The 71,656-nt window shown below is 44.6% G+C and overlaps 1 protein-coding gene across 2 annotated transcripts; it reads left to right on the forward strand.

Annotated features, from left to right (window-relative positions):
• The first annotated feature begins 3,152 nt into the window (after positions 1-3,152).
• GPAT4 (glycerol-3-phosphate acyltransferase 4) lies at positions 3,153-47,619 on the forward strand. 2 transcript variants are annotated; one of them, XM_014056262.2, is made up of 13 exons: positions 3,153-3,308; positions 21,663-22,451; positions 34,252-34,321; positions 34,418-34,715; positions 38,104-38,178; positions 40,061-40,150; positions 41,407-41,500; positions 43,781-43,896; positions 44,061-44,116; positions 44,860-44,945; positions 46,047-46,175; positions 46,266-46,345; positions 46,974-47,619. In XM_014056262.2, exons 2-13 carry the CDS (start codon positions 22,287-22,289, stop codon positions 47,080-47,082), a joined length of 1,368 nt encoding a protein of 455 aa, XP_013911737.1. In that variant the 5' UTR covers positions 3,153-3,308; positions 21,663-22,286; the 3' UTR covers positions 47,083-47,619. The 2 variants fall into 2 exon arrangements, with proteins under 2 accessions (XP_013911737.1, XP_087562212.1); XM_087706086.1 differs by lacking the exon at positions 3,153-3,308 and adding an exon at positions 19,567-19,651.
• The last annotated feature ends 24,037 nt before the right edge of the window (positions 47,620-71,656 follow it).

Here is a 71,656-nt window from a genome sequence, read left to right on the forward strand (position 1 = left end):
GAAAAGGATCAGTGAATTAAACAGCAGCCATTAGCGAGAAAATATAACTCGGGGATTCAGCCAGCAGTAAAAAGATCTAATCGGTTACCAATTAATGGTCAACAAAGAAAGGTAGCGGCAAAAGTTGTAGGTCCTAACCAAGGACACAGAAACACAATCAGAAATAAATAACTACGTGGTTGTGTGCAGATTTAAAAGGCCCAGAAATGCACCAATGTTTTCTTCATCTAACATAGCGGTCACAGCCTTTCTGGCTTTGGGGAACGGTGATGGTGGTGGCTGGGGGTGGGGGAGTGGGTTTCCTTGTGGGAAGATGGTAGTGAACATCAAAAATCTTCCTTCCTTCCTCTTTCCTTCTTTCTTCTCCTTCTTCTCCTTCCTTTCCTCCTTCCTTCTTCCCTCCCTCCCTTTCTTCTCCTTCCTCTCTTCTCTTCCTTCCTCTTTCTTCTCTTTCCTTCCTTCCCTGTCTCCTGCATCCCTGGCTCCCTCCTTTCTCCTTCCTTACTTCCTCCCTCCCTCTTTCTTCCTTCCTCTTTCTTTCTTTCTTTCTTTCCTTCCACTCTTCTTTCCTCTTTCCTCCTTCCCTCCTTCATCTCTGGCTCCCTCCTTTCTCACTTCCTCCCTTTTTCTTCCCTCCTCCCTCCCTTTCTTCGCCTTCCTTCCTTTCATTCCTTTTTCCTCCCTCTTTCGTTTCCTTCCTTCCCTCCCTCCTTCATCTGTGGCTCTCTCCTTTCTCATTTCTCCCTCCTCCCTCCCTCTCTCCCTTTCTTTTCCTTCCTTCCTCTTTCCTCCCTCCCTCTTTCCTCCCTCCTTCTTCTCCTTCCTTCCCTCCCTCCTCCATCTGTGGCTCCCTCCTTTTTCACTTCCTCCCTCCCTCCCTTCTTCCTCCCTCCTTTCTTTCTTTCCGATCTTTTTTAAAATGTATGGACTTCAGTTCCAATTTCAAGGCTGGCTGGGGGGATTCTGGGAACTGAGATCCACAAATCTGAAATTTGCCAAAGTCAAGAAACACCGTTGCCATCACCGGGACCTAAATTCGGACCCTCACCACCCTTCAGGCTTTCCACAAAGCCCTTAAAACCTGGCTGTTCAGACAGGCCTGGGGTTGACGAGTTCCCGTCCCCGCTCGAATTGTGTGGCTGTTGATTGTTTTTAAATTCTTTCTGTAGTTGCTTGTTTGTTGTTTTTCCTCTTGTCTGTATTCCCTCCTTTTGGTTTGTTAGCCGCCCTGAGTCCCTCCGGGAATAGGGCGGCATATAAGTGCAATCAAATCAAATCAAATCAATTCATTTGTGGGTGGAGGGAAACATTATTATAACTGGCAGCTTACAGAATCTCAATGGGCCATGCCGACAAAATAAGAGAATCGTGGCTTTTGTTTTCTACAAAAAAACCCCAGTATTTTAAACATAGTAAACATAGCTGCCTGTTCTTTGAAAAACCTTTGATGTTTTGCTAGGAAAAAAACATGATGCTCATGTCCATGTCATTTTCATCTCCTCTACCTTTATTTAGCTGGCTGGGTAACCTGGACTTTCTGTCCTTGGATCATGGGGCTCAAATTCTCATATTGTCTGCAGCTGTGATTAGCTGGAATTGTGACAGGAAAGGCAGCAAACTGAAATGACAACTCTCTTTTCTGAGCCAAGAGAAAAGAGTTGATAGAAAAGGCTTTTTCGTGCCAAAGAACATGCTGTCCCATGCTGGACTCCTTCATTCTAGGTGAGGGTCATTTTTTTTTAATGCTGATCTTCAGGATACAATGACATTTCATCCCTTCTAAGCTGACCCCTGTACTTCCTTTTCAAAATAGGTTAATATTTCAAATCTGGCGATTATGAAGAATTAGTAGGAGGCAAAAGATCTTTTTCTTTCTCTACTTTTAACATTCTAAGGCACCTAATAAAATAGCAACAATCTAAATGTGTTTTATAAGCACAGTATCATTGTATTGAAATAACGTTGTATCAAAATGAGGTTTTGATTGAGATGGTCTAGATCAGGACTGAACAACCTTGGTGACTTTAGAACCAGGTTCTACCAGTTGAACCAGTAGACTTCAACTCCCAGAATTTCCCAGTCAACAAGGATTGGCAAGGTTGGACACCCATGGTCGGGATCAACATTTAATAACATGTGAAAGATTAAGCTGATTCTTGACATTTTATGGATATATATTTTAGTTCCTACAAATGTCACTTATTCATTATTCTATATATTCTGTTCTACTCTGCTCTACTGTACTCTATTCTGTTCTGTTCTATTCTTTTCTATTCTATTCTAATTATTTCATATTCTATTCCGTTTTATTCTATTCTATTCCATTCCATTTTCCATTCTGCTCTTCTAAATTCCATTCCATTCCATTTTTTCCATTCTATTCTATTCTATTCTATTCTATTCTTCTAATTATTTCATATTCTATTCTATTCCATATTCTATTCTATTTTTTTCAAATTCTTTTCTATTCTTTTAATTATTTCATATTCTAATCTATTTTTTCATATTCTAATCTAATTATTTCATATTCTATTCTATTCCAATTCTATTCTTCATTCCAATATCTATTCTATTCTAATTATTTTATATTCTATTCTATTTTATTCTAATCTAATTGTTTCCTATTCTATTCCATTCCATTCCTATTCTGTTCTTCATTCCAATATCTATTCTATTCTGTTCTAATTATTTCATATTCTATTCTTCTCTCTTCCGTCCGAACCTCATCCTTATCTTTCCATCTCCATCTCTCCATGCCCACAAAAGGTCACATCACACTGACAGCTCCCCCGCTTCAATCAGAACCATTGGGCAAATAATTACGGGCTTCCCATTGGGCCACGGGCCCGAGGGCGGGCTCGAAACCCATGTCCTTCCAACAGGATGCATGCCTGTCACCGCCACCGCCCACCCCGCGCCCCCATTCTTGCACGCACAAAGATGACCCAAAAGCCTTTGACGTGTCAGGGAAGAAAGAGACGCGCGGGAACTGGGGGGGGGGGGCGAGAAATATTCTGCGCAGGCGCCGTCCGCTTCTGACAACCCGAACTGCGATTGGTCGGTCGGGGAAAGAGACTGCGCTGGGAAGAGGGAGAAGGCGAGGCTCAAAAGGTGGAAAGGGGTGGAGTCACCCGGCGCGAGCGGCGCTCCGTGGCGGCTCGAAGGCCCGCCCCGGCGCGGTGACGTCGAGGGCTGAGCGCTCGCGGCTCCCTCGCGGCTTCAGCTGAGGCGGCGACGCGTCGTTTTTCCTCAGCCGTGGCCGGGTGTGGGAGGGGCAGCGGGCCGAAGGGACAGCGGCGTGGCGGCAGGTGAGTGACCCGCCCCTGGCCATGCCCTTTTGCGCTGGGGGATGAGGGAGGAAGGAGGAGGTTCGGGGGTCGCTTTGGAGGCGTCGGTTAGGCCTCCGTCTCTTTCCCCCCCCCTCAGGCCTACCTCGCAGGATTGTTGTGGGGAATGACGTCATAAGCCCCGGTGGGGGCGGGGGGCTGGAGGCGCCTGTTCTCTGATAAAGGGGTCGTGTGGAAGAAAGAGGGGCAGGGAGTGCCCCTAAATTCCCTCCCCCCCACGCCTGGGCCTCCTGGACAAAAGTAGGGCCGTTATTAACCTTAAATAAAAATAAGGATGCGGGGTTCGATCTCATGTAATAGTCGAAATAATGAGCCGTTGCAGGGGTCTCCATCCTTGGTAGCTTGAGGACTTCAACTCCCAGAATTCCCCAGCCAGCTTTTGCGGTTCCTTATCTAAGTCGGGGTGTCCAATATGGCAGCTTTAAGACGAACAGAGTTGGAAGGGACCTTGGGGGTCATCTAGTCCAACAAGCAGCAGTCCTTACATCATCTCAGGCAAATTGCAGTCCAGTCTCTTCTTGAAGGCTTCTGGGGATGAATCTCCCACAACCTCTGAAGGAAAGTCATTCCATTGAATATCGAATAACAGAGTTGGAAAGGACCTTGGAGGTCTTCTAGTCCAATCCCCCTCCACTCAAGCAGGAGGCCCTACACCATTTCTGACAGATGGCAGTCCAGTCTCTTCTTGAAAGCCTCCAGGGATGAAGCTTCCACAACTTCTGAAGGCAACTTATGTTCCATGGGTTGGTTGATCTCACTGTCAGAAACTTCCCCCTTATTTCCAGGTTGAATCAATCCTTGTTCAGTTTCCATCCATTGTTCCTTGTCTGGCCTTCGGGTGCCTTGGAAAATATCTTGACCCCCTCCTCTCCTCCAAGACTTCAATTCCCAGAATTCCCCAGTCTGCTTTTGAGGTTCATAATCTAATTCAGGGGTGTCCAATTTAGCAGCTTTCAAGACTTCAACTCCCAGAATTCTCCAGCAGTTTAAGACTTGTGGACTTCAAATCCCAGAATTCCCCAGCCTGCTATGCTATGCTGGCTGGGGAATTCTGGGAGCTAAGTCCACAAGTTGTCACGGTTGGAACACACACACACACCCCTTGCTCTAGAGCCATGTTTTTCAACCTGGGCCACTTTAAGAGGGGTGGACCTTAATTGCCAGAATTTCCCCAACCACACAATTTGAAACATGCTGGCTGTCAATGTTCTAACTGACGAATCCAACCAAAGCAAGCACGAGCGAAATGAATGCAGTACTTTATTGAGTACATCATTTCAGCACTGATGAGGGCAAAACCAGATCTAACTAATTTCCGTGCAAACCCACATAATTAAAATATAGAATTCTCCCTCCCCCTATTAGAACAGGTGACTTTGTCCAATTGAATCTCTTTGTATTGTTATGAGAAAAAAGTCTTTAGCTCTGGCAAACACCTTCAGAAGTGTCCTTGGCTCTCACAGCTATCTTCTTGATGTCTGGAGTCTACATGCAATCTCCCCCCCTCCCCTTCCCGGTTCATTGGCAAGCTGAGAAGTGATAATGGTTGCAAGAGCAAAAGCATGCTTCGAATCTTGATACTGGCTGGGGAATTCTAGGAGTTGAAATCCCTACAATTAAAAGTTGCCGGTTTGAAAACTACTTCTGTGGAGTATCAGTTTTCAGACATGTTGGTCTCAGAATCCCTTTGCGTTCTTAAAAATGACTAAAGGCCCCCAAAGAATATTGGTTTATGTGGGTTGCAGCTATTGATATTTCCTGCATTAGAAATTAAAATGGAGACATTTTTAAACATTTATTTGACTTTGCAGATCCACAGAGAGATCCCAGGGACTCCCACTGGTCCCCAAAGCACACTTTAATAACCGCAGCTCTGGAATAATGATTCTGAACCTTGGCAACTTTAAAATGCATGAGTTCAGCTGTCAAAATTTCCCCAGCACATTTTCCCCAGGAAAGTCCATGGCAAATGCTGATTTAGGAAATCTGGAGCTTTAAATCCGCCTTTAAACATGCTGATTTAGAGAATCTTGGGAGTTGAAGTCCTCACATCTTCAAATTGCTGAAATGGAAACGTACATCTCTAGAGCAGTTTTAATGTTCAAAGTGAGGGGATATTTATTTATTCAGTTTGTATAGCCATCCATCTCAGTCAATGACTCTTCAGTTCAAAAAATATATAGTTAAAGCAATAAAAACATTTTAAAGCAATAAAAAGCATTAAAAAACTAAATAAAAATATATTCTAAATGAGACCCAAACCAGGCAATTTAAGCAATCTGGGTTAAAATCTAGGCTAATTTTTATACCTTTTTTTTTTCTTTCTGCCCTATTCTGTGATTTTGGGAATATGTGGCCGATAATGACTCACAATCTTGCATGTCCTTTTGGAGTATTTTAATTGGCTCCAATAACTAAATTAGCAATTTATGGGACTTTTCCCCTAATGCTCAAGACATGACTACAGAGGCTTTTTGTTAGCAATGCTTTTACTATGGTAAAAATCTAATTGGAATAATTTTAATAAGCGTAATGGTATCTTATCAGTAGCTGTAATAATCACCTTGCTAATCAGGCGGATGGAGTGTGACATACATGCTGTAGTTCAACATTCTCTATCTGGCATTCTTCAAATATTTGTAGACTACAACATCTGTGTCATCTCCAGCAAGCATGGCCATTGGCCATGGCTTATAGCTAGGAATGAAAGGAATTGTAGCTCAGATACAGGTGCATGAAGATTGATATAAATCGATATGGATCTATGGGCATGATGCTGCAAAGAAGTACCATATTGTCTGGATGTGAATGATAGACATTTCATAATTATGATGAGAGCCTTGAGTGATAGAGACACTGTTGACCTGGTGCTGTATAATGTTGAGGCTCAATAAATAAAGGAGCATATATTTGTTTATGGATTTACAATTAAGTATACAAAGGGAAGTTTATATCACTTTAAGATCCTTCACTACTTTTCTAAAGATTGGATAAGAGCTAGCTTGGTCTGTTACCTTCCCACCAAAGGTGGTTCCTATTTTTTCTACTTGCATTTTTTACGTGCTTTTGAACTGCTAGGTTGGCAGAAGCTGGGACAAGTAACGGGAGTCACTCCATTACACGGCGCTAGGGATTCAAACCGCCAAGCTGCCAACCTTTCTTATCAACAAGCTCAACGTCTTAGCCACCGAGCCACTGCGTCCCTTTTGTCACTCCTTCGGCGTTTAGTCATGCCAACCACATGACCACGGAGACGTCTTCGGACAGCCCTGGCTCTTCGACTTTGAAACAGAGATGAGCACGCCTCCTAGAGTCAGGAATGACTAGCACAAATGTGCGAGGTGAACCTTTACCTTTAGTTTGGTCTAGTGGTAAAGGCATCAGGCTAGAAAGCGAGAGAACACAAGAGCTGCCTTATAGCCATGAAAGCCCGCTGGGTGGCTTTGGACCAGTCCCTTCTCTCTCAACCCGGCCCACCTTACAGGGTTGTTGTTGTGGGGAAGATAGGAAGAGGAAGTCGTGTTGGATACATTTAGCATAATGATAGTAAATCCATATTCAAAACGAATCCATGTTTCAATACTCATGTCTTCAAATTCTTGTGGGTGAAAAAGGACATAGATAAATGGATGGGATCTTCGCTGATCATATGCTTAAAGTAGAAATGCAAAGTATTTCAGCAGGGTCCTCGAACTGCTGCCTTGGACTCGGAATGACACAAATGATTCCAGGCTAAAGAACTTAAATAGGGTCAGATCAAAACTAAATAAGGTTAATGGGATTACTTCCCATGTACTTAATTCACTCATATATAAAAATTACAACTCAGGGGCAAGTTTTGTAGAGACTTGAGGATTATATCTAAGTCCTTTGGAAATTACATTTTATTTATTTGTTTTGTCAAGCATGTATAAGATAATAGATACAAGTACATACAAGATTATGAATATATGAAATGGATACAAATCAATGGGGTTGTTAGGACAGGGACATTGATGCACTTATGCACGTCCCTTACAGATGTGTTAGGAATGGGGTGAGGTCAACACTTGGTTGTGTGTTAAAGTTGGGTTAAGGTTAAAGTTGTAGGAGTTTGGGGAAGAAATCTCATACCATCTTTGATGATAGGGGGAGAAATTTTAGCCCCCTCAGAGAGGGCCCGCAATCTGGGAGTCCTCCTGGAGACGCGGCTTAGTTTGGAAGAACAGCGGGGTCTTCTACCAGGTCTGCCTGGTACACCAGTTGCACCCCTTCCTGGATCGGGATGCCCTGTGCACAGTCACTAACGCCCTCGTCTTTCTTGCCTGGACTACTGTAATGCTCTCTACATGGGGCTGCCATTGAAGAGCACCTGGAGGCTCCAGCTGGTTCAGAATGCGGTCGCATGGGTTGTCATGAGGGTACCTAGGTGCTCCCATGTTATGCCCCTTTTAGGCGGCTTGTACTGGTTGCCGGTTGTTTTCCGGATACTATTCAAGGTGTTAATTATCTTTAAAGCGCTCCATGGCTTAGGCCCAGGGTACTTACGCGACCACCTACTACCACCGGTAGCCTCCCACCATCCAGTACGATCCCACAGAGTTGGCCTCCTCAGGGTGCCGTCGGCCAGGCAGTGTTGGCTGGCGACCCCCAGGGGAGAGCCTTCTCTGTGGGAGTGCCTTCCCTTTGGAATGAGCTGCCCCCGGAGCTTCGCATAATCCCCGACCTCCGCTCCTTCCTAAAAAGTTGGCTTTTTCAGCAAGCCGGCCTGGCCTAAATTAAATTATGAATTTTAAATTGTTAATTTTAATTTAATCCTACATTTGATTTAAATTGTCAATTGAAGGTTATTGGATTTCCTATTTAATCTTTTTTAACTTTTGTCATATGTGTTTTTATGTTGTACGCCGCCCTGAGTCCTTTGGGAGAAGGGGAGCATATAAATTCAATAAAACTAAACCAAACCACAGGTAGTGCATTCCAGGCATTGACTACTCTGTTACTGAAGTCATATTGTCTGCAATCAAGTTTGGTATGTTTTACCTTAAGTTTGTATCTATTGTGTGCTCCTGTATTGTTGTGGTTGAAGCTGAAGTAATCATTGACAGGTAGGACATTGTAGCAGATAGTTTTATGTACTACGCTTAGGTTAGACCATAGGCGGCATAGTTCTAAGTTGTCTTAAGCCCAAAATTTCAAGCCTGGTGGCATAAAGTATTCTGTTGCGAGCAGAGGAGTGGAGGACTCTTCTCGTGAAATACCTCTGGACTCTCACAATTGTATTAATGTCCGATATGTAGTACAGGTTCCAGACGGATGAGCTGTACTCGACAATTGGTCTGGCAAAGGTTTTGTATGCTCTGGGTTAGCAGTACAATATTACCAGAGAAGAAGATATGCAGGATTAGGTTAACAATTCTTAGTGCCTTTTTGGCAATGTTGTTACAGTGGGCTCTGGCCCTTAGATCATTATAGATGATCACTCCAAGGTCCTTGACAGAGTGGGGCCTATGTAGCGCATGTAGCCTATGTTGTCTCCATAGATACAGCAATAGCACTTAGACTTATGTACCATTTCACAATGCTTTCCAGCCCTCTCTAAGTGGTTTACAGAGTTACCCTCTTGCCCCCAACAATCTGGCTCCTCATTTTACCCACCTTGGAAGGATGGAATATATCTTTTCTCTTCAATGATCTGTCCCCAAGTTGGTCCTTTTTTAGATCTTCCAAGGGTGCCTTTGCTGCTAGTCATCCTCTTTTTCTCTTTTCCCTTCCACCTTTCCCAGCATTGGAGCGGATCTTTGCGTGATGTGGCCACAGTAGGATGAAATTGAACTTTGTCGCTTGTATTTTGAATGAAAATTTGGGGTCGATTTGTGCAATCATCGTCGCTTTGTTTTTTTGGTTGTTTCCTAGGGTAGCATAAGAGGAGCTCAAAAAGCCACAGTCTCCTTACTGTATGGAGATACTGTTAATAATGACAATTTCAGGGGACAGATGAAAATGTTCCAATGGTTGAAAGCAAGCTGTTCAGCCTGCCACAGAGGGTTTCTGATTATTTAAATCGGCTGTTATTATAAATTGCATTCAAGGTGGTTAAAAACAACAATTTTAACATCATGTTAATACAGTAAATCACCATAGAAGCCGGGTTTTAAGCGCATACTGAAATATATGACGTATTCCAGAAGAATATTTCAAATTCTTTTAACCATATTCCTTGTGCCCATCTCTCAAATCAGCTGGTGAGAGAGCCAGAAACAGTACACCTCGGCCTTTGAAGAGAATATTCACAATGCTCACAATGTATTTATGCAAGCTGTAGCTTGAGTAGGATTACACTTTGAGGAAAGAATATTGAATTGAAGCCTTCAGTGGGGCCTTTTCAGTCATTCAGCAGTGTGCTTCAGCATTACAGAAAACAATACTTAGACGTAACCGCACTACTTATACAACTGGGTGGTATTTTTCTTAAAATCCTTTGAGCTCCTAAAATATCAGTAAGTTACTGAATAAGCATTTTAAAATGTAAGCTACTTTTAGCAGAAGTGCTTGCAAGCTCTACCGACCATGCAGATACTAGAACATAGAATAACAGGAATGGAACGCACCTTGGAGGTTTTCTAGTCCAGCCCCTTGCTCAAGCAGGAGACTCACCCTATATACCAATTTTGGACAAATGGCTGTCCAATCTCTTCTTGAAAACCTCCAGCGATGGAGCACCCACAACTTCTAGAGGCAAGCAGTTCCACTGGTTAATGGTTATCACTGGCACAAAATTTCTCCTTGAAACTGCCTTTAATGATCTTCTTGTCTTGTCCTCTTGTCTGCTTTGGAGATACTTTTATTTATTTATTTTATTTTTATTTTGTTAAATTTATTTGCCACCTATCTCGCTATGTGGGAACTTTAGGCAGCTTACTACAATAAAAAGGAATGAAGAGTGTGAACGAAACAGAAGTAAAACAATAGAACAATAAAATAAAGAGTGAAAAAGAACACAAGAAGAATATATACTTGTAGTTGCTTTCAGTTATATATTTAGTTATAGTAGATAGGACAGCATCTACATGTAGTCCTCGACTTACAAGAGTCCATTTAGTGACCATTCAAAGTTATAATGGCACTAAAAAAAGTGACACCGTTTTTCTCACTTAATATTGTAACATCTCTATGATCACATGATAAAGATGCAGATCCTTGGCAACTGGTTCATACTTAACGGCAGTTGCTGTGTCCCTTTTGCAACTTTCTGACAGGCAGAGTCAATGGGGAAGCCCGATTAGCTTTACAAACATGTTACTAGCTTAACAACTGTGGTGATTCGGTTGACAGCCGTAGCAAGAAAGGTCATAAAATGTGGCAAAACTCACTTAACAAATGTCTCACTTAACAACAGTGGGATCCATTGTGGTTGTAAGTCGAGGACCCTCTGTACCATAACATGAGTATCATCCCAAAAAACATGAAAAGTACATTAGCTTCATTCAGAAACAACTGTTTAAATGAGGTAACTGCCTATTGTTTATAAAATGCATAAGGATTCTCAGAAATATGTTGAATGAAAGAACGTACAATATATTTTGTAAAATATGTTGTACATAAAACAAGCAGTGGGCTTCTGGTTTCGATGACTTACATATTTGTGGCTTATTAAATTACTGCTGAGTTCATGCAATATCTTCAGTTATAAATTACAGCTTGCGAATGACAATAGATCATTAATATTATATGCTAAACCAAAATTAAATGAAGCAAAATTATGTCTTAGCCTGATATAGAAACCAAGTCAGTGAATATTCCAGTCATTGTTTATTTTGAGTCAGAGAGGTGGGGAGGTTGCGTTAGCTTCCTTGCTTTTGAACTGGTCCTTTACTTGTAAATAATGTTTTAAGCCGTCACAATGTTCTCTCCCTCTCTCTCTCCCTCTCTCTCTCTCTCTCTTTGCTGAACTCTCCTCTTATTATATAAGTCATCTGGAATTGGATGGCCTCTAAATTTGGATGTATTATGTAAGTAAATACTCTTAAATTATCCAGGGCCGTGGTTGTCAAATTTAACAGATTGCGTCTACTCCCTCGTTTTAAAAAAAGAGCTATTTTTATTTTAGTTTTAGTGGCTTACAGTAGTCCATGCTTGAGGAAAGGCCTATATCTCTTGTGAGAACTGCAGACTCGGAGTATTTATGTGGTGGAAACATTTTAAAGGCTGAGCTTGTAGCAACTTGTTCCTAAGATTTGCAGAATTGATTTTGGACTACAACCTTAACTACACAAGAACTAGAGTGTATGCTGTTTCTGCTATTGCAAAACAAAGCTTCAGTTTTCTCACTCTTTATTTGACTTCGTAAGTAGCAAATAGCGGAAGCTACATCTTGCCCAGTTTCTACAGATTGAGGAAGCTGGGTTTGTTTTGAAAACAAAACTTTTCATGTTTTTCAAGGAATATTTTGAAAGTTTTTGTATTTATGAGAACATTTTCTCTCGTAATAGAGTATCTTCTGCTATGATATACAATTTTAGCAGAGAAGCAAGCTAACTCATACTTCATATACCTTGAAAATGCATCTTAAATAATGCCCTGCATGAATTTTCCTCAGAAATGCATAAGGGCTCTATAGTATGCAAAGAGTTCATTTGTGGCAGAAGGATTGCGGGATGCTGAACTAAATGGATTTGGGACCAAAACATAATTATTGAATCAAAGAGTTCTATGGAGCAGGTAAAAAGAACTGAAAATTTTGTTTCCTATAATGGCTAGCTATTTAAAAGCTGCCTTTCTGAAGGATCTGAGAATAATATACTGTTCTCCTTCCCTCTCCCTCCTTCCCTCTCTCTCACTCTGTGTATGTGTGCATATTTGGATGTTGCTCCAATACTCCTGAAGACACATAATTGAGAAATAACAAATAATGTTTGCTTTTTTGTGGAGTAATGAATTTTGGACTTTCAAAATGTGGCCCTTGACAAATCCTAGGAGTGACAATTTTGCCAAATTCCTCTAATCAATGAAGCAGCTTGAATTTAAAGTGCAATTGGTAACTATGCCAGGGAAATACATTTCCCAAACTAGATCTGGAAACTTGTGAAAAGAACTTATTTGATTTTTTCAGGCTGCAGTTATTATAACCTATGGATATCAGAAATCGCCCACTGAACTAAGTTGAACATTTTCCTTAGACACTGGCTTTTTTAAAAACATCATTAACTTCTTTATCCAGATGCCAAGCAGCAAATATTAAAGAATAATACTTATATTGCCTTTTCCAGGGTGCTGCTCAGGGGAGTCCAAGCAAGGGTTAAATACAGCCAAACTGCCCAGAACTGAATTGAAACTTTAAACCACGCCTCTGGTGCTGATTATCTTCAGTTTTTTTCAATTCAGCTAGACCAGTGGATGCGCTTTGAGTTTCTCTTCAATTCTGGATATATTTTGCTTCGACTCTCATTGACCTAGTGTGTAAAAATATCCTTGGGACTTTAAATTGGAGCAGGCTTGATGAGAAAAATTCCCCCTTTTCAATTAGGCCGTTCTCTCGTCCCCCTTGACCCTCCCGGTGTCCTGGATCCCTCAGGCGCTGTTGGGGGACACGGGCAGCTGTTGGGGAGACACGTGGATCAGAGCGTCGACGCCAGCGCCACCGCAGCACCCCCGCTGTGTTGGGAATCCCCGCGGAGAGCTCCGTTTGCCGTCATCCGTGCTCTTTGGGAGCCAGCGCTCAGCACGGCTTCTCTGTGCTCTCCTTAGTACTGGCGGCTAGTTTAAACTCCAGGCGTGGCAATAGAATGCTCTGCCCACCATTTTGGCCCTTCGCCGGTTTCGTTTTTGATTCTGATCGCATGCCGCAGCTGCCTGAAGTCTGACACATTGCAGGAGCCGCGTGGAGACATTATTGCCCGACCTGACCGGCGATCTGACTCCTAAGCTTCCCAATCGCAGCGGCAAAGGTTTGAGGCCTCCTGGGTCGCAGTCCTAACACTCCTGCGGGCGTTGGGAGCTGCGAATGTTCGTGCCAAGCCCCTTTTGGGTTGGATTTGATCCTGCGACTTTCTGTGTCTCTTCTGCGAGCGCTTTGGTCTGCAGTGGGCTGCTGTGAGGTGGTGAGTGGAGGTGGTCCCTACCTGTGTCAGTTAGGCCCAGTTTTACCCATGGCAGATCAGATCCCTGAGGATCCCGGACAATTGGGGGGGGCCTCTAGAGCCTTCTCTAGGCAGACCGGCATGGCTGCCAGGGAGGCCATTAGGGGTAACAAGCATTTCTCCAAGGCCCTGCAGCAGACCCAAGCCTCCCAGCTGGTGACTCCTAAGGAGCCCTCCATGGAGGTTCCTCCTGCTCAGACACATCCCATTTCTGACAGTGAAGAGGAGGGCCAGGAATTTTCCCCCACGGCCTCCCTGGCCATTGCAGTTTCTCCAGGTGTTTCTATGACGGACCAGGTCGACCTTTTTGCCTGTCCTTCAGATCTGGAGGAAGGGCCAGTCGTGGGGCCCTTGGCCCCGCAGCAAGCGCCCCCCAAACCTGACCCTAGGGTTCGCCCCATTGAGGATCAGGGGCCCAACCTCTTAGCAGAAATGCAGGAGGTCATTAACAGAGCTATCTCCCAGGGCATTGAGGCAGGCATGCAGCAGAAGGGCAAGCGCACTTGCAAGACTCGGCATCTGCAGCCCCCAGAAGCTCCCAGAGCTGCTTCTTTCACCCAAGCTCCTCAGTCTCCCCATTCTTCTCTGGCCACCGAGGATATCCTTCCCAGGCAGGAAGCTGAGTTCTCTGGGGACAAGGGTGGCACTTCTGAAAAACCTACCTTTTCCTGTCTATTTAAGCTTGCCAACTTCAAAACCATTTTGGATAAGGCTAAGATAGCGACCCGCATGGGATCTATGCCCCCAGTTCAGGTGGTCAATGACCCAGATGACCTCTCTGGGGACCTCTTTGAGGAACTGGTGATGGCCCAAGAATAGTGGTCGGTTGGGGGGGCCCATTTCCACAATCAACTTGTTGGTGGTCTCTAACTGAAGCCGCTCACAGCATCAACTGGCTGGGACTTAGGGCTGTCCGGTTAGCTCTTCTCCACTTCCGGTCTGGCATCCAGGGGCGTCATGTGAGGGTGTTGACGGACAACGTCACGATGAAGGCGCACATCAACTGCCAGGGGGGCATGTGCTCCAGATCCCTGATGTTGGAGGCCGACAACCTGGGTCAGTGGGCGGAGAAACACCTCCTGTCCGTTCTGCTCGTGGCACTTCTGCTTCCTCCTATTCTTGTCATCCTGGACTTCCTGAGGACGGCCTTGACAAAGGTCTGGCGCCCAACACTCTTCGCCGTCAGGTGGCCGCAATTTCCACCATCCTGGCTCCAGACAAACAGTCCTCGCTCGGCCGTCATCCCACCATTCGCAGTTTTCTTAGGGGCGCGACTAACCTGAGGCCCCTTGTGGTTCAGATATCCAACTTGGGATCTCAGCGTGGTTCTGCGTGCCCTTATCGAGCCTCCATTTGAACCTCTCCGGATGGCCAGCATTAAACATTTGACATTTTAAACTGTTTTTTTCGTTGCCATCACCTCTGCGAGGCGTATCTCAGAGTTGGCTGCCCTGTCAGTTCGTGAGGACTTGTGCTTGATTCAACAGGACAGGAGGGGCCCTCAGACTGGACCCTTCATTCATCCCTAAGATTAACTCATGGTTCCACCGGGCTCAGGAGGTAATTCTCCCAGATTTCTGCCCATATCCCAGACATCCCAGGGAGAAATGATGGCACAAGCTGGATGTCCGCAGGACGCTCCGCAAGTATGTCAAGCACACAGCTAGTTTTCGTCGTTCTGAATCACTCTTCATTTCCCTCTAACCGGCTTCCCAGGGCAGGAAGGTATCCTCATCTACAATTGGTGGTGGCTTAGAGCCTGCATCGCCCTCACCCATGTACTGCAGTCCAAACCGGTACCTAGCCACATCACAGCACATTCTATTAGGAGCGCTGCCACCATGGCAGTCTGAGTGACCTGGGCACCGATTGAGGATATTTGCAGGGTGGCCACCTGGACCTCGTTATCTCCGTTTGTCCGGAATTATAAGTTGGACAAATTTGCTTCAGCGGAAGGGGCCTTTGGGAGGCGAGTTCTTCAGGGCATTCATACAAGCAGAGAGACCCTGACTGCAGCTGCTTCCCGCCCCAGTGACATTTAGCTTGGGTATGTCCCTTGCTTGGACTCTCCTGAACAGCGCCCTGGAAAATGACCATTGACTTACCTGAAGGGTTGTTTTTAGGGCACTGTGAAGGAGAGTCCACCCCACCCGGGGTCTAATTCCGCTGGTCTCAGTTTGGAAGTTTACAGTTCCCGTTAACTTGTTGTTTGTTGCATGTATATCGGATCCATTGTTGGACTTCTCAGCGCTCAACAGTTCCACGTCTTTATTGAAAAAATCTGAAGATAATCAGCACCAGAGGAGCACTGTTCCCTCTAAGGTGCGCGCCTGCGCGGCCGCGCACCTCGCAAGAAAAGCCCGCGCAGCAGATTCTATCTGCCGTGCAGAGTTTTCTGTAAAGCAAACGTGGGGAAGTTCTTTGCAGGCGCCTAGAACTGGCCGCCTGCAAAGGACCTCCCCAGACTTGTTTTGATGAGCCGCCAGTCCTCTTGCTTCTTCTCCTTCACCAGCAAAGCTCCCGCAGTGGTGCCTCTCCCTCCACGCGGAGCACCTGAGCTCGCCCCCGCGTTATCCCTCCCCCTTCCTCCTCTGCCGTGCTTTTGAGGCCGCGGGAGCTAGTAGGAAAGCGGCGGAGGTGGAGGCGGCGGCAGGGGTAACCCAGAGCCCAGCTGAGCTGAGGTGCTCCGAGCGGAGTCAGCTGGGCTCTGGGTTATCCCTGCCTCCACCTCCGCCGCTTTCCTACTAGCTCCCGCGGCCTCAAAAGCATGGCAGAGGAGGAAGGGGGAGGGATAATGCGGGGGCCAGCTCAGGTGCTCCGCGTGGAGGGAGAGGCGCAGCTGCCATGGGCGGGGACGCCAGCGGGAGCTTTGCTGGTGAAGGAGAAGAAGCAAGAGGACTGGCGGCTTTGAAATGCAACCCCCTGGTCCCGCCGGCCGCGGATTTGATTCGGCGTAAGTGGGGGCCGAACACATGCTGAGCCGACTTTGCGCAGTGAGGTGGAGTAATTCAAACCCCCCCAAAGAACGTTTTTGTGTGTGTGTGTGTGTGTGTGTGTGTGTGTGTGTGTGTGAGAGAGAGAGAGAGAGAGAGAGAATTGGATCAAAATTGGTGGCCAAAGGAGTGGAGGGAGGGAGGGAAGGGAGGAAGGAAGCCCTGCCCCCTGTGAAAAAAACTGAAGATGGAGCAGTGAAGGAATAAACCATAAAAGCAACAAACAGTTAATGCGTAAGTAAGCTGAGGAGCAAGTTCTCAACTAAGGAAGAAATATAAGAAAGAAATATAAAAAGCTCAATATGCCAAAACACTTATTTTAGTCTTCATTTAATTACTTGTATTGTAGTCTGATGTAACATCTTTTTAAAGTTAACGTTAGTTAGAAAAGATAGGGTACAAAACTTAAATAATAAAAAAATTGTACATTCATTTTGAAAAATAAATGCAAGACTTGATTAATTTCATATCTTTATTTAAAATAGTTTTGGCATGGCATATGATTTTATTGACTCAGTTGGAAATGATGTGGATGTTGTATCTGATTCTGAGGTATATATATTCTTAAGTAACATAACATATAGCATATTGTCCAAACTTGCTAGACTATTTAATTGATCTTACTACTTTAAAGGGGGAGAGTTTTTTATGTTGCATTTATATATTATATTTATTACATTTATATTCCACATTATATATTTGTATTGTTATTTTAGTGTATATTGTCAATTTCGATAGATATTATATTGATATATCAATACTGATTTTAATCATACTAAATAACAATTACTGCTGTTATTTATCAGCATTACATATTTACAGTTTTTAATATTGAGTTAGTCATATTTTAGAATAATAGCGTTATTTTTTAATAGGATAATTGGCAAAATCTAATTCACATGTGATGGGTTGCATTCCAAAGGAATGTGAGAGGACAGGTTGCCTGCAAAATGCCAGGACCCAGGACCCTGTTGGTGCCATGTCTCTCTCTAGCCAGTCTAACAATCTAAAAGCTGAGCAGAGAGCCTTTTTTTTTCAGGGTGAGGGGAAAAGTATAGTGTTTGAGTGGCACTTTTCATGTCTGGAATTCATCGGGCTGAAACCTCGCTCGCAATTGGCGCTTGACGCTTGGAAGGTTGCGCAAATGTCCAGCAGATGCGACAGCAGTTCAAACTGTGGCTCTCTTAGGTGCTCAGGCATGAAACTGTGCAGCTCACACACTATACTTTTCCGCTCACACTGGAAAAAAATTAGAGGGAACATTGCAGAGGAGTGGCTTAAAGTTTCAATTCAATTCTGGGCAGTTTGGCTGTATTTAACCCTTGCTTGGACTCTCCTTCGCAGCACCCTGAAAACGACCCTTCAGGTAAGTCAATGGTCATTCTCCGTGGTGGCCCCCTCTCTCTGGAACATCATCCTTGCAGAGATTAGAACAGCCCTCACTCTTAATACCCTTTTGGAAGGCGCTGAAGACCTGGTTCTGCCAGCAGGCCTGGGGAACCTAGAGCGGGATGGAGCCCATTAACTTTTTGAAATTGGTCTGGAAAGAGACAATGTTCAAAATTCCTCATGCTGGCTACAGAATTTGGGGAGTTGAAATCCATACATCCTAAATTTGCTGAGGTTGAGAAACATTGCCTTAAAGCAGTGATGGCTAACCTTTTTGGCATCGCGTGCCAAAAGCGGGGGGAGCACAGGGGGATCATGCGCAGATGTGCCCACACCCATAATTCCATGCGCGCAACCCCTGCCCTCCTCCCCTCCGCTTTTGGCATGGTGGACCCATTTTTTGCCCTCCCCAGGCTCCAGAGGTTTTCTAAGAGCCTGGGGAGGGCGAAAATACCCTTCCCCACCTCCATAGGCCCCCCAGAGGCTTCAGGAGGCTTCCCTGAAGCCTCTAGAGAGTGAAAAATGGCTGGAAATGAAGGCCGAAGTCAGCTGGCCAGCACACGCATTCGCACTGGAGCTGATAGGGCAATACCTCGTGTGCCCTAACAAATGACTCCACGTACTACCTGTGGCACGCGTGCCATAGGTTTGCCATCACCGCCTTAGAGAAATTGAATCCACACCTTAATTGTTGAATTTCCTTTTTTTAATCTTACCTTTTCCAGTGAATATATTGATACAATATTAAGATAGAAAGAATATAATCTCCCTGGCTGGAATCGAATCAATGTCATAACAGCAGTCGGTGATTTCACTGCCGAGTCATAAACTTGTCATTTCAGAGTTAGCTTTCTCTGATGCTTATGATGTGAGCATCTCTTTACATGAACCTTTTACCAGTCAGGTATCCTCCAAACCAAGGGTGTCAAACTCAAGGCCCTCAGGCCAGATCTGGCCCATGGGGCCAGTCTGGAAATAGGAAAGGACTGGCCTGCGGTGCCTCTGGCAGCCAAAATGGGATCTGGGGGGCTACATGCCCCCCTCCCACATTTTGGTCAGCAGGATGCTGCAAGAAGCCATCCAGGCCAAAAACTCCACACACACAGTCTCGCACTTCATTTTGGCCTGCAGGGTGCGTCCATCCCATCTTCCCCAGGCCAGCCCGCAGAGGAGAACTACAATGCTAATCCAGCCCTCAAAGAAATCCAGTTTGACACCCCTGCTCCAGACCATCCAAACTACAATTCCCACAAATTGGCTGCAGAAGTTGGGCATTGTATCCAAACACGTATTGAGAGCCTCAGATTAAATATCTTTTTCTTCTGCCCTAGGGACTGTAATAATCCACTGTCTCACAATTCCCATTAATCTAGAACTCTGCTCTAGCTTGCACCAGGTGCACATTTCTGCTCTGTTTGCCCCGTGAGGGAGCCAGGTATGCTGTCCCTATTGCCAGCGCTTGGGTTAGTCAAGGACTGGGTCGGTTGTCATGATTCCGGTGTGTGTGTATATGGAAAAAAACACGCTCCTCGTCCCCGAGCCTCTCCTCTGGAATCTTTTGGAACACCGTGTAGGGATTACACGTGGTTGCAAGCATCTGATTGCTGTGCCGTTCCAGCTGTGATGCAAGGCTATAAGCTATTGCAGTCAAAAGCTTGTTGGAGACTGCCTGGAGGTGAGTCTCTCTCCAGGGCCTTTTTTTTTTTTTTGCTTCTGCCTCTTAATTGTCAGCGGGAACTTCTTGGACGGGAGTTCCAGCTCTGGATTCCATTCCCATGTGATTTCTGTTTATCTAATGTTCGCTGTGAGTAAAATGCAGAGTTTTCTATAAAGGGAGCTAAAAAATTTTTTATCAGGAGTGAAGCGTTTCATGGATTATTAGTCTGTACTTTTACATTACGTTCAGCCATGTCTAGAAATGTTTTAAAGGAGGATTTCCCGATCAATTCATTTGGGTTCAGATTCAGCATGTGTGGATTATGTGCACTTTTGGGGTTTTTTTTAAAATGTATTTAACTATTCCATGTACATCTTTCCTATTGGTTAGCGTACTTTCTCTGGGCAGTCTTTGTAGAAGGAAAAAAGGGAATAGCAACTTTGAAAATGCCTGGTTTGTGACAACGTCTGTGATTCAGTGGTGTGGCGTGCTAGTGTTTTCAATGTATTCTGGTGGCTTAGAACACAGATCCCTTCACCTCTTTTCTCAGGATTGTTCCCTCCACATAATTTCCTCAATACCGTCAAACAATTTACTACGTCTGTATTGCTATTACTATTAGTCTTCTCATCATTCCTATCACCCATCTCCTCCCACTTATGACTGTATGACTGTAACTTCATTGCTTGTATCCTTACGATGTATATCGATTGTTTCCTAGGATGATTTGATTGCTTATTTGTACCCTAAGACTTTCATTAAGTGTTGTACCTTATGATTCGTGACGAATGCATCTTTTCTTTTATGTACACTGAGAGCCTATGCACCAAAGACAAATTCCTTTTGTGTCCAATCATACTTGGCCAATAAAGAATTCTATTCTATTCTTATTCTGTTCTCTATTCGAATTTGAATTCTATTTTTATTCTATTCTAATCTAATCTGATCCACAGTCCTCTTCTGAGACCACCAGGAAAAGATCTTAATGCAAGGCATCATTGCATCAGATCTATCTAGAAAATGGGTCTCCCCAGGAATTCTGGGAGTTGAAAGTCCGCCAGGCTTAGCGTTCCCAAGGCTGGACACCCCTGATCTAGAAAATAGAATAGAAATAGAATAGAATAGAATAAGTATAGGGAACAGAATAAGAATAGAATGGGGCTTTTTAATGCTTTGAGGGAGTGTGTTTCACTCATGTCCATACAGTTTGCCTTAGTGACTTTTTCTTTTTAAAGATTTTACAGTATTTTAAAAAAGTAGATAATACCTTCTGTTGTTGATCAGCAATCTAAAGTTGTGGTCATGCCTTGAAAAATAGTCCTGGGAAATAATCTCTATCGATCTTCTGAAGCTGCTGCCCTCTAGAATTTTTTGTACTGATTAGGATTCCGTTGGTACTGTGACAGCCTGCCAGTATAACAATTAGTCACTTTCGCCATTTTGGCATGCCAGTTTCCTTCTGTCAAATAGCTTCCCCAAATTAAGGGGAGATTCTTCCTTTTAAGACCACAGATGAGTAACATAAATACCGCTGAGTACTTAAGCTAGGAAGACTCCTTGTGAATCCTTGGATATTAAAAGGGTTCTTCAGTTCTAAGCAGACCTTACTAAGCTTGTGACCTGCTTTGCTTATCCCTGATTTTTACCTTTGCTGCCTTTTGAGTGAGAAACTGCTGCCAGCGTCTGTTCTTGTAGAAGTGTGTCAGGGTTCCAAAAAACACCCCCAACTAAATAAAACTCCCAAGTTCCACTTTATTAGAGATGTCACATTGGCACATTTGGGAAAACCCGAATCTGAAAGCTTCCCGGTTTTCCCACCCAGTTGAAAGTTCAAGATGCTGCCCCAACACCCACACATCCATCACATGGTCCAATCTTATACTGCCACAAAGACAGATTCCTCCCATCTACATATGGCCAGGTGCAAAGACAAAAGCGACCTTGACTTTCTAAGAATGTTGTTAGGGCTACACATCACCCAACTCTGTATAATCCCCCCTCCCATTTTCCCACAGTAGAAAGTGTGGCAGGCCTGAAACCCAAAAAGAAAAGATGGTTTGCAGGTCTGACAAAGTGGTGATGTGGCCCCACAGTACTTCCTTTGTAGTTGCACTGAGATTTTCATTGGTGGTTGTTTTTTTCCTTTCTCTTTCCACAGGTAGCAACTGGGATACGGGAACGCTGGACTTTTAAGAGCATCTTCCATGGACAAGAGGACATCTCGCAGCTTTCGGTGGTGGATGGCATCTAGAAGGATTTTTGCCACAAGTTTCCCGGGAGAACCAGAGCTGGCTCTTGTGTCCTGAGGGCAAGAGCTCTAGTTTTGCAAAGCGCCAGCTTTTCTGCCAATGCAGAACAAGAGAAGGAGCACATCTCGTTCTTGCAAAGTGACGTTGTGTTCTTCCGAAAACTCAAACAAGACTTCTGCAGGCATTTGGAGAGCTGTTTTTGGCCACGCTTCTCCCTGCCCTTCCAGTGGCTTGTGCAACGACACGTTGTGTAACCATCTTACCCCTAGCCAGTCTTCCCAGTCTCTGTTTGTACTTTGGCCTCTTTCCAGAGTAGATCATGGAGGTTCTTGGCCACCCCAGGCCCACCAGAAGCAGGGTGTAAACTCTGAAATGGCCCCTGTGATAGGCCAGAGACCTGCTATACACTCAAGGTTGTTATTGGTGGACAGGGGAACGGACTGACTGCCTGCTCAGGGCAGCTTCTTCCTGCCTCAGGAATTTGCAGGGCACTGGCCTAGCGTGGCCCAGCCTGCCCTCTTTCCCCCTTCATCATGTTTCTACTGCTGCCCTTTGACAGTTTGGTAGTTAACCTCTTAGGCATTTCCCTGACCGTCCTCTTCACTCTGCTTTTGGTCTTCATCATTGTACCAGCCATCTTTGGAGTTTCCTTCGGCATCCGCCGTCTCTACATGAAAACCCTTCTACAGATCTTCCAGGTGAGTTCACCCTGCTTTGACATTCCTGGGGGGGCTTGGGGGGAGCCAACCTGAGGCTGGGTTGTGCCAGCAACCAGCACAAAATGAATGAATCAGCTCTTGCAACACAGGTCTTGTATGCTGGATTAGGAAACAGGGAGTTTTAGGAAAGTCCAGCTGTACCATGGGTTGACAGCGTCCCTGGAAGTTGTGACGTAAGGACAAATGAAAATGTCCCTGGCAGGCAGGTGCAGGGTGTTGCTTAACCATTAACATTTCCCCTGCATGGGGATTACTTTCAGGTCAGAATGAAGTAGCAGCCGTACAGATAGTAGCCAACAGCAGCTCTTCTACAGCTCAAATTCGGACTTCAGTTGTTCTGATCTAGGCTTCCCAAGAGCATGAAGCAAATTTCTTGTCCTGACAAAAAACCCTTTTATTAATTTCCTGTGAATTCTGCTCATTCACATCCAGCAAAGTCTTTCAAGGGAGGATTTACAGTCACAGACCTTATCTGGCTTGGAGAGCTGCCGGGCCGATACCTGCAAAACTGGCAAGGGGTCTCAAGAGAGTTACGAACCAATTAAGCGAACTAATTGTCTCCTGCAAACTCCCCTTTCGCTCATTTATTATTTCCTCTGGGAGAGGCCATTCACCATCCATCTGTGGCCTTACTCCCGAGTCGACCCCTGTTCTTTAGCTGTTCCCTTCGTCTGGCAACTCTGCGCATGTGCACACTGGGAACAGGCTCCAGCTGTTCAGCTGCCTCCTCCCTAATGTCTGACTCTGAAGGCAGCTGATAACTGGCAGACGGCTCTGGCCTCCTCACTGCCTCCCAACACCGAGCCCTCCTCAGAACCTTCCCCAGACTCCAGGACTGGCCCATGTTCCTCTCCCAACCTCCACACTTGGCGCTGGCGGGCCACAACGCTGATGTAGACCAAAAAGGAAGACAGTGGGCAGTCATAAGCTGGCCTCATAACCATATTCTCCCCCCTCCAATCACTTTTCAATGATGGAAATAACTTCCCTTTTTTTTCCATTTTTCACTTTCTGGAGGGCTGCCTCGCCCGAAAACTGAATGCACAACCTGGGACACCCATTACCACTGTTCATTAATTCTACCAGAGCCTTGCTTGGTGCAGTTGCACAAACAGCTGCACCTAGGAAACCAGTTGCTGGGAAATTACCTATCCCTTTTCCTTTCTTATTCCTCCAAAGCCCTCATTTCATCCAACATCAGAATACGTATGACAGTTGCAAATCTTAACTTAAAATATGGTTTATTACTTCAGTTTCCTTACTGTTCATTATTTTTGAAATTGTCTAAAATCAAATCATTGTACTGTATAATAGATCATGTCAAAAGCAGGTCCTGTTAATAGGTTAACAGTAATAAAGTATGGAAAAATAAAAAAATAAGATGACGTTATTAAAAGTTAGATAGCAGGGTGCTTTTAGAGATTTTCTTTGGTTTCCTTTGAAAGGAAGTTGTGAAAGCAGTATCTTATACATCTTTAAAAGAAAAATCATTAGGGCACTTGTGGGTCAGTGTTTCCATGCACAACAACTTCAAAATCCCTTTCATGGCCTGGCCCACCTTAGTTCAGATTCTTACCAGCTTGTTGTGATTGTTTAAACAAGTACAAATTATAAGTACAATTACTTTTTTATTATCCACGTAGAACCCAGTTCTCCATTTTAGTGTCCACCTTTTTACATTGTAAAGAGATAATTTAGGAACCTGTCATTTTTGTTTGTACCACTCCAGATAATAGAATAGAATAGCATAGCATAGATGAATATGAATAGGATAGAAAACAATGGAATAGAATAGAATAGAATTCTTTATTGGCCAAGTGTGATTGGGCACACAAAGAATTTGTCTGGTGCAGATGCTCTCAGGGTACATAAAAGACAAGATACATTTGTCAAGAATCATAAGCTAGAACACTTAATGATAGTCGTAGGGTACAAATAAGCAATCGGGAAACAATATTAATATAAATCGTAAGGATACAACCAACCAACCAAGTTACAGTCCTAAGTGGGAGGAGATAGGTGATAGGAACAATGAGAAGACCAATAGTAATAATGCAGCCTTAATGAATGGTTTGACAGTGGTGAGGGAATTATTTATTTCAGCAGAGTGGTGGCTTGGGGAAAAAACTGTTCTTGTGTCTAGTTGTCTTGGTGTGCAGTGCTCTATAGCGTCATTTCGAGGGTAGGAGTTGAAACAATTTATGTCCAGGATGTGAGGGGTCTGTTAATATTTTCACAGTTCTCTTTTTGACTCGTGCAGTGTACAGTATTCCATGTTAAGAAGAGCAAATAAATAAATACCCCTTTAAAAATTCCAACTTTGGTGATTGTTCCTAAAATTGCCCAGCTGAACTAGGTCTTACTTCTTATCTTCTTGTGCTATGCGTCCTTTTGCGTCACTTGTGCAATGCAACAATGACTGGAAAATCTTCCATAGTTATCTCTCTAGCTACCACAAGCATTGCTTGTGTTCTTTTTCTCCTAGCCCAACTTGTTTTTCCTTCTTTTCAACGTGAAAGTAGAGTGTGTGAAGGAATAGGATTCTGCACTTTTCTCCATAGTGAGGGGGGAGGAGTATCCAGGATGGGTTTGACCTTATCCTCTCGTGATTGGTTTGAGTCAGATAAGCTCTTTGGGCTCCGCCCCCTGGAGGTGAGCCTGCCCAGTTTTCTGACTCAAAACGATCGTGAGATGTTGCTCATTCGAGAGCTCCAGGAATTTACTAGGATCTAAAGGAAAATTCATTTGGACCCGTCGAGTTTTGCCTCCCTGCTTCACTCCTCCTGCAGGATTGGGTCTGCCACTAGCCCCCCTGGGGCGGCAGGCTGCCCTGGACACTGAGGACATCCGAAGACTCTCAGTGAGGAGCTTGGCCAGGCAGCAGAAGGAAGGGCAAAAGCCTCTAGCAGGCAGCCCCTAACCAGGAGGACGGGCAAAAGCCTCTAGCAGGCAGCCCTAGCAGCTGAGGCTTGTAAGAGCTGGAGATTTGACTCACCCCAATCAAGGGAAAGGTTGCACCTCTCCAGACCTCCAGTAATTTTCAAAGGATTAAAGAAAATAAACTTGGACCCGGCGAACCCTGCCTCCCTTCATCGCAGCCTCCTCCTGCAACGACCGGATTGCCACAAGCCCTCTGGGGCGGCACGCTGCCCTGGCCATTGAGTGAGGTGGAGTCACTCTGTGAGGACCGTTGCCGGGCAAGCAGGAGAACCGGGCACACATGCCTCCTAGAGGCAGCCCTTGATGAGAGGCTTCTCAGGAGCAGAAGCGCTCCTCCGCTCCCCTCAGCCACGAGGGTTTTTTAAAAAAAAAAAAAAAAAAAAAAGGAAAACCTGTGCTGGCAGCTATCACCAGTGGACAAGGTGAGAGCCGGAAAGGCTCTAAAACAGCTGCGGGAGATGAGCGGCAACCGCATGGCAAGCTTGAAAAGGCAAAAGCCATTCCCATGTGCTCCAGCAAAGAGGAGCCTTTTGAATTTGGAGCCGGGGGCCATCTTGAAGCCACGTGGCCAAGATGGCGGCCCCCAGCAGCTCAGGAGGCCGGCAGGACAACAACCACCACTTGAGGAGACCTACAAAGGTGAGAGCCGATCGCAGAGGCATTAGCCAAGAGCGAGGGAGGCAGCAAAGGGGGGGGGAGACAAAAAGGAGTTAAAGAGGCAGGTGGTGGATCACCCCCCCCCCCAAGCCGGAAGAACCACCCCCCCCACCTTTCTGGCTGCCAAGTAACAGGAGAAGGCTTCCTCCATAAGAACATTCTCCTTTAATTAGGAGGCTGATCGACATCCCTAGCAAGCTGGGTTTGTCATGGCTATTTCTTGATTCCCCCTTAAGAAAACTCTCCTTTAATTAGGAGACAGAGGGGGGGGGGGCGAGAGGCTGACCGGCATCCAGCAAGCTCTGTTTGCCATGGCTATTTCTTGATTCCCCCTTAAGGAAACACTCCTTTAATTAGGAGACAGAGGGGGGGGCGAGAGGCTGACCGGCATCCAGCAAGCTCTGTTTGTCATGGCTATTTCTTGATTCCCCCTTAAGAAAACTCTCCCTTAATTAGGAGACAGAACGGGAGAGGCGAGAGGCTTACTGGCCCCAGTAGCAAAAACTGTGTTTTGTTTTGTTAATCCCAAGCCGGCAGCCCGCTGCAGCCTGGAAAAACGCAGGGGGGGGGGGAGAATATTCAGCCCAGCTGCTAAAGTGCAGCTCCCAATGGAGCCCCCAATCAGGTTACTGAAGACCTTCCAAGGGTGGGGGTGACTAGGCAAACGGCTAATGCAATACAATACAATACTATGCAATACAATAGCAGAATGGGAAGGAACCTGCAGGCTTTCTAGCTCAATCCCCTGCCCAGGCAGGATATCCTATACCATCTCAGACAAATGGCTTCCTATGGTTGATTAGGCTGACTCTGTAAACCACCTAGAGAGGGCTGAAAGCCCTATGAAGCGGTATATAAATCTAACTGCTATTGCTATTGTCATTGCCACCCAACAGCCTCTTAAAAACTGTTGGGGCTCTCACAATGTCTGGAGGCAGGCTGTTCCACTGATTAATTGTTCTAACTGTCATGAAATTTCTCCTCAGCTCTAGGTTGCTTCTCTCCTTGTTTAGTTTCCACCCATTGCTTCTTGTTCTGCACTCAAGTGCCTTAGAGGATAGTCAGGCAGCCTCCTCTCTGTGGCAACCCCAGAGATATTGGAACACTGCTATCACGTCTCCCCTAGTCCTTCCTTCCAGTAGACTAGACCTACCCAGTTCCTGCAACCGTTCTTCATAGGCTTTAGTCTCCAGTACCCTGATCCCCTGTTGCCTTCTCTGCACTCTCCTTAAGAGTCTCCACATCTCTTCTACATCATGGGGACCAAACTGAGTGCAGAATTCCAAGTGTGGCCTCCCAAGACCTTAAAAAGTGGGATTAACACTTCACGGGAGATTGATTCTAGTCCTCTGTTTATGAAGCCAAAAACTGTGTTGCTCTCCTGGCAGCTGTTGCACACTGCTGACCCACATTAAAGGGGTTGTCCACTAGGACTCCCAAGATCCCTTTCACAGTTACTACTGTGGAGCAGGGTATCCTGTACCTGTGCACTTCACCTTCATTGCCTAAAGGTAGAACATTACTTCCTTGAATCCCATTTTCCTAGGTAGTGCCCAATGTTCAAGGGTATCAAGATCCTTCTGTAGCTTTAGCCTGTATTCTGAAGTGTTGGCTATTCCGGCCAGCCGGGGGTTCATCTGCTAACCTGATGACCCCCCCCCCCCTCATCAGCCGTTAACAAACAAAGAGCTAACAGTCATTCCGGCTCCTTCTTATGACCGCTTGAGATAACAGCAGTTCTTAAAGGAACAGTACTACTATCATGGCATATATTTTGCTATCCCAAATGTTAGCTTACACACCTAACACCCTCATTCAAATCACTGATGAAGAGGTTGAAGAGTACTGGGCTCAACACTGGACCTTGGGAGACTCCCTGCACTCTTCCCTCCATGAAGAGGCAGTTCCACTGAGGAGTACAGGTGGGTACACCAGTTACCAAGGCACCTGGGGTGACTAGGTCTAACCCACATTCTTCTACTTACCTAATAGTAGGTTATGGTCTACCTTATCAGGACTTGCTGAAGTCCAAGTTAACTATATCAATGGCATTCCTATGGTCCACTAGGGTTGCCACCGTAATCTAATATGGCCAGTCTGGTATGATGTGTTTTTGACAAACCCATGTGGGCCTTGGGCTCTCGAGACGGTTTTTTCTTCCTTTCTGAAGGGGGGGGGAAATCATATCAGCAATTCTATAGTGGTTCTCCAGCACTCCAGGATCTCTGATAGATATAGTTTCAGTTGTTTGGAGAATTTGTCCGCCAGCTCCTTCAGACCCCTGGGTGTAACCCACCCGGTCCTGGGAATTGGACCTTGCCTAAGATAGACAGGCTACCATTCTTCCCTATCTCATCTTGGGTTCCTAATCTGAATTTGGGATGCTGTTCTTGATAGGTTGGATTGTTTATCCCTTCGGGTAAAGACAGATGCCAAGCACGAGTTAAATAGTTCGGCTTACCCCTGCTGCTTGTCACCTTCGGGCCCCTTCTCCCAGCAAGGGACCAATCGTTTTCTTTAATCCTTTTTGGTTTTATCAGGCGGGAAGATGCCCCCTTTTGTATTTTATTCTATTTCATTATTATTATTGTGGTTGTGGTTCTTGTTGTTATTATTATTAATTTACCTTTGTGGCAGGCCTTTATTGTGAGCCTTAGCTCCCCTCACTCCATCTTTACACTCTAGTGGCCACCCATTAAACTCCGTCTGTGTTTACATTCTGAATATCTCTGCGCTAATCCTAGCCATAGAATCATAGCACCCTTATGGCTGGGGGGGGGGGGAGAAAAAGGGTCAGACAGGCTGGTCCCCATGCCAGAACCCACCACAAACTCAGAATGGGATGCCCGACTATGAGAGATCGCAGAAGCACCTCAGATAGCCTATGAATTTAGACAACATTCGCTGAGGGCAGAACATACAGCAGGGGTGGGTTCATCAGAGCCGGCTGGCTCAACCGGACCAAGGGGACAACTTGGAGCGGAAGCTGCAGCCAGTTGACCGCTTGGCGGTGGAGCGGAGCATCCTGAGGAAAGACCTCTTCCCCCCCAGGGTGATAAGGACTATCCAGGCCGCCCGCAGGCCCTCCACAGAGCGCATCTATGGCTCCACGTGACGGGCCTTTGACTCTTGGTGCAACTCCCCGGGGTCCAACCCCATCCAGGCTTCGGTGCCTCAGGCTCTGGACTTCCTCCAGGCGGGCCTGGATAGAGGGGTAGCTCCTAACACAATTAGGAGACAGGTCTCAGCCATCTCATCAGTTCTCCCGTGTGGCAGAAATCAGTGCCTGACACACCATCCCATGGTCAGGCAATTCCTTAAGGGGGCCTCCAACCTCAGACCACCCACGGTACACAGGTACCCTTCCTGGGATTTACACAGGGTATTGGACGCTCTAACGGGTGCCCCATTTGAGCCATTACAAGCAGTTTCCCTTAAGTTCTTGACCCTGAAGGTGGCTTTCCTGGTGGCCATCACTTCCGCCAGGCGGATATCCGAACTGCAGGCGCTGTCCACCAGGGAGGATCTCTGTGTCTTCCACCAAGATAGGGCGGTGTTACGGCTGGATCCATCCTTCATTCCCAAGGTGTGCTCCTGCTTCCATCGAGCCCGGGAACTGATTTTGCCCAACTTCGGTCCAGATCCTTCTCACCCATTGGAGAGGAAGTGGCACACTCTGGACGTTAGGAGGGCTCTGAGGATTTTCCTCAGGAGAACCAGGCCAAACAGGAAATCCGAAGCCCTGTTTGTCTCCTTCCAACCAGGATCCCTGGGTAATAAGGTAACTTCCACCACTATCGGCAGGTGGCTGCGAACCTGCATTGCCACTGCTTACCAATCGCAGGGGTTACGGACACCAAATCATATCACAGCCCACTCCACACGGAGTGCAGCCACATCCACGGCCTGGGCCACACAAGCATCCCTGGCCGAAATCTGCAGGGCAGCCACGTGGGCTTCCCCCTCTCCCTTTGTTAGGAACTATAAGTTGGACCCCTTTGCCTCGGCAGAGGCCTCGTTCGGCCGCAGGGTGTTGCAGGCGGTTCACAGGGCTGGACCCATGCCTCAACAGGCCTGAGTGGGGGACATATGGTCTCAGGGATCTCCCTCCCTAGGGACGCGCAGGCTTTGGTACGTCCCATCCTGGATACTCCTCCCCCCTCACTATGGAGAAAGGGCGTTGGTACTTACCTGATACGCCTCTTCTCATAGTGGGGGGAGGAGTATCCAGTCCCTCCCTGACTAGGTCTGTACAACTAAGTGTTATGTTCATTGTTATATTGTTATTGAATTATTGATGTTGAAGACAAAAAAAAAAAAAAAAAAAAAAAAACACCTGAATCAAGAGTCTGGAGTGAATGATGCAACGAGTCGGAGAGAGCTTTTCGTCATAAAACTGGGCAGGCTCACCTCCAGGGGGCGGAGCCCAAAGAGCTTATCTGACTCAAACCAATCACGAGAGGATAAGGTCAAACCCATCCTGGATACTCCTCCCCCCACTATGAGAAGAGGCGTATCAGGTAAGTACCAACGCCCTTTTTCGTTAGGTATCTATTTCGTATTTCCTCCAGGAGTTCCAGGTATCATCCCTTGCTTTGTGTATTACGGTGTAGGCATGGCTGTGCGTCTAAGGTTCTTGCTTAGGTCAGATGGGGAGTAAGCAAGTAATAGGAGGCAACCTTAGGAGTGAGCCTGACCTTTATATAATAATGCAATGATAGGTTAGTTTCTAGGAATTGCTTTCAGGAGGCAATGTAGATGTTGCAATGTGAAATGAAGGAGTTTGGGCCCAAACGAAAACAACCCAGAGAGGGACCAAGAAGGGAAAGGGGTAGGAGAGGACTGCATGCCCAGGATATTCTGAATCAGCCAGGTAGAAATGCCTCTTCTGCTGTCCCCAAGGGTGCTTTTTTTCAAGAGACAACTGGACTTTCTGGTTTTTCTTTGAAGACGTTTCGCTTCTCATCCAAGAAGTTTCTTCAGCTCTGTATGAGAAGCGAAACGTCTTGAAGGAAAAATCAGAAAGTCCAGTTGCCTCTTGGAAAAAGCACTTTTGGGTGACTGAGAATCTCTATAGACTTTTAGCTACACAAGTTGGCATGAACACCCTTGGAATGGTGCGGGAGTAGGAATGGATTTCCAGAGGGAAAAAATTGCAGACTACAGGAACCATTTGCATCGGGTGACCCTGAGGACACCGATAAACCTCCAAGTGGACTCAAGGACTCTCTAAAAGGATGCAATGACCAGCTGTCTGCAAGGAATATAAATCCTTTCATTCCCCACCATCCAGTCAGAGCTGAAGAAGCTTCTTGGATTAGAAGCGAAACATCTTTAAAAGAAAAAAACCAGAAAGTCCAGTTGCCTTTTGAAAAAAGCACCTTTGGGACAACCATGACCTGGAGGACTGAGCATCTCCACATTTGCCTCTTCTGCTGCACCTTGTGGGCACCTTCCCTTCCTTTTTCAGCCTGGTGGGTAGGCAGCCTGTCTGACTCCAGATACAGAGGTTAAGGCAGGCAGGAACTCCAGCCCCACCTACCATGGCAGGATTTCCTGCAGATTATTCTGCAGCTTGGCAGCCGCTTTCATCATAGAGTCTGGCTTTTCCTCCCTAGATCTTCCTGGGATTTGCGTTTCAATTACGATTTTTTTTAAAATCCTTTTTATGACTCCCAAGCCAGCACTTTCTGTTTCTTAGACCTCTCGTCTAATTAGGTGGAAGCTGCCTCAAGCTTCTATTCTTATAATCTGGTTTTGGACATTGTTTTCCCTGTCTCATTCCATGCCTTTATCTTGTCAAGATTTTAGATGCTGCCAAAAGGAAGATTGTTAGAGTGGAATAGACCAAAAAAAAAGCAAATAAAACTTGCAGGTCACCAACAAACAACAATAAATATCTCCATTGTCATCTGAACCAGCCAAGTTTTTTTTTTAAGAAATCCATGGTCAAGATTTAAACAGAGCCACTGGAAAGCTTTCTCTTGGCCCAAGCAGTCTCAAAGAGCACGTTTTCGCTATCCACAAGCAAAGTTAATTGTTTCAGATGGTGGCTGTGTCCTCCACCCACATAACATAAAATGCAGCTTGATTTCCCCCACTCGAAGGGCTAGATAAGAATAAAGAGAGAAGAGACAGAGATAAGGTGGCAGGAAGAGCTGTTCTATGCCAAAGACTTCTGGTCCAGCATTCCTTCTCCCTAATGACTGCATCCTCTACTTGAGCGGAAGCCCAAGACCAGGACAGACTCACTGGTTCCACACAGCCTGTTATGCCATGGTTTATTATATTTGTGGTTGGCGCAGCATGGCATTAATTTTTGGCAATCCAAGTCAAAAGACAAATCTGAGAGATGCAGTTTTCTCACACTTCACTGCAACAATGCAGTATATAAGCTCTAAAACAGCTGTATCGCTGTACTAATTAATAAAATAAAGCAATATTCCAAAATTTAGCTTTACTCAACCAGCCACCGCAACAACAACAAAAAAACGCAAAACAATTCATCCCTCAGTTGTTTAAAAAAATGTCCATTCCTTAGTCCATGGAATAAACTCTAATTATCATAAGTTCTCACAGCCTAGTGGTAATACATGTTCCGTAGTTTACAAATCACAGGAACTGGTGTTACATAGCACATTATGACCAAAGCTATCAAACAGATTACAGCTTAGCAGCCGGGTCTGAGACCATAAATGTAATTAATAACAATTTAGCAAGAGGGATGAGTAGGTCATATTGTCAAGCTCTGTAGAGTTATCTAACCCAGTTTTGTATGTCCTGTTCACCATAATTTGACTGAATTTAACTTTTGACTGCAGATTGCTAACAGTTGAATTGGCAAGTTCTTCCCACAGACCATATGCAGGGACTGTTTACCCAAAGCTGCTGGTATCATGCCAGAATCAGTAGCAGCCTAGTAGAAACTGGTAAAGCAGGACAGGAAATTAGCCCCTTTCCTTTTTCATTTTTGGACCCGACAATGTGAGATGAACTGCTAAACAGGCATTGCATTATGCCTATGGAGATTCTCAGTCATCACGGTCCTGATTGTCCCAAAGATGCTTTTTTTCAAGAGGCAAATGGACTTTCTGTTTGTTTTTTTTCTTTGAAGATGTTTGGCTTCTCATCCAAGAAGCTTCTTCACTTCTGACTGGAGGGGTGGGCAGGATAAAAGGATTTATATTCCTTGCAGATAGCTGGTCATTTGCATTTTTTAGAGCAGGGGTGTCAAACTCAAGGCCCAGGAGTCAGTTCCGGCCTGCGGGGTGCTTGGATTTGGCCCACGAGGCCAGCCTGGGAATAACGAAACACTGGCCAGCGGTGCCTCTGCCAGCGAAAATGGAGGTCGGGAGGGCCATATGCGGCCCCCTGTTTTTGCTGGCAGAGGGTTGCAGAAGGCCATTGCAGCCAAAAATGGAGCTTGGGGGGACCATTTTCATTGGCAGTGCTCAGGCCACCACAGTACCCAACACAAGTGACATCATGCTGACCACGCCTATCCTGGCCCCCAGAACTCAAACGCAAACCTGATGCAGCCCTCAATGAAATTGAGTTTGCCACTCTTGTTTTAGAGAGTCTTTGAGACCACTGGAGGTTTATCTGTGTCCTCAGAGTCACCTGAGTGGTATAAATGGGTGTGGAGCCTTTTTGGAACCGCTGAAAGGACTGTGTTGTAGGCTGGAGATGATGATATTGAATCCCTCCCCCTCTGTTGAGGGAGGGCTGTTCAATTTGGACAGAGATGGCTTCTTTGACCCCTCTTTCAAACCAGGGGTCCTCTCTGTCCAAAATATGGAGTTTGTTGTCTTCAAAAGAAAGGCCTGTGTCTTTTAAATGCAGATGGACTGCTGAATCTAGTCCTGATGGGTTTGTTCTCCTATGTTGCATCATATATTTGTGAAATGGCTGTTTTGTTTCCCCAATGTACAGATCTATACATGGCTCACTGCATTGTACTGCATATACCATGTTGTTCAGTTTCTGTCTGCGTGTTTTATGTTTCCGCTTGTCCACCCAAGGATAAAACTAAGGCATTGTGTTAGTTGCCAGCTTCCAATCGCTTCCTTAAACTTGTCGCTCCTTATCCTCTGCACACATAACCAGCACCCTGGTTCAAAGAAATAGATTTCACATCCAGCTCTGAAGGATCTCACTTCTTCTTTCTCATTATGTCTTGCAGTGGGCAACGTTAAGGATTGAGCGGGGCGCCAAAGAGACGAACCACCCCGTTTATAAGCCCTATGTCAATGGTAAGAGGGCCCAGGTGCCTTTTCTTAAGAGGTGGGCGGGTGCGTCAGGCATCGCTTCTACTGTTTGGACTGGAAAAGACATGTGTCTTATTGCAGGAATCATTGCCAAAGAGCCCACTTCTTTGGAAGAGGAGATGAAGGAGAACCGCAGGAGCTCCAGCAACAAGACTCTGGATGCCCCTGAGTTTGAGCTGTCCGACATCTTCTACTTCTGCCGCAAAGGTGTGGAGAGCATTATGGACGACGAGGTGACCAAGCGTTTCTCCGCGGAAGAGCTGGAGTCCTGGAACCTGCTGAGCAGAACCAACTACAACTTCCACTACATCAGTCTGCGCCTCACCATCCTGTGGGGGGTAGGCTTCCTGGTCCGCTACTGCTTCTTGCTGCCACTCAGGTACGGGCCAGGATGGGCTCGGGCTTCTCATTGGACAGCCAGGAGGAATATGGGACACCTTATTGTTTCTCCTGGACAATCCGTAGGTTAGGGTTCCAAGTAATAATTTCATATCGAGCAAAATCCAAGGCAGGTAGACTCCTCAAAGAATAGCTTTAATGAAAATATATTGACACAGATCTGGTGAAAACCAATTCTCAAGACTTCCATGGTTTTCACATAACTAAAAATAAAAGTTGCACTTTCCCAAAACGATCAGTCACATGGTCCAATCATAATGCTGTCTAGTTGCCTAGTAACATTACTCCTCCTTCTTCTAAGCAGATGTGAGAATGACCTTGGTTCCCAAGAGAGAATATTTTGTTTTGGCTACAGAATCCCCTCTATCTCAAAACCCCTCTCCCTAACCCCCAGCTCCAGTGTGGCAACACTAAAGCGGTCAAAATGGCTTCGGTCCTGTCAGCTTTAGGGTTGACACCCTATAGTGAAACCCTAGTGGTACAGGTAGTCCATTTAGTGACTGTTCAAAATTACAGCGGCACTGAAAAAAACAGTGACTTATGACCGTTTTTCACATGACTGTTGCCGCATCTCCTTGCTCACGTGGTCAAAATTAAAAGGCCTGACAACTGTCTCACATTTACGACGGTTGCAACTTCTTGGGTTCACCTTCTGGCAAAGAAAAGTCAGTGGGGAAACACCGTTACAATGGACAGAGGCTAATATTGTATTATATTACCTAAGGTGTTTATACAGAATTACAGACCAATCTCACTGCTAAATGCAGATTACAAAATTTTTGCTGTAATAATAGCAGAACGGCTGAAAAAATTCCTTATATCGTTCATCCACACAGATCAAAATGGATTCCTCTCCAGAAGAGAAATTAAAAACAATATGAGAATTATGCTGAACATTCTTGAATATTATGAAGTGCATAATGAAAAACAGGTTGCAGTACTTTTTCTCGATGCCAAAAGGCATTTGATAACGTGAACTGGGAATTTTTGCATCAACAATTGGAACACATGGAATTGGGGGATAAATTTATAAACACGATTAGAGCAATATACACAAATCAAAAAGCCAAAGTAATAATTAATGGTGAATTAACGCAAAGTATAGCAATCCATAAAGGTACAAGACAATGTGGTCCCCTATCCCCGCTACTGTTTATATTAACCTTAGAAGTTTTAGCCAGGAATGTACGTAAAGAGGAAAGATAAAGGGACTAGAAATCAAAAAGGAACCATTTAAATTAGAGGCTTTTGCGGACGATCTAGTGTTTGTGTTAGAGGATCCTATAAACTCTGGTATAAAACTTATTGAGGAATTGACAAAGTATGGGAAAATAGCGGGTTTAAAGATAAATATGACTTAAGACTAAAATGTTGGTTAAAAATCAAAAGGAGGAGTTAACGAAGAAATTGAGTATCCAAACTGTCAAAAAGTCAAATATCTTGGTATACATTTATCTGTGAGGTGTGTGACCATCAAAGAAGATAACTATACTAATTTGATCAATAAACTAAGAAAGACTTAGAAAGGGTGGAAAAACCTACAACTCTCCTTGATGGGTAGGATCACAGTCCTAAAAATGAATGTATTATCAAAATTTCTTTTCCTATTTCAGAATATTCCCATTAAATTAGAAAAAGGTTTTTTTAAGGATTTGAATCAACTGGTTTCAAAGTTTATTTGGCAGGAAAGAAAACCAAGAATAAAACTCAAGGCTATGCAAGACACTAAGGAAAAAGGAGGATTTGGCGTATCAGATTGGGAACTTTATTATACTGCGGCCACTCTAACATGGCTAAGAGAATGGATAATGTTGAAAAATAAAAGATTACTCAAATTGGAAGGTCATGACCTCCAAGTAGGATTTTATGCCTTCCTTTGGTATGAAAAAGGACCTGCACATAAATATTTCAGTAGACATTATATCAGACAGTCCCTGTTATTAATATGGAACAACATTAAACACAACCACTACACTCAAAATACCCATTTGGCTATCTATGATGGAAGCATACATACATCCAAATTTAATTAATATGGAAAATATAGTTACATATAAAGAGTTATTGAACAGATGGGGGAGATCAAAACGAGATTAGAATTGACATCACAAGGGGTACAAGTAGAATGGTGGTCTTATCTACAGATACAGTCAAGGTTTGCACAGGATAGGAAGAAGGAAGGTATTGCCAAAGATTACACAACATTAGATAAACTTTTGATACAGACAGAAACAGGCTGATCAAAGTGTTGTATAGATTTTTTTTGGAATACAAGCTAGAGGAGGAACATGCCAAAGAAACTATGGTCGCCTGGGCAAAAAAATTCGGTATCAATGTGGAATTGGCTAAGTGGGAAAAACTTTGGATACTTAATCAGAAACTAACAATGGCTACGGCGTATAAAGAAAATCTTTATAAGATATTCTACAGATGGCATCTCCCCCCAGCACGGCTCTCCAAAATGTTTAAAAATCTGGCCCCAAATTGTTGGAGGTGTAAAAAAACACCAGGCACTTTTTATCATATATGGTGGACGTGCAATGAGGCAAAAAAATATTGGAAAATGATTCAATCATGGTTAGAACAAATGGTGGGAGACCAAATCTTCTTTAAAACAGAAATTTTTCTCTTAGGTATAATACCAGAGGGGTTTAAGAAAGATATACTTTATTTAATTATACATGTACTAACTGCAGCGCGCATAACATATGCACAATATTGGAAAAAAGAAAATGCACCATCAGAGCTAGATATAATCAGAAAAGTGTTGGCCTGTGCGGAAGCAGATAGGCTCACTCTTGAACTTAAAAATAAAGGGGAATCAGAATATTTTGAAGTCTGAAATAGATTTTACGACTGGTATAAGACAAGGTGACAAGACTGGAACAAACTGTATATATTGTGATTGGATAGAAGGATAGATAATGTATTAAGTAGGCTAATTGTTAATGGTTGAGACTAGCTGTATATAATGTGAATGTACGGTCACTTCGACTTCACGGTACTGCATTGTTTTAAATGTAAAAATAATAAAAATATATTGGAAAAAAAAGTCAGTGGGGAAGCCAGATTCACTTAACAACCCCGTTACTAATTGAACAGCTGCAGCGATTCACTTCACCACTGTGGCAAGAAGGGTTGTAAAATGGGGGCAAAACTCGCTTAACGAATGTCTCGCTTAGCAGAATAAATTTTACACTCAATTGTGGTCGTAAATCGAGGCCTACCTGTACATCCATCCTTCCGTTGTTCAGCCCCCAGTTCAAAAGGTTTTAACAGAATTACAGCTTGCTATCTTGTTGTGATCTGAATGCTGTGAGATTGTACCTTAATACCTTATTCTCTCTCCCTTTTTTCCCCCCTTGTAGGGTTGCCTTGGCTTTTACTGGTATTAGCCTTTTGATATCAGGCACTACGATGGTGGGATTGTTACCCAATGGAAGGTGAGTCCTCGGCAGCAGATTACATGGCGTTCACCATCTGAAAAGGGGGAGCCTAAACCTCTAAAAGAGATCAATTGTGGGGGTTGTGAAGCAGTTGATCCCCTCTTAAACACCAAATGGTTGTCATTTCCACGGTGTGGATTGTCCTTCAGCAACAAAGACAAAATCTCCTGTCCTTCTCTACCCAACTGAGCCAAGAGTTGAAACAAGTGGAACACCTTCTCTGGCATGCCTTTTCCATTATGTGGGAGGCGGTCCTCAGATTCTTGAGAGAGTGTTAAATAAATTTAACAGGAGGGTTAGAGAGGCGGTTAGGTGTGGGAAGAAGAACCCAGGCAAACCGCTTCCAAAATCTGGCCAAGAAAACAGCTTGGACTTATCCAAGGCAGTCGCCAGAGAGTCAAGAATGACTTGAGGGCACATGAAAGAGAAGATTTGAATGGAGTGATAGGCCATTCTGTAAAAAGGCTGGCAGAGCAGGATTCTCCGGGTATATTTCCGAAGGCTGACTTTACTACTTGTTGGATAACATCTTAAGGGAATGCCTGTCCTAAGCTCTTGGCGTTTACACAGCTCAGATTTACAAGCCGATTTGAGAGGAAGCTCTCCGTCTCGCGTCTGACTTCGAAATTGGCCAATTATTGCAACAGATGGAAGGAGTCGGCTACGCAGTGGGTATTCCCAAAGAGTGGGTTCTTGTAAGAAATCGGGAGCGAGGGGTCTTCAGTGCTCTCTGGTGGTTTTCTTGCAGACATTTCATCACCCAAACTAGATAACATCCTGCAGTGCTGGTGAAAACAGCCTGCAAGGAAACTGCTGAGCTCAGAGAGCACCAAGGACCCGTCATTTCAACCCTGAGCTAGAAATATTCTCCATTATTAAAATTGGAAGCAACGGTAGAGTCTGGAAGTCAAAAGGACAACAGCTGTGTTGCACCATCACTTTGCAACTTCTACCCTTTTCGTATATCTCTGTGCCAGAGGAGCAGTTCGCCCGAACCGGTAGCAGAAATTGCGGGTGGCTCCGCCCACCCACCCCAACTCTATGGCATCCCATTTAGGCCCTTTTTCAGCCAAAGTGCATGCATGGAAGGTTGAGCACAAAGGTGGATGTGACTGAGTGCATGTGGGGATGCACATACGCTCACATTTGCGAACCGGTAGAGAAGGTTCCTGTAAAGGGACACGGTGGCTCAGTGGCTAAGATGCTGAGCTTGCCTATCACAAAGGTCGGTGGTTCGAATCCCTAGCACCACGTAACGGACTGAGCTCCCGTTCCTTGTCCCAGCTTCTGCCAACCTAGCAGTTTGAAAGCAGGTAAAAAAAGGCAAGTAGGGAAAAAAGGGATCACCTTTGGTGGGAAGGTAACAGCGTTCCATGCGCCTTCAGCATTTAGTCATGCCGGCCACATGACCACGGAGACGTCTTTGGACAGCGCTGGTTCTTCGGCTTTGAAACGGAGATGAGCACTGCCCCCTAGAGTTGGGAATGTCTAGCACATATGTGCGAGGGGAACCTTTACTTTAGGGAAGGTAAGTGATCAAAGCACACGTATCTAAGAGAAGGGAGCAATATTTGGAGTTCTCCATTTTCTATCTCGGAATGCTTTGAAGACAAATGCTCGCAGCCCCCTCTTACACATATCACCTGTTCTAAATTACGGCCTTTCCTCATTGGGAATTAACCTGACTAATTTTGTGATCGGCATCACGTAAAATTGAATGCATTCTTGTTTTTTTATTCTATTTTTTTTTTCCTTGAGGTTTGCAAGCATTGTTTGGGGAAGGCAAGAGAGTAATGATATAAATGATTAGCATGTCAGCACTTGGGTTCAGTTATACACTGAGATGGGATAACAACATGGTGCTTCTCCTTCTCTTTAGGTACAAAGATTTCCTCAGCAAGCACGTGCACCTGATGTGCTATCGGATCTGCATACGAGCTCTTACAGCTATCATCACCTATCATCATCGGTATGGTGAGGGCTGGGTGGAAGTTTGTGAGATATTTTGTACAAAGAAAGAGAACAAAATTTTCTATGTACCATAATTACCTAGAAAGGCAGCATAGGCAAAATGTAGAACTGGCTAGGGATTTCATATATAAGCATTCCTTTTTTAAAATATATTTTTATTTTTAAACATTTTTGAATACAGTGTACAAATATAGGGTATGTCAGTTACACAGACAAAGACCAGATTAAAAAAAAATAATGGTAAATATTAACACATGAACTCATAACAGTAACTATAATAGGATAACACTTGTATTAAATGTAATTGTAATACTATAATTAATAGTTTAATCTTACGTATTCTTATATCTTGGCCTATTTACATTTTATAGATGATCATACTTACAGTTGAAAACCATCTCTGTTTTAATACAGACATTCATAGTCTTTTTCCCCTCATTCCTATATAATATATAAGCATTCTAAACATTTAGCAAGTGTTTGTTTATTTGTTCATTTGCTTGTTTATTTATTTGATGTTTATCTCAATTGTATTATTCTATAAGTAACTCAAGGGGGTGAATACACTTCTCCTCCTATTTTCCCCACCATGGCAGTCTTCTGTAGTGGGTTGGGCTGAGAGAGAGTGGCCCAAAATTACCCAACCAGCTTTTTATTACTGAATGCTATAGCTGAGATGGTAGGCTTAACATTTGTGAATGAAGTCCGTTATTCTGTCAAAAAAAAAAAAATCCCAGAAGGATGGCTGGATAGGATTTCTATTGCTTGAGGGATACATTTTCCTCATCAATAGCAAAAAAATTGAAGAAAGGTTGCTAAAAACCATGGAGAATGAAATGCAGATTATACTTCTGGTATATTTTACCTAGGCAATTGTTCATTTATGGAGCTTTTGGGGGGTGGCACAGTATTTTGGGGTTCTCAGAATAAGTTTGGAGGGTTATGTGTGTTTGAAGCATCTACTGCCCTGGTCTGTGGGGCACGGCCTGGAGCAGAGGTGGGGGACTAGGACTCCTTTATGACTTGTGGGCTTCAACTCCCAGAATTCATGAGCCCGCCTGGCTCAGGAATTTTGGGAGCTGAAGTCCACAAATCATAAAAGAGTAATAGTTCCCCACCTCTGGCCTCTTGTCCATTAGGAGTGGGGAACGGGGAGCGAAGGATGCATGCAGATAAGCTGTCTGCCTTACTATTGAGTCAGTTGAGCATCTGCTTCAGTTTTTCATGTAATCTCTTTTTCCTTCATAATCTTAGGGAAAATAGGCCCCGCAATGGAGGAATCTGTGTGGCTAATCATACATCTCCGATTGATGTCATCATTCTGGCCAGTGATGGCTACTATGCAATGGTAAGGACATTAAGTTAGTTCATTAGTTTCCACCAATGGGTGGAAACTAATCAAGGAGAGAAGCAACTTAGAACTAAGGAGAAAATTCCTGACAGAACAGAACAATTAATCAGTGGAACAACTTGCCTCCAGAAGTTGTGAATGTTCCAACACTGGACTTTTTAATGAAGATGTTGGATAACCATTTGTCTGAAGTAGTGTAGGGTTTCCTGCCTAAGCAAGGGGTTGGACTAGAAGACCTCCAAGGTCCCTTCCAACTCTGCTCTTGTATTGTAAGTCTTCATGTGTGGGTGGGGTTGTATGTGTTAGACCTCGTCCCAGTTCATCTTTCCTTTACAAATTCCCAGTTGGAGCAGAATAAATCCCATTATATCATCATCTTCATTTAACAACCCCATAACCCCTTGCAGGGTAGAGTCTGGGCAAATGAATGCCGCAAGCAGTGTGTTTTAGTGGCCGGATGCCCTTCCTGTCGCCAATGCGGAGTTTTGTTCAGCAGATATATTCTCAAGTGTGCCCAGAGAGAGAAATAACTGCCTCTACCTAGGAGGCGTCAGCCAACGGAGCCACTCTCCCACTCTCTGTTGGCTGTTCGTCTTCCATTTCAGAGTCAGGGCATGACACAACCTGAGGATGCTAAACAGATCTCTAATTGTCTGCTGGAGAAAGTCAGGCTTTGGTATAGTGTGTTGTGGTCATCTACCAGCACATTCCTTGAAACCAGCAATTATCTTCCTCCATCACTGCAGTGGCCTGCATCTTTGGACAATAGGAGCGGGGAGAGCCCAGTAGAGTTCCCAGTTCCCCAATATATATCACGCTCCATAATATTGAAACCCAAAGGTGCTTTTTTAAGAGGCAACTGGACTTTATGGTTTTTCTTTGAAGATGTTTGGCTTCTCATCCAAGAAGCTGCTGCTTCTTTTTTTCAATAAAGTTTTTTTTATTTTTATACATCTTGTTGCGTGAATGGTTTGATTCCTGTGTGTCATACAGTTCAATACCAGTAAACATAACAGTATTATTCCTACTAATTACATTTCATTTTCATTTTTTAGTTTTACTAACACGTAATTTCTAGGATCATCCTTCACTTCTAAACCTTCTCATAGTTCTGCCATATGTTGTATCATCTCTTTTTGCTATTTCCCCCCTCTTATTTCTAGCTCTATTTTAGCCCCCCCTTTTCCCCCTTCCCCTATCATTCTAATATTCAGAGACGTGATCCATCCTTTTTTCGTTATTCAATATTTCAATATGCACTTCTAGCATCAATCATGATCTTTCAAGCATTTATCAAATTACTTAATGCTAGCTTTTCACTGTTAATCACATGTTTCTGCATATTTAATAATACCCTTATGCAAATTCTGTTTATCTAATTGACAAACTATTTTTCAGCCTAAGAAGCTTCTTTAGCTTCTTCAGTTGCCTCTTGAAAAAAGCACCTTTGGGACAACCATGGATGACTGAGACTCTCCATAGACGTCATATTTAGACGTTTCGTAGGACGGTGTGTCTGGTGAGCAATTAGGTAGAGGGATAGAGAGACAGAAATAGAGAGAGAGAGAAATACAGTAGATAGGTAGGGAGAGAGGGAGAGTAGGTAAGCAGGAAGATGTTTCCTGGTGTATTTATCCATGTGCTGGAGAAGGAAATCGCTGACAATCTGCAGCACCTAAGACTTTGTTTCTGCTGGCACAGCACTTGATCAATGTAATTCTCATCAATCAGTTAAAGAGCTTTCCAAAGGGGGGAAAAAAGTTTTGCACTCTGCAAACCTCCTGAAAATGGGGCCGTTTCCCCCCCCCACAAAAAAAGGCATGAATAGCCTTGGGGGGGGGAGCTTGCAGAGTGCTCCTGGGGAGGGCAAAAATGAGCCAAAAATGGCCCATTTTTTGCAAAAACGGGCCTGTTTTTGTCAAAAAAATTGCATGCATAACCTTATGGAGGCTTATAGAGTGCTGCCGGGGGTGGGGGGCAAAAACGGCCCGTTTTTCGCTCATTTCTGTCCTCCCCAGCCCCCAGGAGCTCTCTGAAAGCCTCCTAAAAGCTATGCACGGCCATTTTGGTAAAGGGGACGGCGCTTCGGGAGGCAAAAAATGCTGTATTTGGTGTATAAGATGCACCTAGATTTTCAGCCTCTTTTTTGAGGGAAAAAGGTGTGTCTTATACTCTGAAAAATACGGTAAACTATTCTGAATTAAACTGTTATTTGGGGCCAGCTACCTTCTAATACTGCTGCGGGAAGTGACCTCTGACCTCTTCTTCTTTCCTCAGGTGGGCCAAATCCATGGTGGTCTCATGGGCGTCATTCAGAGAGCCATGGTGAAGGCTTGTCCTCATGTCTGGTTTGAGCGTTCTGAGGTCAAAGATCGCCATCTAGTGGCTAGACGGTATGTAGCTCATGACTTGCTCCCTTGGTAGAGTGAAGTGGAGCCGAGTCCTACCGGATCACGTGTAGGTGACCAAGAATTCAGTCCCCAATCACTGACCTCTGTTTCTGGAGCAACCAAGGACATTTCCTAAGAATCTCTTCTCTTTCTGTGTCTTCCTTTAGGTTATCGGAACACGCTAATGACAAAAGTAAACTGCCCATCCTTATTTTCCCTGAAGGTAAGCCCCAGATTGAGAGAGATGAGTGAGTCTGTTACTTAGATGGATGACAAAAGAGGGCAACAACTCCCATTTTCCTGTTCTGAACTGAAAACAACTATTTGGAATGAGCAATGTGTAAATTAAAAGTTTGTTCTTTTGTAAATTTGTCCATTTCTGCACACTCTTAACACTTGTCTAACACTGGACAAAGTTACAAAAGAAATAAAAGAAAAGGAGGAAAAAGAATATTTTATAGTATGGAATAAGTGGTAAAAACAGCTAGAGGACAGGTGTAAAGCTTAAGGAAAGACTAAATGAAGAAGACACGGGAGTTAAGAATTAACAATGTATAGGTAGAGATGAACAAACCTGCATAAATGGAATGAAGGATTGTAAGTTAAGGAATGTATATAATAGTAAATAAAGGGGGAGAAGTACATTTAAAATGGATGTATACCAAGGTGGAAATGTTGTACAGAAGGAAATTGCAAAAAAAAAGTCTTAAAAAATTAAAAAACTTTAAAAATTAATTTTTTTAATAAAAATATTTTAAATAAATAATAAAAAGAGTTTGTTCTGTTTCCAAATAAACGTATGAGGCTGCTTTCTGCGTGCCAGTCTAAATAACATGAGTGTCAATTAGATTAATTGGGTCAGCAACCCAGGAGCTTCTTGGTTTGAGGTCTTACCTGTCCTTAACGTGACATTATTTCCACTATGAGAAAGTCTCATGGAAGATATTCTTTCATTCCTCTTAATAGGCACGTGTATAAACAACACTTCAGTGATGATGTTTAAGAAAGGGAGTTTTGAGATTGATGCTACAGTTTATCCTGTTGCCATCAAGGTAAGCTTTGTTGCTGCTTAGCAGCAAACACATTGGGGGGAAAAAAGTAAGGTTCTATATTTAGGCAGAAAAAACAAAATGCACAGGTACAATATAGGTGGTACCTTGTTCAATAGCAGTAACTGTGGGAGGGATCTTGGAGTGCAGGAGATGCCAAAAAAGCCAACACATTCCTAGGCTGCATCAACAGAGGGATAGAATCAAAATCACGTGAAGTGTTAATACCACTTTATAATGCCTTGGTAAGGACACACTTGGAATACTGCATTCAGTTTTGTTCGCCATGATATAAAAAAGATGTGGAGACTCTAGAAAGAGTGCAGAGAAGAGCAACAAAGATGATTAGGGGACTGGAGGCTAAAACATATGAAGAATGGTTGCAGGAATTGAGTATGTCTAGTTTAATTAAAAGAAGGACTAGGGGTGGCATGATAGCAGTGTCCAATATCTCAGGGGCTTACCCAAAGAAGAGGGAGTCAAACTATTCTCCAAAGCACCTGAAGGCAGGACAAGAAGCAATGGATGGAAACTAATCAAGGAGAGAAGCAACCTAGAACTAAGGAGAAACTTCCTAACAGTGAGGACAATCAACCAGTGGAGCGACTTGCCTCCAGAAATTGTGGATGCTCCATCACTGGAGGCTTTCAAGAAGAGATTGGACAACCATTTGTCTGGAATAGTCTAGGGCAGGGGTGTCAAACTTGTTTTCATTGAAGGTCACATCAGGGTTGTGTTTGATCTTGTGGGGAGGGGGAGGGGGCATGGCCAGGGTGGGCCTAGCCATCTTGACATCCTGCAGCCCTCCTGGGGGCTGTTGTGCTGGCAGAGGTACTGTGGGCTGATCCTTCGCTGTTTCCAGGGCAGCCCCATGGACAGATCTAAGCAGATGTAGCCCACGGACCTTGAGTTTGACACCCCTGGTCTAGGGTTTCCTGGGGCTGGCCTAGAAGTTCTCCCAGGTCCCTTCCAACTTTGTTATCCTGTTATGCTATATTTGCAGGTGTCTGTTCTTATATTCTGGGTGAATCTTCTCATCATCTTGCCTTTCTCTCCCACCCACTTCCTCCCTCCCTCTCTCTCTCTTTATTTTTTTGTCTTCAGTATGACCCCCAATTTGGAGATGCCTTTTTTAACAGCAGCAAATACGGCATGGTGAACTACCTGCTCAGGATGATGACTAGCTGGGCAATTGTCTGCAGCGTCTGGTACCTGCCTCCAATGACCAGAGATGTGAGTTAACTGGAGCCGGGCATCTGCTGAGATTTTTCTGCAGATTCTTTCTGAAAACAACTGACCTCTCTTGGCTGTCTTCCTTTTCAGCCTACTGAAGATGCTGTGCAGTTTGCCAACCGGGTAAAATCTGCCATTGCCAGACAGGGAGGCCTGGTGGATCTCTTATGGTAAGCCATCCAGACTGATTGATTGGAGGTGGGGACAAAGGGAAGGAGATAAGTGTAAGAGCCACGGTTGCAGGCTACTTCTGCTGGCTGCCGGCTGCCAGCTGTTCGGCAGTTCAATTCTCACCAGTTCAAGGTTTGACTCAGCCTTCCATCCTTCCAAGGTGGGTAAAATGAGGACCCAGATTGTTGGGGCAAGAGGCTGACTCTGTAAACCTCTTAGAGAGGGCTGGAAAGCACTGTGAAGCGGTATATAAGTCTTAAGAGTTATTGCTATTTTCCTTCCTTCCTTTTCTTTGAAGATGTTTCACTTCTCAGCCAAGAAGCTTCTTCAGATGATTTGGATGGTGGGGAATGGATGAGAAGCGAAACACCTTCAAAGAAAAACCACAAACTGAAAAAAGCATCTTTAGGACAACATGACCTGGAGTACTGAGCATCTCCATAGACATAAAAATCCTGTTCTTTATGCTCCCCAAACACCGGTTTCCTAGATCAGTGTTTCTCAACCTTGGCGACTTGAAGTCCACAGGACTTCAAGTCGCCAAGGTTGAGAAACACTGTCCTAGCTGACCTACTCAGGCCCAAAGTGACCGTTCCTTCTCCAACAGGTGTCTTTCTTTTCTCACAGGGATGGGGGCTTAAAGAGGGAAAAGGTGAAGGACACCTTCAAGGAGGAGCAGCAGAAGCTGTACAGCAAGATGATCGTGGGGAATCACGAGGACCGAAGCCGCTCCTGAGCTCCCAGAGATGGGAGTGGGGGGAATCTGTTACAGCACTGATTACCTAAGAACAATTCCAGGTCTCAGGATGCCTAGATGACCTGCAGCAGCAACCACTTTTCAAGCTCGAGGAGGGGGGGGGTTGTTCCTAATTCACTAGCCCCCCGCCCTGTTCCCGTTCCCGTGGTGGTGCTGCCTTGTGCCCAAAGGGAAAGAGACCTTGTCCTAATTTCTCCAGCTCAGACCCAGCAGTGGCAACGGGGGGACTTTGGCCACCACTGGCAAAATGCAGTGCTGGTCATCTTTTGCAGGAACCGGCTGAAGTCCACCTGTGTCCCCAGAGGAGTGTTGCGGGAGGAGGGGGGGTTGGCAGGACCTCTGCTGCCACCGAGAGATCCCCTCCCACCACTTCCTGTAAGGAGCGCTTCCAAGGATGGGCCGACGCCTCCTTTCACCTTCTGCCCTCGCTCCCCCTCTCAAGAAAAAAACAGAACAGCTGAATGCGGCTGCCGCATGGGTCCCCTCTGCATTTTGTATTAAATGATGTTGAAGGAGGCAGTCCGGTATTGAGTCGTGTTCTCTTGGCCTTGACTGCATTGTTGCTCTTTGGGTGTTAAAAGGGGAAGAGGCTCCCTGTTGTGGCCCACCAGCCATCAGCAGAGCTGGCAGCAGATTCAGAGAGTGAGGAAATTGGGGAGGAACCTGGGCCAGTCCTGGAGTCTGGGGAAGGCTCGGACGAGGGCTCTGTGTTGGAGGCAGAGAGGGGACCAGAGCCATCTGACAGTTATCAGCTGCCTTCGGAGTCAGACATCAGTGAGGCAGCTGAACAGTTGGAGCCTGTTCCCAGTGTGCGCATACAGATTTGCCAGACGAAGGGAAGAGCTAAAGAACATGGGTCAACTTGGGAGTAAGGCCACAGGTGGACGATGAATGATCCCTCCCATAGGGAATAAAATAGGAGCAAAAGGGGAGTGGAGTTTGCAGGAATGAACCATTAGTTCATTCCTGCATTCTTGCCAAGTATGGCAGCATCTGAAAGATACAACCTGGCCACTCCAAACCTGAGAAAGGTCGGTAATTGTGAACTACCTTGAAAGGCTGTGGGAGAGAAAAGACTTTGATGGAGAGGAATTCATTGTCAATGAAATAAAGTTTATCGGGACAAGGATTCGTCTTCGTGCTGCTGGGGAAGCCTAGGTCAGGACCCTCCCTTAGAAATGAGTCTTTTAAGAGTTTGAACCTCCCCCTTTGCTGCCCTGCATTAATTCCTTTCCTTTTGGCATAATTGGAAGGAAAAGGCTGGGTACGGGGTGTCCTTGAAAAATCGAGGGTAAGGAATTGATAAATTTGGCGTGCGATCCGGTGACTCCCTGCGGGAGACCGATTTGACCCCTAAAGGACTTGGTCCTTTGGAAACTTGGCCTGCTATCAGCAGATTCTGCAAATAACTCTGGGCTGAATTACACAGGCTTCACACTCCCCCCTGCCGTCCCTTCCAGTCCTGAAGTCAGTTCCTGAACTTCCGGTTTGCCGTAGGCCTGTTTCTTTGCGCTCTAGAGGCTTCAGGGAAGCTCCTCTGGGGGGAGGCGGGGAGGCTGTTTTTGCCCTCCCCAGGCTCCTATAAAGCCTCTGGAGCCTGAGGAGGGCAAAAAAAGCATGCAAAAGATGGGTTGCGGTTGTCATGCACGCAGGGGGTTGTGCATTGCATTATGGGTGCAGCACGCCCACTCACGCCCCCCTTTCGCTCCCCCCGCTTATGGCACATGAGCCAAAAAAGGTTTGCCATCGCTGCCCTAGATGGTAATCTCATTAGTCTTGCATGCAGAATCATCTCTGCTCAAATTAGAAATCCATTTCATCCTTTAAACACGAAACTAGATACATTATCTACAAATAAATAGGTAAATATGTATCTTGTGGGACGGTGTACATGTGTGTGTGTGTGTGTGTACCGGTATATATACACACAAATTATGAAAACACTCAAAAGCATTGCACAGAAGCATCTCCTTTTGAATTGTTAAAGCAGCTGCATCCTTTGAACAACTTAACGGATGTGGATAATCTCAAGTACCTCAACATGAATAATGGATACCCAGATTTGGTATTTTTAAAGTGTGTGAAAAGACTCCTATGGAATGTTCTCTTTAAACATAAAGGTAAAGGTTCCCCTCACACATATATGCTAGTCGTTCCTGACTCTAGGTGGCAGTGCTCATCTCCGTTACAAAGCCAAAGAGCCAGTGCTGTCCAAAGATGTTTTCGTGGTCATATGGCCAGCATGACTCAACACCAAGGTGCACAGAACGCTGTGACCTTCCCACCAAAGGTGGTCCCTATTGTTGTTCTTGCATTTTTACATGCTTTCGAATTGCTAGGTTGGCAGAAGCTGGGGCAACTAATGGGAGCTCCCTCCGTTAACGCGGCACTAGGGATTCAAACTGCTGACATTTCTGATCAACAAGCTCAGCGTCTTAGCCACTAAGCCACCGTGTCCCTTAATTCCCCTGCAATTCCCCTTACTGCAAAGCCGGCATGATAACTGAAGCTCCTCTTCATCAGAGGTGACAAGAGTTGTTCTCCAACTTTAGGAAGGACCCAACTGGACTGTAACGTTCATGGTGAAGAAAAGACTTGGCTCCTTGACTCGCTCAGCCCTTCCTTCTTTCCACTGGAAGAATTCACTCGCATCTTGCATTTTCCAAGGAGGACTTTCTTCAGCTTGGATCAGCCTTCTTAGATCCATCACCTCTTACCACATGCCGCCACCCAAGATTCTGTGTTAGGGGTTGCGTTCTTTTGAGGCAGGCAAAGGTGAGAATGTGGGACGTCCTTAGATCACTGTGGGTCTGTGGGAACGGTGGGTCCCTCAACAGCCAAGCGAAAGAAGCTCCTCCCCCCCCCCCTTGGACAGGTGTGGGTTCCCAAAGTTTTCTAACTTCCTGGAAGGGAAAGAGCAACGGGCAATGATGTTTCTAGGGAGCAGCCGTGTGTATGTGTGTGTGTGTGTGTACACAACCCTGAACTTTGAGCAGCTTTGATAAAAGAGATCGTTCTTTCAGAACACGCAGCTCCTTCGCTGCTCCTGTGCCTGTCACCTTGGTGTCTCTTGACCTGTGAATTAAGAACTAGTGCCAAGTCTATAGCAATTATTCTATCGCTTCTCTGTTTGATCTGGGAGAATGAGTTTTTCTAAAGGTGTTTCAAAGCTAGGAGAATTCTGGGTAGGCGTAGACTTTGTGCAACATGGCTGAGGTGTGTGTGTGTGTGTGCATATGTGTGTGTGTGTGTGTGTGTGTCTGTGTGTAAAGGTCGTGTCTCCCTTGCCAGTCTTCATTACAGAATCCTTTCGAAAGAGTTTCCTTGGGTATTTTTTGAGCTTGGTGGTTTTTCTTCCAGATGTTTCATTTCCCAAACTAAGTTAAAAAAAATTCCAAGTTCAGAAAGCCCCCAAGGGACTTCATTTCAACCCTGAGCTACAGAAGATCACCTCCTGGGGTACAATCCTTTCTCCAATGGTTTGTCTTCGCACATTTCCTTCAAACTTCCTTCCAGGTGGTGGATTTCTCTATAGTAATACTAGCATCACCACTAAAGGGAGATCCTGCCATTGTGGTATTATGGAATAAGAATCTCTTTGTTTTCCTGGAAAAACTATGACGAAATTAACCACCTAGGTCAGTGTTTGCAAATCTTTTCGGCACCATGTGCCGAAACTGGAGCAGGCGCATGCCGGAAACTTTGAGAGCGGCTGCACATGCACGCGCCTGGAAGATGATCAGTTTCTGGCATGTGCGTGCACACTGGCCATCTTGTCTTCTGGTTTCTGGCACACATGCACACACTAACAACTGGCTGGTGTGCATGCGCATGCCAGAAACAGGAAGATCATCTTCCCAACACACATATGTGCACCGGATGGCTCCTCTTCCAGATTCTGGCGCTCCTGCACATGTGAAGACCAGCTGGCCAGTGCGACGAAACCCAGTGAAGCAACAGGTGGTGACTCGTGTGCCCGGAGAGATTGTGCGCCACTTCCGGCACCAGTGCCATAAGTTTGCCATCATGGACCTAAGTTCTCTGCCCACAAATTGGGTGAAGAATTACTTCAGTTCTGGTTGTGAATCACTTTTGAAGATGGAACAGCACCAGTTAATGTTTGAAACAAAGGCCTCTTTGCTTCACCCATTGAGTGCATGGCCAGCCTCTCAGGCAGTGGTGAAATTCAATTTTTTATACTACCAGTTCTGTGGCTTGGTGGGCGTGTCAGGGGAAGGATACTGTAAAATTCCCATCCCCCCTCCAGAGGAAGGATACTGCAAAGCCTCTATTCCCTCCCCACTCCAGGGGAAGGATACTCCAAAATCCCCATTCCCACCCCACTCCAGGGGAAGGATACTGCAAAATCCCCATTCCCTCCCCACTCCAGGGGAAGGATACTGCAAAATCCCCATTCCCTCCCCACTCCAGGGGAAGGATACTGCAAAATCCCCATTCCCTCCCCACTCCAGGGGAAGGATACTGCAAAATCCCCATTCCTACCCCACTCCAGGGGAAGGATACTGCAAAATCCCCATTCCTTCCCCACTCCAGGGGAAGGATACCGTAATATCTCCATTCCCACCCCACTCTGGGGCCAGCCCGAGGTGGTATTTACCAGGTCTCCGAATTAATCAAAATTTCCACTACCGGTTCTCCAGAACCTGCTGAATTTCACCCCTGCTCTTGGGTCGCTGATAAAGGAGAAATGTTGAGGTACAATTCCATAAGAGAGGAAATTTCTTAGTATGCAGATTCCTTTTCTAATATCTCAGTAGCCAAAGGATCCTCAAAACAAACCCTCTTATAATTATAAGTCCGTTTGATGCACGCAGCCAAGGGTTTTTGCAAGAAATCAACACCGCATTTTTAATACTTACATTTTAACACAGGTAGCAATAACATGACAATGGAAATAGTCAGCAATGACTAGGGGAGTTGTTTCCTTCCCAGATATATGAGGAGTGAAACATTTCTCAGATTTCCTTTGGGTGGGAAGTTTCTAAGATGTCCAAATTGAATCTGTACATGTGTGTGGGTGTTTGTGGGCCACTGCAAGGGGTTCATAGAGGCTACCTTAGCTGTCACACCTTTCCTGGGTGAGGCAGCTGAGTCCAGCAGTCACCAACTGGTGGTCCGCAAGAAAAGTTTGGTGGTCTGCAAAAACATCATTTGCATTTTTTATATTGCACTAAATCAGGGGTCCTTAAACTATGCCCCCTGGGACGGATACGTGCAATGAACGCTTGTGTTGTTGCAGAGACTCTCCCCCTTCGGGGTCTTTTTGTGTGGGTCAGAGGGGGCAGAAATTCCAACTGCTTCAGCCTCCTGGTGTGGGGCTTGGGCGAAGGCTGGAGGGAAGCGCTACTGATGGCTAAGAGAGGATGGGCCTGGTTTTAGTGGGACAGCATCATGGCCTGGACCTGGCTGACCATCTCAGCCCAGTGAGCCTCCAGGCACTGGTACCTCACCTTGCACTCCCGCAGGTCTCTCTGCTTGGAAATCCTATGCTCGTAGTCCTCAGTGAGGTGCTTCTTCTCACCCTCTTTCTCGGTCAGATTAAGGTGACCAGACGTCCCGCTTTTGGCGGGACACCCCCGCTTTCCAATGCATTTTCCCCCGTCCCGCATGCTTTTTTAAAAAACACGCTTTTTTTGGCGTTCGCAGCTCCCGCCCATTAGCTGCTAGCTTGCTGGGCTGGCTCATCGTTCTGTTCTCTATCCTACCAGATGAGCCAGCCCAGCAAGCTAGCAGCTGATGGGCGGGAGCGGCGAGCGCCAAAAAAAGCGTGTTTTTAGCTTTTTACCCCCTACAAATTTAAGCCAGCCCAGCCTGCCGCTCACTGATTGGATTGGCCTGGACTCCAGCCAATCAGTGAGCTGGCTGGGATGGGAAATTTTCAGCACGCCTGCCCGAGTCTCCATTTCCTTTCGCCAAAAGACGAAAGAGGTTGCAGCTACGCTGACTGGTGAGTAATCTAATTCTAATCGAATTTTCCGCTCGCCGCAGCAGGAGGAAAGGGTGGGGGCAGCTGCAGCCACCCGCAGAGAAGTTCCTCTCGCTTCCGGGGCTCCCGCCGCCCGGCAGAAGCCCCTGAAGCACGTGGAAGTTCTCTGCGGGCGGCTGCAGCTGCCCCCACCTCTCCTCCTGCCTCTTTGTGAATGGGATCGCTGCCTCCGAGAGCGTGGGGGCAGCTGCAGCCGCCCGCAGAGCAGAAGCCCCTGAAGCGAAGCACGTGGAAGTTCTCTGCGGGCGGCTGCAGCTGCCCCCACGCTCTCGGAGGCGGCGATCCCATTCACGAAGAGGCAGGAGGAGAGGTGGGGAACGCGGAGTTGGTTCGTGAATCAAAATGGATCGCCGCGGCAGGAGGAGAGGTTGGGGCGCTGCCAGCCGCCCGCAGACAACTTCCTCTCGCTTCCGGGGCTCCCGCTGCACGGCAGAAGCCCCTGAACCGCTTGGAAGTTGTCTGCGGGCAGCTGGCAGCGCCCCAACCTCTCCTCCTGCCGGGGAGTCCGTTCGTGAATCAAAATGGATCCGCGCGGCAGGAGGAGAGGTTGGGGCGCTGCCAGCCGCCCGCAGACAATTTCCTCTCGCTTCCGGGGCTCCCGCTGCCCGGCAGAAGCCCCTGAACTGCTTGGAAGTTGTCTGCGGGCGGCTGGCAGCGCCCCAACCTCTCCTCCTGCCAGGGAGTCCGTTCGTGAATCAAAATGGATCTGCGCGGCAGGAGGAGAGGTTGGAGCGCTGCCAGCCGCCCGCAGACAATTTCCTTTTGCTTCCGGGGCTCCCGCTGCCCGGCAGAAGCCCCTGAACCGCTTGGAAGTTGTCTGCGGGCGGCTGCCAGCGCCCCCACCTCTCCTCCTGCCTCTTCGTGAATGGGATCGCCGCCTCCGAGAGCATGGGGGCAGCGGAGAAAGGTAAAGTGGCGGCCGCACGATCCCTTCAGCAGCTGAGGCGGGAAACGTGCGTTTTGACATGGCCGCGACTTTACCTTTCTCCTCCTCCCCCTCCCCTTCCGCCCTCAGCAAGAGAAACGGCAGCCGGGCCGGGGAACGGACACTTTGGCAGGGTTGCCACAGCGCTGTGGAAGCCCTGTCAAAACGCACCTTTCCCGCCTCGGCTGCTGAAGGGATCGTGCGGCCGCCACTTTATCTTTCTCCTCCTCCCCCTCCCCTTCCGCCCTCAGCAAGAGAAACGGCAGCCGGGCTGGGGAACGGACACTTTGGCAGGGCTTCTGCCACGCCCCCAAGGACCGCTGACCTTGCGCCGCCGTTTCTTCTTCTTCCCCGGCCTTCCCAGTTAGCTTGCTTGAAGCTCCGAGGAGGCGGGAGGAGGGTCGCAGGAGTGGAAGTGGGGGGAGGTCTCCCCGGCCGGGAAGAGCTGAGAGGCTGCCGGCCCCTTTCGCAGGAAAGTTAACTTTTCTTGGCGAAATCCTGCCCCCCCCCCCCCCCCCCCCGCGTGGTTGAGTGGTCGGCTGTCCTCTTCCTGTAAGCCGCCTGGAGTTACCTGTGTGTGAGGTGGGCTGCCCTATGCATTTGCGTGTGTGCGCTGGAGAGAGAGTGAAAAAGAGAGGGAGAAATAATTATATTAATTAGATAGATCAGTCTTTCTCCACCTTGGAGACTTGAAAGTGTGTGGACTTCAACTCCCAGAAAGGGAGTTGGGAGAAAGGGAGAAAGGAGGAGAGAATGAAAGGAAGATGGAAAGAAGAAAGAGGTAAGGAGAGGAGGATGGAAAGGAGAGAAAGAGGGGGAGAGAGGGTAGAAAGGGGAAGAGGAAGAGCAGGAGTAGGAGAAAGGTAAGGGAAGAAGGAAGGGGAAGGAGAAGAGGAAGGAGGAAAGTAGAGAAGGGAGGGAGGGAGAAAGGAAAGGGAAAGGAAAGGAGGATGGAAGGGAGAGAAAAGGAAGGAGAGAGGGTAGGAAGGGAAAGAGGAAGAGCAGGAGCAAAGGAGAGGTAAGGGAAGAAGGAAGGGGAAGGAGAGGAGGAAGGAAGAAAGTAGAGAAGGGAGAGAGGGTGAAAAGAAAGAGGTAAGGAGAGGAGGATGGAAAGGAGAGAAAGAGGAGGAGAGAGGGTAGGAAGTGGATGAGGAAGAGCAGGAGTAGGAGAAAGGTACAGGAAGAAGGAAGGGAAAGGAGAGCAGGAAGGAAGAAAGTAGAGAAGGGAGGAAGGGAGAAAAGAAAGGGAAAATAAGGTGGTGTTATAACAGGAGGAAGGGATGGTAAACAAAGCAACCCAAACTGTATATTATAACCTATTAAATGAAATAATAAATGTATAAGAATGATAAATGTTAAAACACTTGTAACCAAATGACATGCTATATGTGATGATGGGTTTTTTTCTTTTTGTTTTGTTTTGTTTTTATTGTTGTGGGTATGTGTCCTCTATGTAACAAAAAAAAATAAAAAAAAGTTGATAGGCAAGAGGAAGGAGGAAGGAAGGAAAAAAGAAAAAGAGGGAGAGAGGAAAGAAGAAAAGATGGAACTAGAAAGGAAAGAAGGGAGGGAGGGAGGAAAGGGGAAGACAGGGAAAGAGCAGAAAGACAGAGAAGGTGAAGGTAGATAGGCAGAAGGAAGGAAGAAGGAAGAAATAGGAAAGGAGGGAAGGAGGAAGGAACAGAAGCGAAGAAATGGAAAGAGCAGAAAGACAGAGAAGGTAGATAGGCAAAAGAAATGAAGCTGAAAGAATAGAAGGAGGAAGGAAGAGAAAAAAGGAGGAAGGGAGTGGGTGAGGAAAGAAGAGGATGGAAGGAGGGAGGAAGGAAGGAAGAGAGGGAAAGAGCAGAAGACAGATAAGGTGAAGATAGATAAGCAAGAGGAATGAAGGAAGAAGTGAGGAGTCTCGAGGAGGGGGAAAACATTTAGTGACCAAAGTTACAATGGCATTGAAAAAAGTGACTGATGACCATTTTTCACACTTAGCGACCGTTGCGACCATTTTTCACACTTAGTGACCGTTGCAGCATCCTCATGGTCACGTGATCCAAATTTTGTTTGGCAACAGATTCGTATTTATGCTGGTTTCAGTGTCCTGGGGTGACCTTTTGACAAAAAAAAATTTTTTTAATCAAGCCCCCCCCCCCCCCCCCGGTCAAGGGCGTCCCTCTTTTCCAATCTGAAAATCTGGTCACCTTACTCTAGCTAACACCACAATATTTGAGCTACAAGCCCTGCAGGCGGAAGTTGACTCTTTAGCTGGAATTTGAACTCAACATAGATTAGTTTTGGATTACTTGTTAAGCAAGGAAGGAGGCCTATGTGTTTGGTTGAATGCTATCTGTTGTCATTATTTGAACCAGTCCAGAGAAATTGAAACCAGTGTGGAAAAATTGCATGATATCGTTCAAACAGTTAGACAAACATATAAGGCCTCGGACTCCTGGTGGGATTGGCTGACCTCTTGGCTACCTAATTTTAGCTGGTTGGGAAATGCTGCCAAGACCATTATAACCCTTGTTGCTTTGCTGGTACTGTTGTGTTGCTGTATTCAATGTGTACCCTCTTTATTAACTATGTGTAAGAATATACTCTCTAGCTTGGCTCCACAGAAGAAAATTCACATTGTCAACCACATGGAGTTACATGAACAGTCAACCCCTTTCATGGGGAAAGATCCCTTCCGCATGCACAGCGACGAAGAGGGAGACTCTGCCTTTTAAAAAACAAAAACAGAGGAGATATTGGAATCCATTCCGGGTGTGTGCAGGACAGTTTTGTCTATCTGAAACACACACACACACAGGGATGCAAAAACATCGCATCAGAAACATCTTTCCAGCCTAACGGTCAGGACTCACTATGCAGCCTCATGTAACATGAACTATGTGAGCAAGCTACTCCCACACCTGCCCCCTCCCCCCTCCCTATGCCATGCTATGATTTTCTATTGGTTTATTTGTAGAATGCTGTGACCTTTTCATTAGTTTACTTGTACCATGTGTGATTATATATGCCTTTTGATACGCTCCTTTTGATGACGCTGTCACTAACTTTTCTAATAAAAGACATCTCCAAGTACATTTGGGGCGGGCTCATCCCAAGGAATTCTGCCTGGTGTTTTCCTTTTGATTAGGCGAAGATACATGAGCAGCCCTCCAGTGTGGCAACAACGCCGCATCCTGGGGTCATATAATCACCTTTTGACAAAGTCAAATGGGGAAACCAGATTCACTTATGTTACTAACTTACCACTTAAGTTATTCACTTAAGAACTGTGGCAAGAAAGGTGGTATAGTGACCAAAGTTACAATGGCATTGAAAAAAGTGATTATTGACCATTTTTCAAACCTAGCGATCATTTTCACACTTAGCGACCATTGCAGCATCCTCATGGTCATAAGATCAAAATTTTGATGTTTGGCAACAGATTCGTATTTATGATGGTTTCAGTGTCCTGGGGTCATTTTAATTGCCTTTTGACCAAGTCAAATGGGGAAACCAGATTCATTTATGTAACTAACTTATCAGCTGCAATTATTCACTTAACTGTGGCAAGAAAGGTGGTATAGTGACCAAAATTACAATGGCATTGAAAAAAGTGACTGATGACCATTTTTCACACTTAGCGACCATTTTCACACTTAGCGACCATTGCAGCATCCTCATGGTCACGTGATCAAAATTTTGATGTTTGGCAACAGATTCGTATTTATGATGGTTTCAGTGTTCTGGGGTCATACAATCAGATTCACTTATGTTACTAACTTATCTGCTGCAGTTATTCACTTAAGAACTGTGGCAAGAAAGGTAGTATAGTGACCAAAGTTACAATGGCATTGAAAAAAGTGACTGATGACCATTTTTCATGCTTAGCGACCATTTTCACACTTAGCGACCGTTGCAGCATCCTCATGGTCACGCGATCAAAATTTGATGTTTGGCAACAGATTTGTATTTATGATGGTCTCAGTGTCCGGGGGTCATTTTAATCGCCTTTTGACAAAGTCAAATGGGGAAACCAGATTCACTTATGTTACTAACTTATCAGCTGCAGTTATTCACTTAAGAACTGTGGCAAGAAAGGTGGTATAGTGACCAAAGTTACAATGGCATTGAAAAAAGTGACTGATGACCATTTTTCACACTTAGCGACCATTTTCACACTTAGCGACCATTGCAGCATCCTCATGGTCACGGGATCAAATTTTTGATGTTTGGCAATAGATTCATATTTATGATGGTTTCAGTGTTCTGGGGTCATACAATCGGATTCACTTATGTTCTCTTAAGAACTGTGGTAAGAAAGGTGGCATAGTGGCCAAAGTTACAATGGCATTGAAAAAAGTGACTGATTACCATTTTTTACACTCAGCGACCATTTTCACACTTAGCGACTGTTGCAGCATCCTCATGGTCACGGGATCAAAATTTTGATCTTTGGCAACAGATTCGTATTTATGATGGTTTCAGTGTCCTGGGGTCATTTTAATTCCCTTTTGACAAAGTCAAATGGGGAAACCAGATTCACATATGTTACTAACTTATCAGCTACAGTTATTCTCTTAAGAACTGTGGCAAGAAAGGTGGTATAGTGACCAAAGTTACAATGGCATTGAAAAAAGTGACTGATGACCATTTTTCACACTTAGCGACCATTTTCACACTTAGCGACCATTGCAGCATCCTCATGGTCACGGGATCAAATTTTTGATGTTTGGCAATAGATTCATATTTATGATGGTTTCAGTGTTCTGGGGTCATACAATCGGATTCACTTATGTTCTCTTAAGAACTGTGGTAAGAAAGGTGGCATAGTGGCCAAAGTTACAATGGCATTGAAAAAAGTGACTGATTACCATTTTTTACACTCAGCGACCATTTTCACACTTAGCGACTGTTGCAGCATCCTCATGGTCACGGGATCAAAATTTTGATCTTTGGCAACAGATTCGTATTTATGATGGTTTCAGTGTCCTGGGGTCATTTTAATTCCCTTTTGACAAAGTCAAATGGGGAAACCAGATTCACATATGTTACTAACTTATCAGCTACAGTTATTCTCTTAAGAACTGTGGCAAGAAAGGTGGTATAGTGACCAAAGTTACAATGGCATTGAAAAAAGTGACTGATGACCATTTTTCACACTTAGCGACCATTTTCACACTTAGCGACCATTGCAGCATCCTCATGGTCACGGGATCAAATTTTTGATGTTTGGCAATAGATTCATATTTATGATGGTTTCAGTGTTCTGGGGTCATACAATCGGATTCACTTATGTTCTCTTAAGAACTGTGGTAAGAAAGGTGGCATAGTGGCCAAAGTTACAATGGCATTGAAAAAAGTGACTGATTACCATTTTTTACACTCAGCGACCATTTTCACACTTAGCGACTGTTGCAGCATCCTCATGGTCACGGGATCAAAATTTTGATCTTTGGCAACAGATTCGTATTTATGATGGTTTCAGTGTCCTGGGGTCATTTTAATTCCCTTTTGACAAAGTCAAATGGGGAAACCAGATTCACATATGTTACTAACTTATCAGCTACAGTTATTCTCTTAAGAACTGTGGCAAGAAAGGTGGTATAGTGGCCAAAGTTACAATGGCATTGAAAAAAGTGACTGATGACCATTTTTCACACTTAGCGACCATTTTCACACTTAGCGACCCTTGCAGCATCCTCACAGTGCGAACCATTAAGCAGTGGAACAGTTTGTTTCCAAGACTTGTTTATGCTCCATTCTTGAAATTTTCAGCAAAAGATTGGGCAATCATTGCCTGAGATGGTAGGAAGAGCCCTTCCTTGGGCAAGGAGTCGGACTAAACGTCGCTTCTGCCCTAGGATGCCATGATTCCCTCCGTGCTTTGTGCCACAATGATGGTGCTTCTCTGTTGTTCATGAACCAACAACTTCCCACATGAAACATATAGGCTAAAAGGCCACAAAGGGAATCAGCCACTGGCCACTCCTAGACCCAGGTGAGCTGCCCTCCTTGGGTGGGTATAGAATATGGCCATTGTTTACTTGGTTGCTGGGGGAACTAGATTGCCAGTTTCCCTGAAAAGCCACTAGCCAGTGCCCAGCTGCCCATTCTCCCTTTGTGCAGTGACGGACGTGCAGCTAGTTGGTCATGGCTCTTAGAAGGCTCTTCAGAGTAAGTGTGGCCATCTCAGCTGTCAAGAAACTGGCAGCGGGGGAGAAAGTCATACTTCTCAACTCTTCTGACTGATTGACAGCTATTTCTCTTCTCTTCACAGAATATCCGGAAAAGGTGTTCGCACCTTTTCTGTTGTCTGAAGAGCAACGTTGAAGACCTTCCTGTGCCTCCTGACAGGTACCACCCCCTTTTCCTTAAACCCTGGGCATGGTGGGGCACCATTGATGGACTGGAGAGTCTGTAAGAGCCTCTCCCCAAATGGCTTTCTGTCCAGAAGGGGTTTCAGGGCAAAAAGATGGGCAGGGTGACTGGTTAGACTGAGAAGGGGGATGTTAGATGGATGTTTGTTTTTTTTATATTTATTTTTATTTTTCATTACATAGACAACAATGGGAAAAGGGGAAGGAATGGGAAAAAGGGGGGGAGACCCCATCATCACATACAATATGTCATTTAATCACAGGTGCATCCCTACTAAATTTATACATCCCATATCTCTCTGTTGTATATTTAATAAACATCACAATAAGCTAGGGTTTAAAAAAGAAAAAAAAGGGGGGGAGGGGGGGAAAGCCAAAAAGGACAAAGAGGACAAAAAGGACAAAAAAGTCCAAAAAAGAAAAAAAAAAGAGATTCTATGTTGTAGAATGAAAATGAGGCCTTTAGTTATATTAGATGGAATATCTGAGACGGTAAATATTATTTGAAGATGCAGATGTCAAAACAACTATAACCAAACGACATGCTGCATGGGATGATGGTTCATGATGGTTCTTTTTTTTCTTTTCTTCTAGTTGGATGTTTTTTGACATGTTACCTTTTTCTTTTGGCCAGGACGGCACAGGAACTGGAAGACCAGCGGGGAGAATGGGAGACACATCATGTGTCTGATGGCGGCACATCTTCCTCTCCTGGGGTAAGGGCGCTTCTGCAAGAACGCCAGTTCATGCTTCAAAACCGGGTGGGGGAAGGGAGGAATTCCCACTTGGGGGGAACCTGGCCAGCCCACATTATCAGCCACATTTCCCATGGTCTGCTGTCTCTTTGCCCTCTATAATGCAGCCCTTCTTCCTGGGGAAGATAAACATGCAGAGGACTTTTAATTTATTCCTTCAATAAACAATTGTTTCTTGCAGGTTGTGATGGGTGGTCCTGCCACCACCCGGAGTCCCAGGAAGGAAGATGTCAGGCCAGCTCTCATTTCACTGAGGTAAGTTCTCAGCTGAGGGATTCTGAAGCCCCCAAGAGAAGGGCTAGAAGATAGATTGGCAGAGGGCAGGCATCTCTACCCTCTGCCTCTACCTCTGCTAACAAAAGAATGACTTTGATCTCTCCCCAGAAATGAGAGCTGTTTGAAGTGGACGCCACGGCTACCTACAATTTGGGAGACCTGCACTGAGTCGGTAAGGCCAGACCAGCTCCTCCCCATGGTAGTGGCAGAAGCTCTGACTCTGTGCATTGGTTAAAATGCCAAGAGACAGAATATTTGCATTCTTATTGCAGGACCCACCGGAAGAATATCATCCGATGGGGACGGCTCGGAGCCCAGTGCAGGAGGGAAGCGGTGACTGCCTTTCAGGGTAGGTATCACTTCGGAGGGTGAAACACTTGCAGTGGGGAGGCATCTCAGGGGAATCCCACTGGAAGGCCAAGTCCTTTGGCAGGCCAGCCGGAAGGGCTCCTAGAGCTTCCACATGACCACTCTTACAAAAGGTCCTAGGGCTTCTTTTGATCTTTGGCCCTTTTGTTTTCTCCCCCAGAGAGGAAAGGCAGGAGCACCACAGGCCGTGGCTGTCCACCATTTTGGAGACCTCCACTGAGTTGGTAAGAACTGGACAATTCCTCCCCAAATAAAAAGAAGACGCCCTGTCTCTGTGGATTTCTTAATATGCTAACAGACAAAATATTGATATTTTGATTCCAGGAACCACAGGACCAACCAGTGGAGGAGGAGCTCTCTCCTGGGCAGGACCCCTCTTCTCCAGAGGTAAGAAAGTTTTGGCAATGGGGCCGATGGTTAGGGTTAGGGTTAGGGTTAGGGCTATGCCACGACTCCTGATGGGAGTGGGAGAAATTTCTAAGCTTAAAGCTTGCAAAGGCTTTCTTGCTGTTGGCCCCTAGGGTCTGAATGCACCCTATCTTCTAGCAATATTATTGGGATGCAGAAAGCTTAGGATTTAGCCTCCGTATTGTTATTTGCAGGATTTGCTGACCATCCTGTTGGGCTCCAGGACCAGCAGCCTCTGTGAGATGGATTCCCTTGCTGACCTCCTGGAGGAGGAATCTGAGGATAGCTGGGACCAGGATGCAGAGGCCAGCTCCTCTTCCAGTCCATGGGTAAGAAAGACAAAGTGTTTTCAGTTGGGTAGGGATAGAGTCCTCTAGTCAGTTCTCCTAACCTGAGGGAACTGTGCTGGAGCGCTCTGGGCAGTGGAGCAAGGGGACACCCGGCCCTTGGGACAAGGTACTTAGTCTAACTACACTATATGCACCCAAGCTCTGGTATGACTGGTTCCTTTGCTGCAAAGCATCAGGGACCAGTGTTCTAAATGGGAAATGTGATCCCTATTCAATAGCCCCTTTTTAAAGGAATTCTGAGTTTCGTTTCTCTCATTGCTTAAGAGGAATCATTGTTGTTCACAGGATTCTCCAGAGGAAGACACTCTGGAGGATCTCAGCAGCCTGGAAGAGGACATCCTGGACTCCCTGGACCGCCTTCTAAAATAAGAAGAGGTATGAGCCCCACAGATGGGAAGATGTCTAATATGCTACCTGGGAAGAGCGGAGGGCAAGTACAAGTAGCTCAAAAGAGCAACATGGTATTAATAATAGTCTTTGATTTCTCCCCCAGATGCTTCCTCAGATTTCCCTCCAGAGGTCAGCTTGGAGGAGGAGGAACCAGCCCAGGCACCTCGGGAGGTGAGTTGGTCAATGGTCCCAAGCAAGAGTGATTTGGCTGAAACAACAGCTGCCACATGGCAGCCCTGAGGCTTCAGGTGGGGAAAGCAGGCAGCTGCCAGCTTGCTAGTGAGGAGGAGGAGGAATTGCTTCCTAGATCCCTCCTAATTCTGTTATTCTCTGCCTACAGGATGCCTTCAATAATGGAGCTGGAGGGATGGACTTCCGGGGAGGGATTGCCGTCGGCAGCGGCTTAACTGAGCCGCTCCCAGATTCCTGGTTCGTTATCTAGTTAAAACCTCACTGGATATCTCAATCTTCAGGCAAGAAGTTTGCAGAGAGAGACACAGCTGGTAAGAATTCTCTTTGAAGCTTGCAGCTTTTTTTTCTGGCTGCGAACGGAGGGGGGAGATACCAAAGCTGAGTCATCCTCCGGCCAGAAGTCTCGGCTGTATTTACGGCACAAGGCGAAGGAACCCCCCTTAGGACAAGCTTTGAAACTATTTTATATGAAACTTACACAAGCAGAGCCCATATCTGAGAACTTTATCTGCTTTTTTTAGGAAAAATCCTAGCTTCAGCGTCATAAGTCTCCTTTGTGTATTTGTTTCCAAGATGGCGTTTTTCCAGCTTTCGTACTTGCAATGATGGCATATTTTTAATTCCTTGGCAGCTTTTCATGATTAATTAGCTCCACTCCTTTGAAGATTCTCCCTTATCTAATTTTCAAAGACTCTTTGTTGATATAGAGACATTCCAAACGGGGTTTCTCTTTGTTTTTTTTTTTTTTTTGTTTTTTTTGTCTTGCTGAACTGTTTTGGTTTAATGCCAGTTTTTTTGAAATCCTTCGTAAAACTCTCTGTAAAAAGGGAGGAACTTCTCCTTTTTCTCCAAACGGCATAGTGGACTAGCAAAATTAGAATAAGTGCTTAAAGCAAAGAAATAATGGCATCAAAATCGACTTCTGCGAAATTACCTCCTAGATCCACGTCTCCCATACCTGGCACAAAGTTGCAGCCCCCACCCTCTATGCCCCCTAGTGGTGATGTACCAACGAAAGAATTTTTTTGGGAAATGTTCAGAGAATCCAGAGAACAGAATTTAGAAGTGTTTAGAGAGTTCAGAGATGAAATAAGGAATTAGATGAAAGTCTTATATGATAAATTTGATGCTAAGGTCACCAAAATGAATGATGATATGATGGGAATTGTAAATGTAATGACAGAATATATTTCTGGAATGGAAGACAACTTAGAGATTCTCAATGAAGCTAAAACTAACTTGACATCTAAAACTGAAGTGGTGGAACAAAAAGTTGAAAATGCTGAAAAACAAATTATTATGATACAGTATAAGCAGATGGAGCTTGCATTAAGAGTCAAGGGGGCTGCGTGAAGAGAAACAGGAGAACTTAAAGCAAATGTTTTCTGAGGCTTTTGACTGTCTGGTGGGAAGACCGGGATCCAATTTTGATTGGCAGATTGACAAAATTTTTCGCGTTAATTCTTGGGCGGCAAAGCAAAGGCAACTCCCCCGAGATGTGGTAATATACTTTGTTACAAGAGAATTTAGAAACATGATATTACAAGAGTCCTATAATACCAAGCTTCAAATTGGCGGACAGGATCTGATTGTTTTGAAAGAAATACCACCTCAAATGCTAAGAGCCAGAAGAGATTATGCTTTTCTGGTGGAAGAGCTTAGAAAGCGTCAGATACAGTACAGATGGGATGCCATAGTTACATTTGACAAGCAAAGATATCGTCTCAACTCTGTATGGAAAGCTCGAGATTTCTATCATAAGATTCTGAAGGTGGGACACCCTGAACCTTCCGGATATGGAGAAAAACCACAAGACGGACAAGATAAACAGCAAACCACACAACGATCAGATAAAATGTACCATCTCCCCCTACCGGAAGGGCAAGGGGTCAGGGAAAAAAGACCTGACCGTATGACCACCAGACAAACAGAAAAACAAGCTACAATGCAACAATCTCAACAATCGTCAGCCATTGATCAAGGAGCTACAGCAACAAGCTTAGAAGCTGTGGGAGGAGCCAGATCAAAGGCAAGACAAGCCTTGCGGGAGGCTCTAAAAAAGCTTCAGGCAACCAAAAATGACAACTAAGATTTTGACATGGAATGTTAATGGACTGAACTCTCCACAGAAAAGAAAGAAAATATTTCATTATCTCAAACAGTTTAAGAATGACATAATTTGTTTGCAAGAAACTCATATCAAATCAACTGATCAAAAATATTTGTTTAACCCCAAACTTGGTCAACATTTTGCGACCTCAGCCACGGAAAAGAAAAACGGCATAGTAGTATACTTAAGAAAAGACATTAAAGCTGAGCTAATTGAAGCAGATCCTTTTGGAAGATATATTGCATTAGATTTAATCTTAGAAGGGAAAAAGACATTACTTTTGGGAATTTATGCTCCTAATCAACAACAAGATGGATTTTATAGAAATCTCCATGCTAAATTAGTACAGTGGGACTTCAAGTCTTGTATACTATTGGGTGACTGGAATGGCGTGATTGACACCAAAAGAGATAAGAAGACATCTCGCCTGAACACCAAACTCCGAGCTAAGTTACCCAAATCCTTTTTCGACATGATGGACGACTTCGAATTGCGAGATGTTTGGCGTGAAAGGCATGCAGAAGAATATGACTTTACCTTCTTTTCCGACAGACATCAATCTCTTTCAAGGATTGATTTTATACTAATTACTAACGATTTACTTTCTAGGGTGAAGAAGACAAAGATTATGGTGAGAATTCTTTCGGATCATAACCCAGTTTGGATGGAATTGGGAAGGGTAGTCCAGGCAAGAAGGTCTTGGAGGATGAATGAAAATTTATTTAGATATGAAAAGTATATTAATGATTGTAAAAAATTGTTATCTGAATATTTTGTTCTTAACATGAATAAGGGTACATCTATGGAATATGTATGGGATGCAAGCAAAGCGTATATGAGAGGAGTACTAATGAACATAAACAAAATACATAGATACAAACAAGGGCAAAAACGAAAAGAATTGGAAGAGGAAATTAAAGGGAAAGAGTCGGAATTAACATTGAACCCAGGTGACATAAAGACTAAGGAAGCAATTTCTATATTAAAATCCTAATTTGATATGCTGATCTCTGACCAGGTAGCCACCAGTTTATTATATGCTAAACACAATACTTTCTGCAATGCAAATAAACCCGGTAGGTGGTTGGCTTATCAGATTAGGAAAAAAAGGAAAGCTCGAAATGTATCCAAATTGTGCTATAGAGGGAAGGAAGTGTTTCAACAGGAAGAGATTCAAAAGGCATTTCGAGAATTTTTTACAGAGTTGTACAAAGGGGACAAAATTAGGGACGTAGACATAGATAAATACTTAGATAAAGAGAAAATCCCCCTAGTTAGAGAAGAACATAGGCATAAGCTGAACCAACCAATAACCTCTGGGGAAATTCTGCAGGCAATCAAACAATTAAAGTTAGGGAAAGCACCAGGTACAGATGGTTTAACAGCTGTTTATTATAAAAACCTAGTTAGAAATGGTAGAACCTCTCAGAGAATTATTTAATAAAATTCAATCGGAAGGGAAAGTGCCCCCTTCTTGGAAGACAGTGTTCATATCGTTGATACCCAAAGAAGATCAAGATCTTACTCAGCCAAAAAATTATAGACCCATTTCATTACTTAATGTAGATTATAAAATTTTTACTAAAATATTAGCAAATAAGTTAATGGTGGTTATTCAACAATTGATACACACCGATCAAACTGGTTTTATACAGGGCAGACAGATGAAGAGCAATGTTAGATTAATTATTAACGCTTTAGAATACTTGGGAAAGAACAATCAAATTCCGGCCGCATTCATATTTTTGGATGCTGAGAAAGCCTTTGATCGAGTTAATTGGCAATTCCTGTTGAAGATATTGCTAAAAATGCAGATAGGAGATGGCTTTTTACGGTCAATTAGTGCAATATATCAGCAGCAAACAGCCCAGATCATAGTCAATGGAGGTTTAACAGACTCCTTTCAAATTGAAAAAGGTACAAGACAGGGCTGTCCTTTGTCCCCACTATTGTTTATTATAACCCTGGAAGTACTGCTGAATAAGATATGGGGCTTGGACGGTCTAAAAGGGATCAAGATTAGACAGCAAGAATACAGAGTCCGCGCATTTGCGAATGACTTGGTTATAATATTGGAACAACCGCAGGAATCCAGTAGGGTCTTAATGAATACGATTAATCAATATGGTCAAGTCTCTGGATTTAAAATAAATTTAGGAGAAACCAAAATATTAGCTATAAATATGAATACCAAGCAGAAGGAAGAACTGGGAGCGATGCTAAGATGTGAGGTAGTTAAAAAAGTTAAATATCTTGGAGTTAATATTTTAACCTCAAATGGGAAATTAAATAAGCATAATTATGAACCACTTTGGCATAGTATACAGATGGAGATGAAAAGGTGGGAGAAACTGCATTTGTCTTTGCTGGGTAGGATAGCGGCAGTGAAAATGAACATTCTACCAAAATTTTTATTTTTTTTCCAAATGTTACCAATACTCAAAAGAGATGCGAATCTTTTAGAATGGCAGAAGGGTATCAACAAATTTGTATGGGCAGGAAAGAAGCCGAGGGTAAAGATGAAAATAATGCAAGATACACGTGAAAGAGGAGGATTGAAATTACCTAACTTAAAATTATACTATGATGCAATGGCATTATCTGCAATTAGTGATTGGGCTCATTTAACCAATGATAGAATATTGAATATCGAGGGACATGATTTGGTATATGGTTGGCATGCTTACTTGTTATTTAACAAAAAACTGGATAAGAATTTTAAAAATCATATTTTAAGAAATGCTTTATTGCAGGTCTGGAAAAAATACCAACATAAACTAAATGATAAATTGCCCATGTGGGCAATTCCTAGACATGCAATTGAAAATATGAATATAGAACAAAAACACGATAGAACCACTTACAGACAACTTCTTATTTTAGAAAGAGGGGTGTTGCAATTAAAATCTTTAGAGGTACTTAAAGAAGAGAAGGTAGTTCAAACGTGGTTTCAGTATGGTCAACTGCAGGCCAGGTGGAAAATAGATCAAAAAATTGGCTTTGTAAAAGTTGAGGATAATTTGTTTAAACAAATAAGAGATCAAAGCTTAATGCATATAAAGAGGATATATAATGTATTAATACAGATGGATTCTGAAACGGAACTGATTAAGGACTGTATGATAAAATGGGCTCAGAATATTGAGGAACCAATAATGCTGGACACATGGGAAAGAATTTGGGTAAGAAATGTGAAATTTACACAAGCACAAAATCTGAGAGAAAATTTTTATAAGATGTTTTATAGATGGCATTTAGATCCCAAAAAGCTTGCTTCTATGTACCCGAATGTTCAGCCTAAATGCTGGAGATGTGGTTCTCTTGATGCTACATATTTTCATATATGGTGGACATGTCGTAATGTTAAGGCATTTTGGATAAAAATATGGTGGATCCTGCAAAATATCTTTAAAAGAAGGATAAAATTCACCCCCCAGCTGTTTTTACTAGGTATATGTACTGACTTTACAGCAGCAGAGATTAATTTGGTTCTGTACTTAATAACGGCAGCAAGACTTTTGGTGGCGCAATACTGGAAGAAGAAAGACTTGCCTACAATTCAAGAATGGACTTTGAAAGTTATAAACTTAGCCGAAATGGCAAAAATTTCAGCATATCTCAAAGAACATTCAAACGAGAGATATAAACGAGACTGGAAAAAATGGATTGATTATACACAAAGTAAATATGGGACTAAGAAACTCCAGATAGCTTATGCTTAACATCAGTAATAACTTAAACTGTTTAAAATTTGGGTAACAGTAAGAAGCTGAGCTCAATGTAGAGATATTTTAGACTGTGATTGTTAAAAAGTTATACCGTGTATGGGCTCTGGGAAGTCAGGGGGAGGGAAGGGAGGTGGGGTTCTAGGGGGAGGGGGAGGGGGGAAATATAATATGTGTTAAACTCTAAAGTACATGATTGCACTTGTATACTGTGGCTTTTTAATGTTAGTGTTAAAATAGAACAAGCTGAATATATTGGAAGGCAATAGAAATACACCGAAGGGAGGAGTTGAGTGAAAGAAGAAGGAGGGTGGAGAGGGTGAGAGAGAGGAGGAGGAGAAGGAAGGGAGGGAATGGATTAAGAGAGGGAGTGATAGAGGGGGAGGGGAAGTAGGTAGTAGAGGGGTATGTAAGAAGGAAGAATGAAAGTTGGAGGGGGTTGAAAGAGGGTGTATGGTGGGCCAAGGTGATATATTGGGTGTATTATTATAGGGGGCATTTTCTATATAAATGAGGGCTGTGTTTATTATTCAATGTCATATGCCCCGGTTATGCACAGTAAACATGTGATTGTATAGAATGAAATGGAAATAAAAAATATTAAACAAGTAATGGAGCTGGAGGACAGAATCTCCCGACCGACAAAGCCCTGCATGGCTATTTATGTTGTTTTTGTTTTTGTTGTTATTGTTATTGTTGTTATTGTTATTGTTATTATTGTTTGTTCTTAGTTTTTCAATTTGTTATTTTATTTATATTATTATATTGTTGTTTATATTTATTTTATTTATATTGTTAATTTTTTTTTAGATACTTAGAAATAAAAGTAATGGTTAAAAAAAGGACTCATGTCTATACACCAGATTCGTATTTATGATAGCTTCAGTGTCCTGGGGTCTTGTAATTGCCTTTTGTGACCTTTTGACAAAGTCAAATGGGGAAACCAGATTCACTTATGTTACTAACTTATCAGCTGCAGTTATTCACTTAAGAACTGTGGCAAGAAAGGTGGTATAGTGACCAAAGTTACAATGGCATTGAAAAAAGTGACTGATGACCATTTTTCACACTTAGTGACCATTTTCACACTTAGCGACCGTTGCAGCATCCTCAAGGTCACGTGATCAAAATTTTGATGTTTGGCAACAGTTACAATTTATATTTGTAAATTGTAGTTATGTTGAAATAAAAAAAATATTACAATACTATTTTTGCGTTGTATGAAAATTTTTGTTGCTCCGTATAAATTTTTTATCAAGCCCCCCCACCCCCACCCCGGTCAAAGGTGTCCCACTTTACCAATCTGAAAATCTGGTCACCTTAGGTCAGATCCAATTTGAACTGAGCTGTTTTGCCAACTCTTTCTAATGGTGGCTGTTTAGCTCCAACAACTGCTTCCTGTTGGAGCCCTAAAGAGCCCAGGAGGGCAGACGAGGAGTGGCTGGGAGGGGAGGGGTGAGGACAGCGAGGTGCCCCTCGATGTGAGTGACATCACGTCACATGACCACCTAGCCATGCCCACTCAGCCAGTCATTAGGCAGATCATATTAGTGGTCCGCGGGATTTAAAATTATGAATTTAGTGGTCCCTGAGGTCCGAAAGGTTGGTGAACGCTGGTGAAAATTCTCTTGATCTGTTGAAGGACAGATGTCCAGGGAGCCAAGAAGGAAAGCAAGCAGAGAGGAGACAGAGCCATCTAGAACTACAAGGCCACCCAGGTGACTTCAGAAGCATCCATCTTGCCGGAGTGTCCCCCTCTTCTCCTCCTGCCACCATCGCTCCCCCGTCCCCCAGTCAATACCTCTCTCTCTCTCCGATGGGAAAGTTAATAAATTTAGCTCTAGATTAAAAGTATTGATCATTTCATTTGTAAATGATATATAAATTGGGGACTACTTGGGCAACCAGGAAGGCAAGGGCTGTCTCAGACTGCGAATGGGTGGGTGGGGGCAGACGGAGGCACCCTTATCTGCATTCCACCCGGGTGTAAGAATTGATTTCCTATTAGTCTCCTTGCACCACCCAATAGCACATCATTCCAAGATCTGCTATTAATGGCCTTTTGATAAATAATCACTTGTAAGTCAATAAATTTTTATTAAAGAGTGGGGTACTTTGATTTATGAAAATCCGACGGGGTTTGTCTGGAAGAAAAGGGATGTGGAATTGAAGCGGAAGAACCATCCATCCGGCTGCCAAAATCTCTCTTCCCCCCCTCTTGCACACAAACTCACTCCACATCCCCTCGGATCATCTACTCGATTTTCACTGCCCATCATGTAAAGATCCCAGCTGTGCTTCCTGAGCAAAATTACAGCCTAGCAAAGTGGAGCTTGGCAACTGGAGGAATGGTTGAGTACGGATTCAAAATTAAGTAACTGGAAATAAGAAAATGCCGATAGAAGAGAACATGTGTAGCTTGGGGTTGAAATGAGGGATCCTTGGTGCTCTCTGAGCTTGGTGGTTTTCTTGAAGATATTTCATCACCAAACTAGGTAACATCATCAGTGCTAGAAGGGAGTGGGGTTTGTGGAGAGGAGAAGGAGGAGGAAGATGAGGAAAAGGAGGAGGATGAGGAGGTGGGGAAGAGGAAGAAGAAGAGGAGGAAGGAGGAGGAGGAGAAGAGGAGGAAAATGAGGAAGTAAAGAGGAGGAGGAGGAGGAGGGGAAGAGGAAAAAGAG

The sequence above is a fragment of the Thamnophis sirtalis genome, unplaced genomic scaffold, assembly GCF_051295495.1.
Source record: "Thamnophis sirtalis isolate CommonGarterSnake01/CBP01778 unplaced genomic scaffold, rThaSir2_p1.2 scaffold_2, whole genome shotgun sequence".
NCBI classification, from domain to species: Eukaryota; Metazoa; Chordata; class Lepidosauria; order Squamata; family Natricidae; genus Thamnophis; species Thamnophis sirtalis.

What these genes read in the sequence shown, in the direction of transcription:
- GPAT4 (XM_014056262.2), top strand. Translation starts at nt 22,287, where the DNA reads ATGTTTCTACTGCTGCCCTTTGACAGTTTGGTAGTTAACCTCTTAGGC. An exon ending in ATCATCACCTATCATCATCG is followed by an intron (nt 40,151 to 41,406) that starts GTATGGTGAGGG and finishes TCATAATCTTAG; the next exon opens with GGAAAATAGGCCCCGCAATG. An exon ending in GTGATGGCTACTATGCAATG is followed by an intron (nt 41,501 to 43,780) that starts GTAAGGACATTA and finishes TTCTTTCCTCAG; the next exon opens with GTGGGCCAAATCCATGGTGG.